The following is a 72,089-nucleotide window of genomic DNA, read 5'->3' on the forward strand; positions in this document are numbered from 1 at the left end:
CATTTTTGCCTCAGGTCTAACTAGAGATTATGTCATCCAGTTTTAGTGGGCAGTTAAAAGAGCAGCCCTATTTTCGTTAAAGTTTTCCTGCCCTTTAATATATTTTTGGTTGCATTTCCAGTCTCTCTTTTTTGCTCTGATAATGACAAGAAACTGTTCGTTCACAATGATATTTATAAGATACTATTACAAGATGAAGCTGAATGTGAAAATCGTTTAAATATGTAGTTTCCAAGATCAAAACCGACAAGAAAAGTCACTTCTACCTTGCAATCATGAGCTCAGATATGATGCCTTTTGACTCGGTTATCTTTGCGCTTTTTTGCAGCTTTGTAATTTTATTTATAGCCTGAAGGTGTTACTGCAAGTGTGGCTTGAGTAGCAAAGTGCGTTCTTCGGAGAGTAGAAGCATATCTATTGGTTAGTTTATATCAAACCCCATGGAAACCATGTTTAGCTTTTTTCCATATTTTAAGAAGCAGGTTGTGGTTAAAAGCTAGCTGCAAAAAATAGTGGCTTACAACTTCAGTTTGTACGGGGGAAGTATTATTTTTATAATATGGATATCTTCCCTCAATTACGCAGGTCACTTGCTATACTATTTTTCGTTTTACGATCATATTGATCGAGTCAAATCGCACAAGTATTTAAGGTTATCATGCAAATCGGTTGTTGTTAGGTAAGCATTACATGTTCGTTTACATTATGCTCCAAATCAGTGGCGATTGTCTAAATTGAATCTACATATGGTTCTGAGGGCCATTAAAGCATGGCTTGGTTTCTTGCCTATATAAGACGATCATAAGTTGTACATGATCAGCTTTGTTCAATGGTGAGAGGTATCTGCTCTCTTTTCTTATGATGCAACAATACTGGTGTTCTTTTACGGTGTATAGACCTACTTATATGTGAAAATAGGATGCAAAAGCTGATCTCATAGTCAATATCTTTCTAAAAATAGATTCTTTATTTTTCAAGGTAGGTTACGACTTATGCGACATCGGTTGGTGGCGCCGGAGGGTTCCGGCGGTTGGTAGCACACTGTCCGAAGTCGCGGAGGTGGCGCATCCACCGGTGATGGCCTACTTTCTTGAAAGGAGCCGCCGACAACACCTGTCAGTGTACAATAATTTCTAAGAGAAAGGTAGGTTAAAAATCAAGAAATAAATATTACCATGTCGAATAAATATTTATGGATATCCATTGCCCTTGTTTGTTTTCAACCGGCTTGTCACATAGTAGTGGGTAGATGGGTGGGATGATCCTCATCTGTTGACATAGGTAGGACTGCGGCGACGGGGACTTTCAGCAACTGCAATTAATTTATTTATCCGTGGAATTGCTTGATTCGTGTTGATGGTCTTGAATATCATATCAGAGAAGAACTTAATAAAACAGCTTCTCGAACCATGGTTATTCTGCATCCTCTAAAGTTTTGACATTCTATTCCTGCTGCAAACCACTCTATGCATTCAGTCTTTAGAAGTTCCCAACAAACTAATGGTGCTTCCCTTTGAGGATGGAAAAGTCATAGACCTTGATGGAAAACAGTGGCCTGATGATCCTGGCAATGACGCTTCATCCTACTACAAGGTTCCTCTCTGGTTCAGTATATGGTTAGCATAATATGTTTTGTTGTTATGGAACAACCTACTTAAAATTCACTCATAATAAGGCAAAAAGATTCACAGTAGCTGGAATATTTGGGTTCACTATACCTTTGATGCTTTATTCATTTTACTTTATGTCTGTGCTTCATAATTTGTTACGCGCTACCTATCTACATGTTCCTTTCTCAAGAACTTTTTACATTGAGAAAAGTGTTTTTTTTCCTTAAGAACTCAAAAGATTACTATGGCCTAGCTTATGGTAAATCTGCCCTGCTAAGGTAATTGTTTAAGTATTATTGTTCATGTGTTGAGAACATTGATTTGAATTTACTTACCATTGATGGTTTGTGTCTATTTAATTACTATTGGCTATATCCTGGTAAATCAGCATAGTTACAACGTGGTACTTGTATATTTAATTACTAGGTGGCATGCATTCCCGAGTCTAAAGGAGATTGTAAAAGGCGCATATGTTCTACCATCACTCGCTACCGCAGTCCTAGGTGACTATTTCCAATTTGAGCAGCTTGGTAATCTCTCTAGACCTTTTTATTTGTTGGCATTCCCCCCTGTACCTCTCGATGCAACTGACTGTCTTGCTTCAATGTAATTCCAGGCCACTTTGGACACGGACTTGACCCCGCGAAGCTTGTGTTCAACATGACTGTTGTGGAAGAGCACAAGCGGTCACCATCGGCAGGAGGAGCAAGGGCCGTCACTGCCTCTCTCTTTCTCTCTCTGATCGCGTTCTTCCCTCCTCAGTAGGGGCGGACGTCCGCTATCACCGAGAGAAACGAGGAGACGAAGCCATTCAATATCTACGCCTCCCAGGTGCCTTTGAGCGGTCGCCCACGCAGAAAGGACGCACAACCATGGGGCACTTGAGTGTGCCTGGTTTGTCGGGTAGGTCGATCCCTACAGCACCTCCTCCGCATATCTCCCCTTGCCGCCGGAGGAACTGACGCAACCATGACCACGGCTCCTCCGCTTCATCTTTGCTGCTAGATTGTGGGAGTGCCTTGTCCTTGATCCATGATTTGGTGCGATTTATTTTCTGTACTTTTTTTTTTGCTTGCCACTGAAGGAAATTCTGGGGAACAGAGCGTTCTTTCAGCTTATTACACTTTCTAAGCTACCGTAAGATTAATTGTTAGTTGATGCCGGTTATGATTGAATCACAATGGCAATCTAATATTGTCCTGATTATATTTCTATTGTAATGTGGCTGTTGTAGTACATTTCAACCCCTGATGTGTGTTGATCATGCCTTCTACTTTTTCGTACTCAAGGAGATAGCACTAGGTGTTGTGGAATTGGATTTTTTTCATTTAGCTTTGAATATTTCTCTAACCATGGGCTAGAGAACTCATTATTTAGATTATATGCGCATCACTCTCACTGATTTGCCTTTTTAATCTTTTGAGCGGGTTTTTTTCTTGAAGATGCCATGATTCTTCAGTATGGGCAATCATTGGGTGGTCTCGTGCTGAATAATATCATTGAAATGGTATGCTTTCAAATTTGTATTCAGCCTTTATCGTAGTTATCCATGCTCTATTGAAATTTTCATTTTGTTGTTGTAATTCAAACAGAAAGACAATGTTCCTCATTCATTGTATGTTCACATTCATAAGTACTTACTATATTGCTGTGGGAGATGACCGATTTCTTCATGCCTTATAGAGTTGTGATTTATACCAACAATTGTTTGACCCCTGTGAACAAATAAATGAACCAAGAATGTAGTTGTTGTGATTTATACCACTTTGATGCAGCCAAGATTCCAGGGAGGAATGGACTATACATTCACTCTTGATTAACTAAATATTGATTCTTTTACTTTCTATACTCTGTGAAGGAAAACATATATTTTATGTGTCCATGACAATGAGGTGTTGGAAGCTCTAAATTTGCGTGCACCACCATTGAGTTTCTCCTGGTTTTCTTTGTGTAGTATTTGGCAGGGAGTACATGCGGAACATGCCCCCTGTATATGTTTTATCTATAAAATGTGCAACAATCCCTTTCTTTACCTCATGTAGGCAGATGCAATAATATTATTGTCAAGATGCTCCAAAAAAATTACTATTAGTTGTTGTAGCATGTTCTGCTATTTTCCCTATCGTGTATAATCGGTTTTCCCATTTTTCTTAAGTGTATCATATCATCCTGTTGATTTGTTTTCCAAATCTAAGTTTTCTAAATCCAATAAAGTGTATTTTCATATACCTGTAGATTGGTACGAGCTTCACGGGATCGTGCGCCAAGGCGCACATCTAAATCTAGCTATCATGATGGAGGTGGTGCGGTTCGGCCCTGTGAACCGCCGAACCGGACCTGAATTTTGTTACCAATTGGACCAGGGGCCGACCCGCTAGAAATTAGGTCCATATCGAACCTCACCCGTCTGAACCTAGGGTAGTACCGCACCTCCACATCTCTTCTCCAGTCGCGAGTCGCGACACAGGGACGACGCCGCCGCCCCTGCCCACTCCTCCGCTCCTTTCCCTCATCTCTCCAAGTTGTCCCCACCGCCGGAGCAGAGCAACCCGCCGGCCGCCGGAAAGCCGCGACGCTGCGTGAGGCGCTCGCAACCGGGAGCTTCAGATCTCGCGGAGCACCCTCGTCGTCGAAATCCAGGTACATTCTTGGTCGTATGCTGGGATTTGCCTTGCAGATTGGGGATTTCTGTTCCGTCCTAGCCGTGTATTGCTCGTGTAGCAGCCGGTTTCCCTTCGGTGGATCAAGGTAAGGCCTCAGTTTTTGCACGTCCTCAGTAATGCAGGTCTGAGTCTGCTTCTGAGTCTGCTTTTAGCATGGGAGGAAGAATTGTCACCGACTTCCGTAGCAGGTTGGGCGTTGAGAGTGTTGAGGCTCTTGTTTGTTCGAAAGATTGGTATCGAGGTCAAGGACCTTCTGGTAAACTAGCCCACTCACCTTCATTGTTTGATGTAATTTCGTTTTATTTAAACTAATATGCTATGATTTTTGTATTTCAGCTTCTCATCGATGAATGGGCGCAATCACCGATGTAGTTGACCTCAATGATGCTGAAACCGAATCACCCTTGGCATAGGTAATCTAGCTGAATATAATCACTTGCTTCACACTTTCTTCATGTGAAAAAGGCAGGGTTTGGCATGTAAAATGACTTGATGGATATAATCCATACAGCTTTGTCTCGCCTTCTCTCTACTTCTACGTTTTTATCATTTGGTGGTAGCTGTCTATCAAGCCTTAAGTTCTGCATATTCTGTGTAAATATTACTTGTGTTGTGTAACATGGGAGTATTTTCCATCCTGTGCAGCCAAGCTCATGCCAGTTGGATATGGCATCAAGAAGCTTCAGATCATGATGACCATCATTGATGATCTTGTCTCTGTCGACACACTCATTGAGGACCATCTGTGTGTTGAACCAGCGAACGAGTACATCCAGAGCTGCGACATTGTTGCGTTCAACAAAATTTGTGAGGTTCTTCAGCTCCTTTAATTTCGTATCCTAGCTTTAATGCACTGGTTATACCTGGCTGGTCTAGATGTTGACATGATGAATGCCCCTCTTTCCTTTACATATGTTGTTTGGAAGTCATACTACACTATTGTGTGTCTACTTCTTATCTCCACTTCATCTTCAGTGTCCCTGTTTTTATAGTTATACTACACTATTGTGTGTCTACTTCTTATCTCCACTTCATCTTCAGTGTCCCTGTTTTTATAGTTGTGCAAGAAACAGGTCTGGAGTGATTTGATTTCCTGTGTTGGGGAAAGAGAGTGCTATGCACATAGGTAAGCAACATGAACTCACAGCGAAATAGCAGAGTTAGACAGGAGCTCTCGCTAGCGTGGCATTACAATGCACAGTTCATAGCTAAATGCTGCTGAGTTATAGATTCTGATGTCTTTTAGCTCCGTCCAAGAAAAAATAAAACGAAACTGGTTTTTCTCTTCATTCTTGCAGCCCTTCTGCTGGTTTTGGTTCCTAGATGTGTGATCAAAAATAAAACGAAACTGGTATATGTTTGTTCTTGCAGACAGTGCAGATAGAGCTGAATCTGGACAAACTTTGCAGTAATAAAACCTTATTGCATGATGCTTTGAAAAATAAAAATATTGTAACGATTAGTTTGTGAGTTGTCCATATTGCTTCACCCACTCGTTCGAAAGGTTTGTATCCATAGGTTTTGTAACAATATATGGTTATGATATATGCAGGTTTTATGTACTTACAATATTGTTCCATCCCAGCTTTGGAACGCTTCGGGACAAGTGAAGTTGTGAGAAAAGTTTGTCCTATTTTTCTTATTGTTTTTACAAGTGACCATGCATAAGGTTTTAATACTTTAACCGTCCAAGAAGACTTTGAGGTTGGAGATGTTCATTTTTGTATTTTTTAAGACGCCACATGTGGCTGCTATATTTTTGAAAAGGACACAAAATAATCCTTAGTTATGGAAGCAAATGAAGTGATAAGAAATTGGAATACTTTGTTTTGTGGAAATATTTGTGAATTTGGAATTTTTTCACATGCTTAATCAGGCTTTGCCAAGTCTTTGGGCTATCAGTTTAAAGGAACTTTCATTGTCATCGTGGGAACCATTTAAATTCATCGTGTTCAGTTCTCCGTGGCCACTAAATTATTGGTGGATTATATATTTTAAAACGGATTTTCTAATAAACCGATTAATATTAAAAGATATGGTCAATATGTGGCGGTCAATCGTTTGAAAGTGAGTGGGACATGCTGCCGATGCCATCGCCTCAGTTTGAAAGTGAGGAAACTTGAAGTAAACAACACATCGGCTTTAGTTATAGAAGCAATTTATATTTGCATTCACCATTGACATTAGAAGCTTTGCCATCCTTCTGCATGTCGCCACCATGGCGTCTCCCTCCACAACATCTTCCTATAGCTGCGTGCCTTCATGGAACGGTAAGAGGAAGAGCCGTTTTAACGCAAATCACGATGGAGGTGAGGGGTATCAGCTGAGAATAGTGATGGAAATTGTTTATGTGAGGCAAACATTTGTAATAGTTTTTGGTTCCCGTGGTATCGGTTAAGGGGCTTAAAATCTCAAACCGACTTCTTGCAATAGTAATTATCCTTTTATGCTTCTTTTGTGATGCTACCTTTTTTGGTACAATAACCATAATATGGTGGAGCAGCTTATACAAAAGCATAATAGCTGAAAAAATAGTGTGATAGCGTAATAAATTGTCATATCTTCCTGCAACACCTCGATGAAATAGTGTTTCTGTGATATACTAAAATAAGCTAAAACTTATGATTTTAATCCTGACCTAATTCCGCGTTTGCGCGATAGCGCAACCGGTCATCTAGTCTAATATACTATGCCTGGTTGAGAACACTCCGCACCCCGCTGAGAATGCACCGTCTCTCGATAATACTTGATACACACTTTCTGCGCCTAGCTGAAAGGCGTTAAAGAAAAGCGCTTATGGGAGACAACCCATGTTTTTACCTACAGTACTTTGTTTTTATTTTGTGTCTTGGAAGTTGTTTACTACTGTAGCAACCTCTCCTTATCTTAGTTTTGTGTTTTGTTGTGCCAAGTTAAGCCGTTGATAGAAAAGTAAGTACTAGATTTGGATTACTGCACAGTTCCAGATTTCTTTGCTGTCACGAATCTGGGTCCACCTCCCTGTAGGTAGCTCAGAAAATTAAGCCAATTTACGTGCATGATCCTCAGATATATATGCAACTTTCATTCAATTTGAGCATTTTCATTTGAGCAAGTCTGGTGCCATTTTAAAATTCGTCAATACGAACTGTTCTGTTTTGACAGATTCTGCCTTTTATTTCGCATTGCCTCTTTTGCTATGTTGGATGAATTTCTTTGATCCACTAATGTCCAGTAGCATTATGCAATGTCCAGAAGTGTTAAGAATGATTGTGTCACCTCTGAATATGTTAATTTTTATTGTGCACTAACCCTCTAATGAGTTGTTTCGAGTTTGGTGTGGAGGAAGTTTTCAAGGATCAAGAGAGGAGTATGATGCAACATGATCAAGGAGAGTGAAAGCTCTAAGCTTGGGGATGCCCCGGTGGTTCACCCCTGCATATATTAAGAAGACTCAAGCGTCTAAGCTTGGGGATGCCCAAGGCATCCCCTTCTTCATCGACAACATTATCAGGTTCCTCCCCTGAAACTATATTTTTATTCCATCACATCTTATGTGTTTTTTCTTGGAGCGTCGGTTTGTTTTTGTTTTTGTTTTGTTTGAATAAAATGGATCCTAGCATTCACTTTATGGGAGAGAGACACGCTCCGCTGTAGCATATGGACAAGTATGTCCTTGGTTTCTACTCATAGTATTCATGGCGAAGTTTCTCCTTCGTTAAATTGTTATATGGTTGGAATTGGAAAATGATACATGTAGTAATTGCTATAAATGTCTTGGGTAATGTGATACTTTGCAATTGTTGTGCTCATGTTTAAGCTCTTGCATCATATGCTTTGCACCCATTAATGAAGAAATACATAGAGCATGCTAAAATTTGGTTTGCATATTTGGTTTCTCTAAGGTCTAGATAATTTCTAGTATTGAGTTTGAACAACAAGGAAGACGGTGTAGAGTCTTATAATGTTTTCAATATGTCTTTTATGTGAGTTTTGCTGCACCGGTTCATCCTTGTGTTTGTTTCAAATAAGCCTTGCTAGCCTAAACCTTGTATCGAGAGGGAATACTTCTCATGCATCCAAAATACTTGAGCCAACCACTATGCCATTTGTGTCCACCATACCTACCTACTACATGGTATTTTTCGCCATTCCAAAGTAAATTGCTTGAGTGCTACCTTTAAAATTCCATCATTCACCTTTGCAATATATAGCTCATGGGACAAATAGCTTAAAAACTATTGTGGTATTGAATATGTAATTATGCACTTTATCTCTTATTAAGTTGCTTGTTGTGCGATAACCATGTTCACTGGGGACGCCATCAACTATTCATTGTTGAATTTCATGTGAGTTTCTATGCATGTCCGTCTTGTCTGAAGTAAGAGAGATCTACCACCTTATGGTTAAGCATGCATATGTTAGAGAAGAACATTGGGCCGCTAACTAAAGCCATGATCCATGGTGGAAGTTTCAGTTTTGGACATATATCCTCAAATCTCATATGAGAAAATTATTAATTGTTGTTACATGCTTATGCATAAAAGAGGAGTCCATTATCTGTTGTCTATGTTGTCCCGGTATGGATGTCTAAGTTGAGAATAATCAATAGCGAGAAATCCAAATGCGAGCTTTCTCCTTAGACCTTTGTACAAAGTGCATAGAGGTACCCCTTTGTGACACTTGGTTAAAACAGTGCATTGTGATGATCCGGTAGTCCAAGCTAATTAGGACAAGGTGCGGGCACTATTAGTACATTATGCATGAGGCTTGCAACTTATAAGATATAATTTACATGATGCATATGCTTTATTACTACCGTTGACAAAATTGTTTCATGTTTTCAAAATCAAAGCTCTAGCACAAATATAGCAATCGATGCTTTTCCTCTATGGAGGACCATTCTTTTACTTTCAATGTTGAGTCAGTTCTCCTATTTCTCTCCACCTCAAGAAGCAAACACTTGTGTGAACTGTGCATTGATTCCTACATACTTGCTTATTGCACTTATTATATTACTCTATGTTGACAATATCCATGAGATATACATGTTACAATTTGAAAGCAACCGCTGAAACTTAATCTTCTTTTGTGTTGCTTCAATGCCTTTACTTTGAATTATTGCTTTATGAGTTAACTCTTATGCAAGACTTATTAATGCTTGTCTTGAAGTGCTATTCATGAAAAGTCTTTGCTTTATGATTCACTTGTTTACTCATGTCATATACATTGTTTTGATCGCTGCATTCACTACATATGCTTTACAAATAGTTTGATCAAGATTATGATGGCATGTCACTCCAGAAATTATCTGTGTTATCGTTTTACCTGCTCGGGACGAGCAGAACTAAGCTTGGGGATGCTGATACGTCTCCGACGTATCGATAATTTCTTATGTTCCATGCCACATTATTGATGTTATCTACATGTTTTATGCACACTTTATGTCATATTCGTGCATTTTCTGGAACTAACCTATTAACAAGATGCCGAAGTGCCGCTTCTTGTTTTCTGCTGTTTTTGGTTTCAGAAATCCTAGTAAGGAAATATTCTCGGAATTGGACGAAATCAACGCCCAGGGGCCTATTTTTCCACGAAGCTTCCAGAAGACCGAAGACGAAACGAAGTGGGGCCACGAGGCGCCCGGACTACAGGGCGGCGCGGCCTAGGGTTGGGCCGCGCGGCCCTGTCATCTGGGGCCCTCGTGTGCCCTCCTGACTTGCCCTTCCGCCTACTTAAAGCCTCCGTGACGAAACCCCCAGTACCGAGAGCCACGATACGGAAAACCTTCCAGAGACGCCGCCAACGCCGATCCCATCTCGGGGGATCCAGGAGATCGCCTCCGGCACCCTGCCGGAGAGGGGAATCATCTCCCGGAGGACTCTACACCGCCATGGTCGCCTCCGGTGTGATGTGTGAGTAGTCTACCCCTGGACTATGGGTCCATAGCAGTAGCTAGATGGTTGTCTTCTCCCCATTGTGCTATCATTGTCGGATCTTGTGAGCTGCCTAACATGATCAAGATCATCTATCTGTAATTCTATATGTTGCGTTTGTTGGGATCCGATGAATAGAGAATACTTGTTATGTTGATTATCAAAGTTATATCTACGTGTTGTTTATGATCTTGCATGCTTTCCGTTACTAGTAGATGCTCTGGCCAAGTAGATGCTTGTAACTCCAAGAGGGAGTACTTATGCTCGATAGTGGGTTCATGCCTGCATTGACACAGGGACAAAGGATGAAAGTTCTAAGGTTGTGTTGTGCTGTTGCCACTAGGGATAAAACATTGATGCTATGTCTAAGGATGTAGTTGTTGATTACATTACGCACCATACTTAATGCAATTGTCTGTTGCTTTGCAACTTAATACTGGAGGGGGTTCGGATGATAACCTGAAGGTGGACTTTTTAGGCATAGATGCAGTTGGATGGCGGTCTATGTACTTTGTCGTAATGCCCAATTAAATCTCACTATACTCATCATGATATGTATGTGCATGGTCATGCCCTCTTTATTTGTCAATTGCCCAACTGTAATTTGTTCACCCAACATGCTGTTTGTCTTATGGGAGAGACACCTCTAGTGAACTGTGGACCCCGGTCCAATTCTCTTTACTGAAATACAATCTACTGCAATACTTGTTCTACTGTTTTCTGCAAACAATCATCTTCCACACAATACGGTTAATCCTTTGTTACAGCAAGCCGGTGAGATTGACAACCTCACTGTTTCGTTGGGGCAAAGTACTGTGGTTGTGTTGTGCAGGTTCCACGTTGGCGCCGGAATCCCTGGTGTTGCGCCGCACTACATCCCGCCGCCATCAACCTTCAACGTGCTTCTTGGCTCCTCCTGGTTCGATAAACCTTGGTTTCTTTCTGAGGGAAAACTTGCTGCTGTGCGCATCATACCTTCCTCTTGGGGTTCCCAATGAACGTGTGAGTTACACGCCATCAAGCATATTTTCTGGCGCCGTTGCCGGGGAGATCAAGACACGCTGCAAGGGGAGTCTCCACTTCTCAATCTCTTTACTTTGTTTTTGTCTTGCTTAGTTTTATTTACTATTTTGTTTGCTGCACTAAATCAAAATACAAAAAAATTAGTTGCTAGTTTTACTTTGTTTGCTATCTTGTTTGCTATATCGAAAACACAAAAAAATTAGTTACTTGCATTTACTTTACTTATTTCATCATGTTTCCTTTTAATTTTACCACAAAAGACATACCGGTAGGACGTGGATCTATAGTTGGGAGAAATAATATAGAAGAATTTTTCAATCATGTTAGTACCATTGAAAATTTTGAAGATAGACACTTGGTAGACCTTGCGCCTACTTATGAAATTGCTGCCGCTCATTTAGTTCGCCTGTTGGAAACTAAATTTGTTAATCTTAATCCTATAATCCAACACATGTTTCTCACACTTGGTGATATGGAAGAAGGGGAGAAGAAAGATTTTGTTTTAGAAACCCTTCTTAGAGAATTTGGTGGTCTAGCAAGAGAAGCTAGAAAGGTGTTTGCTAAATTTAATATGCTTGGTTCTCATACTAATTTTGTTAGTCTCCTTGAAAAGATGGACATGGATAGAATAAGATACACTAATAATATTGATGATGGTGGGGAGATCAAAGCACCAATACCATGTAAACTCTTAGCTATGAATGATGCACTAGAAAATAACTATGCTTGGCTTGTTCCTGAAAATTTGTTTGATGAGAGTAGCACACCTAAGACTAATGAAAAGGGAGATGCTAAAACTTATGTATTTCTTCTATAAATGTCCCTAGACTACCCGGCCAACCAAGGCATCCAAGAGGGGCAAAAACATCTGGTTCGTTGGTTTCATCATGCACAGTAATATGACCATCCCGCTTTCTACCACAACCGTCCATTGTAGTAATTATTTTGTCACCGGCCGTTTCTGGATATGAGTGCATGACAATTGGGCCCAACCAGGTGTGGAGCCGGCAGCAAGAGGCAGCGAGGATAGCTCGTTTGCGTAGGAGCAGCCTTTCTTGGTGTACGCGCGCGGACCAGCAGTAAAACCTAGATCGGTGAACTGCTCCACCCAATCCGCTGCCTCCTCTCCTTCCCAATCCCCTTCTCTCTTCCTCATCCAATCCCCACCTTCTCTCACCCAAATTCGCCGCCGCCTCCTCTCTCCCACTCCACGAGCCGGTGCAGACGGCTCAAAAGGTTCGCCCCGAGGTCGACCTCGTCGAGCGGCGAGCAGGCGGAGCCATAGGGGACGGCCACGGCGGCGTGCGAGAGGAGGCGCCGCAGGAGCGCGGCCGGGCCGTCGGGGTCGGGGCCACGATTCGGCGACCAGGCCAGGGCGCCGTAGCAGCAGCTGGCGGCGGCGGCCAGGCCAGGGCGAATTGGGGTGGGGGCCGCATCTCGCGTCGCACGCCGCTGAGCGGCGAGCAGGTGCGAAGCCGTAGGGGACGGCCACGGCGGCGTGCGAGAGGAGGCGCCGCAGGAGCGCGGCCGGGCCGTCGGGGTCGGGGCCACGATTCGGTGACCAGGCCAGGGCGCCGTAGCAGCAGCTGGCGGCGGCGGCCAGGCCAGGGCGGATTGGGGTGGGGGCCGCATCTCGCGTCGCAGGGATGGTAAGTCCTTAGATTTTCTTCTCCTCCTGGTTCCTCTCCCAATTTCTCCCAACATCTCTTTGCCTTATTCACTTGCAGAGTGCTTTTACTAATTTAGTGTGAAATTGTAATCAAGCTTTCCTTTTCTTTTTGTCTAATTTTAGATGTGGGCTTTTGTTGTTGGAAGTTTCATTAGGCTATATGCACTTGCAGAAAGTGGATTATATGCACTTGCAGAAAGTGACGAGGGAAAGTGAATCCAATTTTTTAATATTTGAGAGCCTCACACCTGCAGATTTATGCACTTGCCTTGAAGTGCAACGGTCAAATTTTGGTCCACCTATCACTAAAGGTTTACTTCGACAAACTCTGAAGCTTTGGATGATCTACTTTGTGTACGTTTGTGTTCTTCAGTGTTTTTTATATTTCAGAGTGACAACCATTGACGAACCATATTATTTGTAGGAGTAAAAGACCAGTGTCGACCTAAGGTTACTGCGGATAGGACAGCGGAAGCTGGCCTGCACTGGATATCCAGATTTTGTTGGCGGTTGCTAGCGGGGAAGAGGGGTGTCATTTGGAGGATGAGGATAAGGAAGGCGGCTATCGCTGGAAAAACATGTGGTATGATATTTGAATGTACATCAGTATAATTATTAAACTTCTATCAAGTGCTCACTACTTTATTTTCTGCAGGGGCTTTCGTAGAAACTATGGAGAATTTGGGATTTGTCTACATTGCTTCGAGACATTATGCACATGTATGTAGTCCATCTGTCTTATTTGTTAACCCTTGATAATGCAATAATTAATTGTGCTATAGTTGATAAAAATTCCTGCGGGGAAATTAACTAACTATGTTAATTTTGCATTCAGAATATCAAGTGCATAATTAATGGAAACGGAAGACATTGGAAGATCTTGTTTTAGTTGCAGAGGGTGGAGTATCTGTAAATATAGACAGTGAATGTGATTTGGAAAATATTACTACTGATGCTGAGTTGCAGGAAAGAAAGTGCCTGTTTTGCTCACAAAATATTACCACAGGTACAATTATCCCTCCTCCGAAAGTAGATTATTTATTTCATTATGGAATCCTTTTCCCCATTATGTTTACTTGGCTACCATTTATTGATCTCCGCCCTCCTCCCTCATGCTACATTGTGGCTTCAATGCTGTCCGTATGGTGGAGCCTTGCAGGGTGAGGGAGTAGACAATGGTGAAGATCAGAGGGCGTGAGCTCACGGTGGTCACCCAGATTTCAACAGCTTCGACAGGTAGAGAAGGTAATCAATTCGTGTATTCTCTGCTTTTGTATATTGTATGGTGCTTGTCAAGCATATACCCAATCTCTGAGTAAAAAGGAATTTTAAATGACCAAAATGTAAAGAACCCATACCACATATCATCTCCCTGCAAATCTGAGTTACACTTATCTTTCTGCAGATCTCACAAATTTGAAGGAACTGTAGTTGTCTTCATGTAGAATTCACTCAAAACTTCTCCATGTAGTTGTCTTCTTATGCCCACCCCATCTTCCCATAATGTCCTATGATTTTTTCAGTCTTCTGAAATTTTAAGCGGATGTTTTATGCTTTAGACTGATATAGTTGTAATATATTTATTATATGCACCCATGATTTCTATGATTAAGATTTCATTTTGTCGGCTGATTTCTCGATTGATTGAACTAACTGTTCATTTTCATTTTGTGTTAATGCTTAATAATATGTTTGTTGCTTCTTCTTGCATGTGGTTACAAGATTCGCCTTATATGTCGATTGATTCGTTAATGATTCCCATGCCTTCGGTCAGCTTTGCAATATGGAGGTCACTGCTTTGCAATATGGTATGTGCCTGACAGGGGCAGGTAAGAAAACAACCTCATTTTTGCCTCAGGTCTAACTAGAGATTATGTCATCCAGTTTTAGTGGGCAGTTAAAAGAGCAGCCCTATTTTCGTTAAAGTTTTCCTGCCCTTTAATATATTTTTGGTTGCATTTCCAGTCTCTCTTTTTTGCTCTGATAATGACAAGAAACTGTTCGTTCACAATGATATTTATAAGATACTATTACAAGATGAAGCTGAATGTGAAAATCGTTTAAATATGTAGTTTCCAAGATCAAAACCGACAAGAAAAGTCACTTCTACCTTGCAATCATGAGCTCAGATATGATGCCTTTTGACTCGGTTATCTTTGCGCTTTTTTGCAGCTTTGTAATTTTATTTATAGCCTGAAGGTGTTACTGCAAGTGTGGCTTGAGTAGCAAAGTGCGTTCTTCGGAGAGTAGAAGCATATCTATTGGTTAGTTTATATCAAACCCCATGGAAACCATGTTTAGCTTTTTTCCATATTTTAAGAAGCAGGTTGTGGTTAAAAGCTAGCTGCAAAAAATAGTGGCTTACAACTTCAGTTTGTACGGGGGAAGTATTATTTTTATAATATGGATATCTTCCCTCAATTACGCAGGTCACTTGCTATACTATTTTTTCGTTTTCTGATCATATTGATCGAGTCAAATCGCACAAGTATTTAAGGTTATCATGCAAATCGGTTGTTGTTAGGTAAGCATTACATGTTCGTTTACATTATGCTCCAAATCAGTGGCGATTGTCTAAATTGAATCTACATATGGTTCTGAGGGCCATTAAAGCATGGCTTGGTTTCTTGCCTATATAAGACGATCATAAGTTGTACATGATCAGCTTTGTTCAATGGTGAGAGGTATCTGCTCTCTTTTCTTATGATGCAACAATACTGGTGTTCTTTTTACAGTGTATAGACCTACTTATATGTGAAAATAGGATGCAAAAGCTGATCTCATAGTCAATATCTTTCTAAAAATAGATTCTTTATTTTTCAAGGTAGGTTCTGACTTATGCGACATCGGTTGGTGGCGCCCGGAGGGTTCCGGCGGTTGGTAGCACTGCCTGTCCGAAGTCGCGGAGGTGGCGCATCCACCGGTGATGGCCTACTTTCTTGAAAGGAGCCGCCGACAACACTGTCAGGTGTACAATAATTTCTAAGAGAAAGGTAGGTTAAAAATCAAGAAATAAATATTACCATGTCGAATAAATATTTATGGATATCCATTGCCCTTGTTTGTTTTCAACCGGCTTGTCACATAGTAGTGGGTAGATGGGTGGGATGATCCTCATCTGTTGACATAGGTAGGACTGCGGCGACGGGGACTTTCAGCAACTGCAATTAATTTATTTATCCGTGGAATTGCTTGATTCGTGTTGATGGTCTTGAATATCATATCAGAGAAGAACTTAATAAAACAGCTTCTCGAACCATGGTTATTCTGCATCCTCTAAAGTTTTGACATTCTATTCCTGCTGCAAACCACTCTATGCATTCAGTCTTTAGAAGTTCCCAACAAACTAATGGTGCTTCCCTTTGAGGATGGAAAAGTCATAGACCTTGATGGAAAACAGTGGCCTGATGATCCTGGCAATGACGCTTCATCCTACTACAAGGTTCCTCTCTGGTTCAGTATATGGTTAGCATAATATGTTTTGTTGTTATGGAACAACCTACTTAAAATTCACTCATAATAAGGCAAAAAGATTCACAGTAGCAGGAATATTTGGGTTCACTATACCTTTGATGCTTTATTCATTTTACTTTATGTCTGTGCTTCATAATTTGTTACGCGCTACCTATCTACATGTTCCTTTCTCAAGAACTTTTTACATTGAGAAAAGTGTTTTTTTTCCTTAAGAACTCAAAAGATTACTATGGCCTAGCTTATGGTAAATCTGCCCTGCTAAGGTAATTGTTTAAGTATTATTGTTCATGTGTTGAGAACATTGATTTGAATTTACTTACCATTGATGGTTTGTGTCTATTTAATTACTATTGGCTATATCCTGGTAAATCAGCATAGTTACAACGTGGTACTTGTATATTTAATTACTAGGTGGCATGCATTCCCGAGTCTAAAGGAGATTGTAAAAGGCGCATATGTTCTACCATCACTCGCTACCGCAGTCCTAGGTGACTATTTCCAATTTGAGCAGCTTGGTAATCTCTCTAGACCTTTTTATTTGTTGGCATTCCCCCCTGTACCTCTCGATGCAACTGACTGTCTTGCTTCAATGTAATTCCAGGCCACTTTGGACACGGACTTGACCCCCGCGAAGCTTGTGTTCAACATGACTGTTGTGGAAGAGCACAAGCGGTCACCATCGGCAGGAGGAGCAAGGGCCGTCACTGCCTCTCTCTTTCTCTCTCTGATCGCGTTCTTCCCTCCTCAGTAGGGGCGGACGTCCGCTATCACCGAGAGAAACGCGGAGACGAAGCCATTCAATATCTACGCCTCCCAGGTGCCTTTGAGCGGTCGCCCACGCAGAAAGGACGCACAACCATGGGGCACTTGAGTGTGCCTGGTTTGTCGGGTAGGTCGATCCCTACAGCACCTCCTCCGCATATCTCCCCTTGCCGCCGGAGGAACTGACGCAACCATGACCACGGCTCCTCCGCTTCATCTTTGCTGCTAGATTGTGGGAGTGCCTTGTCCTTGATCCATGATTTGGTGCGATTTATTTTCTGTACTTTTTTTTTTGCTTGCCACTGAAGGAAATTCTGGGGAACAGAGCGTTCTTTCAGCTTATTACACTTTCTAAGCTACCGTAAGATTAATTGTTAGTTGATGCCGGTTATGATTGAATCACAATGGCAATCTAATATTGTCCTGATTATATTTCTATTGTAATGTGGCTGTTGTAGTACATTTCAACCCCTGATGTGTGTTGATCATGCCTTCTACTTTTTCGTACTCTGAAGGAGATAGCACTAGGTGTTGTGGAATTGGATTTTTTTCATTTAGCTTTGAATATTTCTCTAACCATGGGCTAGAGAACTCATTATTTAGATTATATGCGCATCACTCTCACTGATTTGCCTTTTTAATCTTTTGAGCGGGTTTTTTTCTTGAAGATGCCATGATTCTTCAGTATGGGCAATCATTGGGTGGTCTCGTGCTGAATAATATCATTGAAATGGTATGCTTTCAAATTTGTATTCAGCCTTTATCGTAGTTATCCATGCTCTATTGAAATTTTCATTTTGTTGTTGTAATTCAAACAGAAAGACAATGTTCCTCATTCATTGTATGTTCACATTCATAAGTACTTACTATATTGCTGTGGGAGATGACCGATTTCTTCATGCCTTATAGAGTTGTGATTTATACCAACAATTGTTTGACCCCTGTGAACAAATAAATGAACCAAGAATGTAGTTGTTGTGATTTATACCACTTTGATGCAGCCAAGATTCCAGGGAGGAATGGACTATACATTCACTCTTGATTAACTAAATATTGATTCTTTTACTTTCTATACTCTGTGAAGGAAAACATATATTTTATGTGTCCATGACAATGAGGTGTTGGAAGCTCTAAATTTGCGTGCACCACCATTGAGTTTCTCCTGGTTTTCTTTGTGTAGTATTTGGCAGGGAGTACATGCGGAACATGCCCCCTGTATATGTTTTATCTATAAAATGTGAAACAATCCCTTTCTTTACCTCATGTAGGCAGATGCAATAATATTATTGTCAAGATGCTCCAAAAAAATTACTATTAGTTGTTGTAGCATGTTCTGCTATTTTCCCTATCGTGTATAATCGGTTTTCCCATTTTTCTTAAGTGTATCATATCATCCTGTTGATTTGTTTTCCAAATCTAAGTTTTCTAAATCCAATAAAGTGTATTTTCATATACCTGTAGATTGGTACGAGCTTCACGGGATCGTGCGCCAAGGCGCACATCTAAATCTAGCTATCATGATGGAGGTGGTGCGGTTCGGCCCTGTGAACCGCCGAACCGGACCTGAATTTTGTTACCAATTGGACCAGGGGCCGACCCGCTAGAAATTAGGTCCATATCGAACCTCACCCGTCTGAACCTAGGGTAGTACCGCACCTCCACATCTCTTCTCCAGTCGCGAGTCGCGACACAGGGACGACGCCGCCGCCCCTGCCCACTCCTCCGCTCCTTTCCCTCATCTCTCCAAGTTGTCCCCACCGCCGGAGCAGAGCAACCCGCCGGCCGCCGGAAAGCCGCGACGCTGCGTGAGGCGCTCGCAACCGGGAGCTTCAGATCTCGCGGAGCACCCTCGTCGTCGAAATCCAGGTACATTCTTGGTCGTATGCTGGGATTTGCCTTGCGGATTGGGGATTTCTGTTCCGTCCTAGCCGTGTATTGCTCGTGTAGCAGCCGGTTTCCCTTCGGTGGATCAAGGTAAGGCCTCAGTTTTTGCACGTCCTCAGTAATGCAGGTCTGAGTCTGCTTCTGAGTCTGCTTTTAGCATGGGAGGAAGAATTGTCACCGACTTCCGTAGCAGGTTGGGCGTTGAGAGTGTTGAGGCTCTTGTTTGTTCGAAAGATTGGTATCGAGGTCAAGGACCTTCTGGTAAACTAGCCCACTCACCTTCATTGTTTGATGTAATTTCGTTTTATTTAAACTAATATGCTATGATTTTTGTATTTCAGCTTCTCATCAACGAATGGGCGCAATCACCGATGTAGTTGACCTCAATGATGCTGAAACCGAATCACCCTTGGCATAGGTAATCTAGCTGAATATAATCACTTGCTTCACACTTTCTTCATGTGAAAAAGGCAGGGTTTGGCATGTAAAATGACTTGATGGATATAATCCATACAGCTTTGTCTCGCCTTCTCTCTACTTCTATGTTTTTATCATTTGGTGGTAGCTGTCTATCAAGCCTTAAGTTCTGCATATTCTGTGTAAATATTACTTGTGTTGTGTAACATGGGAGTATTTTCCATCCTGTGCAGCCAAGCTCATGCCAGTTGGATATGGCATCAAGAAGCTTCAGATCATGATGACCATCATTGATGATCTTGTCTCTGTCGACACACTCATTGAGGACCATCTGTGTGTTGAACCAGCGAACGAGTACATCCAGAGCTGCGACATTGTTGCGTTCAACAAAATTTGTGAGGTTCTTCAGCTCCTTTAATTTCGTATCCTAGCTTTAATGCACTGGTTATACCTGGCTGGTCTAGATGTTGACATGATGAATGCCCCTCTTTCCTTTACATATGTTGTTTGGAAGTCATACTACACTATTGTGTGTCTACTTCTTATCTCCACTTCATCTTCAGTGTCCCTGTTTTTATAGTTATACTACACTATTGTGTGTCTACTTCTTATCTCCACTTCATCTTCAGTGTCCCTGTTTTTATAGTTGTGCAAGAAACAGGTCTGGAGTGATTTGATTTCCTGTGTTGGGGAAAGAGAGTGCTATGCACATAGGTAAGCAACATGAACTCACAGCGAAATAGCAGAGTTAGACAGGAGCTCTCGCTAGCGTGGCATTACAATGCACAGTTCATAGCTAAATGCTGCTGAGTTATAGATTCTGATGTCTTTTAGCTCCGTCCAAGAAAAAATAAAACGAAACTGGTTTTTCTCTTCATTCTTGCAGCCCTTCTGCTGGTTTTGGTTCCTAGATGTGTGATCAAAAATAAAACGAAACTGGTATATGTTTGTTCTTGCAGACAGTGCAGATAGAGCTGAATCTGGACAAACTTTGCAGTAATAAAATCTTATTGCATGATGCTTTGAAAAATAAAAATATTGTAACGATTAGTTTGTGAGTTGTCCATATTGCTTCACCCACTCGTTCGAAAGGTTTGTATCCATAGGTTTTCTAACAATATATGGTTATGATATATGCAGGTTTTATGTACTTACAATATTGTTCCATCCCAGCTTTGGAACGCTTCGGGACAAGTGAAGTTGTGAGAAAAGTTTGTCCTGTTTTTCTTATTGTTTTTACAAGTGACCATGCATAAGGTTTTAATACTTTAACCGTCCAAGAAGACTTTGAGGTTGGAGATGTTCATTTTTGTATTTTTTAAGACGCCACATGTGGCTGCTATATTTTTGAAAAGGACACAAAATAATCCTTAGTTATGGAAGCAAATGAAGTGATAAGAAATTGGAATACTTTGTTTTGTGGAAATATTTGTGAATTTGGAATTTTTTCACATGCTTAATCAGGCTTTGCCAAGTCTTTGGGCTATCAGTTTAAAGGAACTTTCATTGTCATCGTGGGAACCATTTAAATTCATCGTGTTCAGTTCTCCGTGGCCACTAAATTATTGGTGGATTATATATTTTAAAACGGATTTTCTAATAAACCGATTAATATTAAAAGATATGGTCAATATGTGGCGGTCAATCATTTGAAAGTGAGTGGGACATGCTGCCGATGCCATCGCCTCAGTTTGAAAGTGAGGAAACTTGAAGTAAACAACACATCGGCTTTAGTTATAGAAGCAATTTATATTTGCATTCACCATTGACATTAGAAGCTTTGCCATCCTTCTGCATGTCGCCACCATGGCGTCTCCCTCCACAACATCTTCCTATAGCTGCGTGCCTTCATGGAACGGTAAGAGGAAGAGCCGTTTTAACGCAAATCGCGATGGAGGTGAGGGGTATCAGCTGAGAATAGTGATGGAAATTGTTTATGTGAGGCAAACATTTGTAATAGTTTTTGGTTCCCGTGGTATCGGTTAAGGGGCTTAAAATCTCAAACCGACTTCTTGCAATAGTAATTATCCTTTTATGCTTCTTTTGTGATGCTACCTTTTTTGGTACAATAACCATAATATGGTGGAGCAGCTTATACAAAAGCATAATAGCTGAAAAAAATAGTGTGATAGCGTAATAAATTGTCATATCTTCCTGCAACACCTCGATGAAATAGTGTTTCTGTGATATACTAAAATAAGCTAAAACTTATGATTTTAATCCTGACCTAATTCCGCGTTTGCGCGATAGCGCAACCGGTCATCTAGTCTAATATACTATGCCTGGTTGAGAACACTCCGCACCCCGCTGAGAATGCACCGTCTCTCGATAATACTTGATACACACTTTCTGCGCCTAGCTGAAAGGCGTTAAAGAAAAGCGCTTATGGGAGACAACCCATGTTTTTACCTACAGTACTTTGTTTTTATTTTGTGTCTTGGAAGTTGTTTACTACTGTAGCAACCTCTCCTTATCTTAGTTTTGTGTTTTGTTGTGCCAAGTTAAGCCGTTGATAGAAAAGTAAGTACTAGATTTGCATTACTGCACAGTTCCAGATTTCTTTGCTGTCACTAATCTGGGTCCACCTCCCTGTAGGTAGCTCATAAAATTAAGCCAATTTACGTGCATGATCCTCAGATATGTATGCAACTTTCATTCAATTTGAGCATTTTCATTTGAGCAAGTCTGGTGCCATTTTAAAATTCGTCAATACGAACTGTTCTGTTATGACAGATTCTGCCTTTTATTTCGCATTGCCTCTTTTGCTATGTTGGATGAATTTCTTTGATCCACTAATGTCCAGTAGCATTATGCAATGTCCAGAAGTGTTAAGAATGATTGTGTCACCTCTGAATATGTTAATTTTTATTGTGCACTAACCCTCTAATGAGTTGTTTCGAGTTTGGTGTGGAGGAAGTTTTCAAGGATCAAGAGAGGAGTATGATGCAACATGATCAAGGAGAGTGAAAGCTCTAAGCTTGGGGATGCCCCAGTGGTTCACCCCTGCATATATTAAGAAGACTCAAGCGTCTAAGCTTGGGGATGCCCAAGGCATCCCCTTCTTCATCGACAACATTATCAGGTTCCTCCCCTGAAACTATATTTTTATTCCATCACATCTTATGTGCTTTTTCTTGGAGCGTCGGTTTGTTTTTGTTTTTGTTTTGTTTGAATAAAATGGATCCTAGCATTCACTTTATGGGAGAGAGACACGCTCCGCTGTAGCATATGGACAAGTATGTCCTTGGTTTCTACTCATAGTATTCATGGCGAAGTTTCTCCTTCGTTAAATTGTTATATGGTTGGAATTGGAAAATGATACATGTAGTAATTGCTATAAATGTCTTGGGTAATGTGATACTTTGCAATTGTTGTGCTCATGTTTAAGCTCTTGCATCATATGCTTTGCACCCATTAATGAAGAAATACATAGAGCATGCTAAAATTTGGTTTGCATATTTGGTTTCTCTAAGGTCTAGATAATTTCTAGTATTGAGTTTGAACAACAAGGAAGACGGTGTAGAGTCTTATAATGTTTTCAATATGTCTTTTATGTGAGTTTTGCTGCACCGGTTCATCCTTGTGTTTGTTTCAAATAAGCCTTGCTAGCCTAAACCTTGTATCGAGAGGGAATACTTCTCATGCATCCAAAATACTTGAGCCAACCACTATGCCATTTGTGTCCACCATACCTACCTACTACATGGTATTTTTCGCCATTCCAAAGTAAATTGCTTGAGTGCTACCTTTAAAATTCCATCATTCACCTTTGCAATATATAGCTCATGGGACAAATAGCTTAAAAACTATTGTGGTATTGAATATGTAATTATGCACTTTATCTCTTATTAAGTTGCTTGTTGTGCGATAACCATGTTCACTGGGGACGCCATCAACTATTCATTGTTGAATTTCATGTGAGTTTCTATGCATGTCCGTCTTGTCTGAAGTAAGAGAGATCTACCACCTTATGGTTAAGCATGCATATGTTAGAGAAGAACATTGGGCCGCTAACTAAAGCCATGATCCATGGTGGAAGTTTCAGTTTTGGACATATATCCTCAAATCTCATATGAGAAAATTATTAATTGTTGTTACATGCTTATGCATAAAAGAGGAGTCCATTATCTGTTGTCTATGTTGTCCCGGTATGGATGTCTAAGTTGAGAATAATCAATAGCGAGAAATCCAAATGCGAGCTTTCTCCTTAGACCTTTGTACAGGCGGCATAGAGGTACCCCTTTGTGACACTTGGTTAAAACAGTGCATTGTGATGATCCGGTAGTCCAAGCTAATTAGGACAAGGTGCGGGCACTATTAGTACACTATGCATGAGGCTTGCAACTTATAAGATATAATTTACATGATGCATATGCTTTATTACTACCGTTGACAAAATTGTTTCATGTTTTCAAAATCAAAGCTCTAGCACAAATATAGCAATCGATGCTTTTCCTCTATGGAGGACCATTCTTTTACTTTCAATGTTGAGTCAGTTCTCCTATTTCTCTCCACCTCAAGAAGCAAACACTTGTGTGAACTGTGCATTGATTCCTACATACTTGCTTATTGCACTTATTATATTACTCTATGTTGACAATATCCATGAGATATACATGTTACAAGTTGAAAGCAACCGCTGAAACTTAATCTTCTTTTGTGTTGCTTCAATGCCTTTACTTTGAATTATTGCTTTATGAGTTAACTCTTATGCAAGACTTATTAATGCTTGTCTTGAAGTGCTATTCATGAAAAGTCTTTGCTTTATGATTCACTTGTTTACTCATGTCATATACATTGTTTTGATCGCTGCATTCACTACATATGCTTTACAAATAGTTTGATCAAGATTATGATGGCATGTCACTCCAGAAATTATCTGTGTTATCGTTTTACCTGCTCGGGACGAGCAGAACTAAGCTTGGGGATGCTGATACGTCTCCGACGTATCGATAATTTCTTATGTTCCATGCCACATTATTGATGTTATCTACATGTTTTATGCACACTTTATGTCATATTCGTGCATTTTCTGGAACTAACCTATTAACAAGATGCCGAAGTGCCGCTTGTCGTTTTCTGCTGTTTTTGGTTTCAGAAATCCTAGTAAGGAAATATTCTCGGAATTGGACGAAATCAACGCCCAGGGGCCTATTTTTCCACGAAGCTTCCAGAAGACCGAAGACGAAACGAAGTGGGGCCACGAGGCGCCCGGACTACAGGGCGGCGCGGCCTAGGGTTGGGCCGCGCGGCCCTGTCATCTGGGGCCCTCGTGTGCCCTCCTGACTTGCCCTTCCGCCTACTTAAAGCCTCCGTGACGAAACCCCCAGTACCGAGAGCCACGATACGGAAAACCTTCCAGAGACGCCGCCAACGCCGATCCCATCTCGGGGGATCCAGGAGATCGCCTCCGGCACCCTGCCGGAGAGGGGAATCATCTCCCGGAGGACTCTACACCGCCATGGTCGCCTCCGGTGTGATGTGTGAGTAGTCTACCCCTGGACTATGGGTCCATAGCAGTAGCTAGATGGTTGTCTTCTCCCCATTGTGCTATCATTGTCGGATCTTGTGAGCTGCCTAACATGATCAAGATCATCTATCTGTAATTCTATATGTTGCGTTTGTTGGGATCCGATGAATAGAGAATACTTGTTATGTTGATTATCAAAGTTATATCTACGTGTTTTTTATGATCTTGCATGCTTTCCGTTACTAGTAGATGCTCTGGCCAAGTAGATGCTTGTAACTCCAAGAGGGAGTACTTATGCTCGATAGTGGGTTCATGCCTGCATTGACACCTGGACAAAGGATGAAAGTTCTAAGGTTGTGTTGTGCTGTTGCCACTTGGGATAAAACATTGATGCTATGTCTAAGGATGTAGTTGTTGATTACATTACGCACCATACTTAATGCAATTGTTCTGTTGCTTTGCAACTTAATACCGGAGGGGTTCGGATGATAACCTGAAGGTGGACTTTTTAGGCATAGATGCAGTTGGATGGCGGTCTATGTACTTTGTCGTAATGCCCAATTAAATCTCACTATACTCATCATGATATGTATGTGCATGGTCATGCCCTCTTTATTTGTCAATTGCCCAACTGTAATTTGTTCACCAAACATGCTGTTTGTCTTATGGGAGAGACACCTCTAGTGAACTGTGGACCCCGGTCCAATTCTCTTTACTGAAATACACCCATCGCAATACTTGTTCTACTGTTTTCTGCAAACAATCATCTTCCACACAATACGGTTAATCCTTTGTTACAGCAAGCCGGTGAGATTGACAACCTCACTGTTTCGTTGGGGCAAAGTACTGTGGTTGTGTTGTGCAGGTTCCACGTTGGCGCCGGAATCCCTGGTGTTGCGCCGCACTACATCCCGCCGCCATCAACCTTCAACGTGCTTCTTGGCTCCTCCTGGTTCGATAAACCTTGGTTTCTTTCTGAGGGAAAACTTGCTGCTGTGCGCATCATACCTTCCTCTTGGGGTTCCCAACGAACGTGTGAGTTACACGCCATCAAGCATATTTTCTGGCGCCGTTGCCGGGGAGATCAAGACACGCTGCAAGGGGAGTCTCCACTTCTCAATCTCTTTACTTTGTTTTTGTCTTGCTTAGTTTTATTTACTATTTTGTTTGCTGCACTAAATCAAAATACAAAAAAATTAGTTGCTAGTTTTACTTTGTTTGCTATCTTGTTTGCTATATCGAAAACACAAAAAAATTAGTTACTTGCATTTACTTTACTTATTTCATCATGTTTCCTTTTAATTTTACCACAAAAGACATACCGGTAGGACGTGGGTCTATAGTTGGGAGAAATAATATAGAAGAATTTTTCAATCATGTTAGTACCATTGAAAATTTTGAAGATAGACACTTGGTAGACCTTGCGCCTACTTATGAAATTGCTGCCGCTCATTTAGTTCGCCTGTTGGAAACTAAATTTGTTAATCTTAATCCTATAATCCAACACATGTTTCTCACACTTGGTGATATGGAAGAAGGGGAGAAGAAAGATTTTGTTTTAGAAACCCTTCTTAGAGAATTTGGTGGTCTAGCAAGAGAAGCTAGAAAGGTGTTTGCTAAATTTAATATGCTTGATTCTCATACTAATTTTGTTAGTCTCCTTGAAAAGATGGACATGGATAGAATAAGATACACTAATAATATTGATGATGGTGGGGAGATCAAAGCACCAATACCATGTAAACTCTTAGCTATGAATGATGCACTAGAAAATAACTATGCTTGGCTTGTTCCTGAAAATTTGTTTGATGAGAGTAGCACACCTAAGACTAATGAAAAGGGAGATGCTAAAACTTATGTATCTAATATACTATGCCTGGTTGAGAACACTCCGCACCCCGCTGAGAATGCACCGTCTCTCGATAATACTTGATACACACTTTCTGCGCCTAGCTGAAAGGCGTTAAAGAAAAGCGCTTATGGGAGACAACCCATGTTTTTACCTACAGTACTTTGTTTTTATTTTGTGTCTTGGAAGTTGTTTACTACTGTAGCAACCTCTCCTTATCTTAGTTTTGTGTTTTGTTGTGCCAAGTTAAGCCGTTGATAGAAAAGTAAGTACTAGATTTGGATTACTGCACAGTTCCAGATTTCTTTGCTGTCACGAATCTGGGTCCACCTCCCTGTAGGTAGCTCAGAAAATTAAGCCAATTTACGTGCATGATCCTCAGATATGTATGCAACTTTCATTCAATTTGAGCATTTTCATTTGAGCAAGTCTGGTGCCATTTTAAAATTCGTCAATACGAACTGTTCTGTTTTGACAGATTCTGCCTTTTATTTCGCATTGCCTCTTTTGCTATGTTGGATGAATTTCTTTGATCCACTAATGTCCAGTAGCATTATGCAATGTCCAGAAGTGTTAAGAATGATTGTGTCACCTCTGAATAGTTAATTTTTATTGTGCACTAACCCTCTAATGAGTTGTTTCGAGTTTGGTGTGGAGGAAGTTTTCAAGGATCAAGAGAGGAGTATGATGCAACATGATCAAGGAGAGTGAAAGCTCTAAGCTTGGGGATGCCCCGGTGGTTCACCCCTGCATATATTAAGAAGACTCAAGCGTCTAAGCTTGGGGATGCCCAAGGCATCCCCTTCTTCATCGACAACATTATCAGGTTCCTCCCCTGAAACTATATTTTTATTCCATCACATCTTATGTGCTTTTTCTTGGAGCGTCGGTTTGTTTTTGTTTTTGTTTTGTTTGAATAAAATGGATCCTAGCATTCACTTTATGGGAGAGAGACACGCTCCGCTGTAGCATATGGACAAGTATGTCCTTGGTTTCTACTCATAGTATTCATGGCGAAGTTTCTCCTTCGTTAAATTGTTATATGGTTGGAATTGGAAAATGATACATGTAGTAATTGCTATAAATGTCTTGGGTAATGTGATACTTTGCAATTGTTGTGCTCATGTTTAAGCTCTTGCATCATATGCTTTGCACCCATTAATTAAGAAATACATAGAGCATGCTAAAATTTGGTTTGCATATTTGGTTTCTCTAAGGTCTAGATAATTTCTAGTATTGAGTTTGAACAACAAGGAAGACGGTGTAGAGTCTTATAATGTTTTCAATATGTCTTTTATGTGAGTTTTGCTGCACCGGTTCATCCTTGTATTTGTTTCAAATAAGCCTTGCTAGCCTAAACCTTGTATCGAGAGGGAATACTTCTCATGCATCCAAAATACTTGAGCCAACCACTATGCCATTTGTGTCCACCATACCTACCTACTACATGGTATTTTCCGCCATTCCAAAGTAAATTGCTTGAGTGCTACCTTTAAAATTCCATCATTCACCTTTGCAATATATAGCTCATGGGACAAATAGCTTAAAAACTATTGTGGTATTGAATATGTAATTATGCACTTTATCTCTTATTAAGTTGCTTGTTGTGCGATAACCATGTTCACTGGGGACGCCATCAACTATTCATTGTTGAATTTCATGTGAGTTGCTATGCATGTCCGTCTTGTCTGAAGTAAGAGAGATCTACCACCTTATGGTTAAGCATGCATATGTTAGAGAAGAACATTGGGCCGCTAACTAAAGCCATGATCCATGGTGGAAGTTTCAGTTTTGGACATATATCCTCAAATCTCATATGAGAAAATTATTAATTGTTGTTACATGCTTATGCATAAAAGAGGAGTCCATTATCTGTTGTCTATGTTGTCCCGGTATGGATGTCTAAGTTGAGAATAATCAATAGCGAGAAATCCAAATGCGAGCTTTCTCCTTAGACCTTTGTACAAAGTGCATAGAGGTACCCCTTTGTGACACTTGGTTAAAATAGTGCATTGTGATGATCCGGTAGTCCAAGCTAATTAGGACAAGGTGCGGGCACTATTAGTACACTATGCATGAGGCTTGCAACTTATAAGATATAATTTACATGATGCATATGCTTTATTACTACCGTTGACAAAATTGTTTCATGTTTTCAAAATCAAAGCTCTAGCACAAATATAGCAATCGATGCTTTTCCTCTATGGAGGACCATTCTTTTACTTTCAATGTTGAGTCAGTTCTCCTATTTCTCTCCACCTCAAGAAGCAAACACTTGTGTGAACTGTGCATTGATTCCTACATACTTGCTTATTGCACTTATTATATTACTCTATGTTGACAATATCCATGAGATATACATGTTACAAGTTGAAAGCAACCGCTGAAACTTAATCTTCTTTTGTGTTGCTTCAATGCCTTTACTTTGAATTATTGCTTTATGAGTTAACTCTTATGCAAGACTTATTAATGCTTGTCTTGAAGTGCTATTCATGAAAAGTCTTTGCTTTATGATTCACTTGTTTACTCATGTCATATACATTGTTTTGATCGCTGCATTCACTACATATGCTTTACAAATAGTTTGATCAAGATTATGATGGCATGTCACTCCAGAAATTATCTGTGTTATCGTTTTACCTGCTCGGGACGAGCAGAACTAAGCTTGGGATGCTGATACGTCTCCGACGTATCGATAATTTCTTATGTTCCATGCCACATTATTGATGTTATCTACATGTTTTATGCACACTTTATGTCATATTCGTGCATTTTCTGGAACTAACCTATTCACAAGATGCCGAAGTGCCAGTTGCTGTTTTCTGCTGTTTTTGGTTTCAGAAATCCTAGTAAGGAAATATTCTCGGAATTGGACGAAATCAACGCCCAGGGGCCTATTTTTCCACGAAGCTTCCAGAAGACCGAAGACGAAACGAAGTGGGGCCACGAGGCGCCCGGACTACAGGGCGGCGCGGCCTAGGGTTGGGCCGCGCGGCCCTGTCATCTGGGGCCCTCGTGTGCCCTCCTGACTTGCCCTTCCGCCTACTTAAAGCCTCCGTGACGAAACCCCCGATCGAGAGCCACGATACGGAAAACCTTCCAGAGACGCCGCCAACGCCGATCCCATCTCGGGGGATCCAGAGATCGCCTCCGGCACCTGCCGGAGAGGGGAATCATCTCCCGGAGGACTCTACACCGCCATGGTCGCCTCGGTGTGATGTGTGAGTAGTCTACCCCTGGACTATGGGTCCATAGCAGTAGCTAGATGGTTGTCTTCTCCCCATTGTGCTATCATTGTCGGATCTTGTGAGCTGCCTAACATGATCAAGATCATCTATCTGTAATTCTATATGTTGCGTTTGTTGGGATCCGATGAATAGAGAATACTTGTTATGTTGATTATCAAAGTTATATCTACGTGTTGTTTATGATCTTGCATGCTTTCCGTTACTAGTAGATGCTCTGGCCAAGTAGATGCTTGTAACTCCAAGAGGGAGTACTTATGCTCGATAGTGGGTTCATGCCTGCATTGACACCTGGGACAGTGACAGAAAGTTCTAAGGTTGTGTTGTGCTGTTGCCACTAGGGATAAAACATTGATGCTATGTCTAAGGATGTAGTTGTTGATTACATTACGCACCATACTTAATGCAATTGTCTGTTGCTTTGCAACTTAATACTGGAGGGGGTTCGGATGATAACCTGAAGGTGGACTTTTTAGGCATAGATGCAGTTGGATGGCGGTCTATGTACTTTGTCGTAATGCCCAATTAAATCTCACTATACTCATCATGATATGTATGTGCATGGTCATGCCCTCTTTATTTGTCAATTGCCCAACTGTAATTTGTTCACCCAACATGCTGTTTGTCTTATGGGAGAGACACCTCTAGTGAACTGTGGACCCCGGTCCAATTCTCTTTACTGAAATACAATCCCATCTGCAATACTTGTTCTACTGTTTTCTGCAAACAATCATCTTCCACACAATACGGTTAATCCTTTGTTACAGCAAGCCGGTATAATTGACAACCTCACTGTTTCGTTGGGGCAAAGTACTGTGGTTGTGTTGTGCAGGTTCCACGTTGGCGCCGGAATCCCTGGTGTTGCGCCGCACTACATCCTGCCGCCATCAACCTTCAACGTGCTTCTTGGCTCCTCCTGGTTCGATAAACCTTGGTTTCTTTCTGAGGGAAAACTTGCTGCTGTGCGCATCATACCTTCCTCTTGGGGTTCCCAATGAACGTGTGAGTTACACGCCATCAGTCATCCTCTATGTACAATCAACTTTCTTTTTCTTTTGATCTCAAGCCGAATTTGAAACGTTGAGACCGCTGCTGCAAAATGGGACCCGCATGTCATCCTCTATGTACAATAAAGTTTCTTTTCTTGGATTATTTTTGGCTCCTGATATTTGGTCACTTGCCTTTTTCTTTCGATCTCATGCCGAGTTTGAAACGTTGAGGAACCTGCTGGCTCATGGATCCCGCATGTCATCCTCTATGAACAATAAAAGTTTCCTTTGTTGGATTTATTTTTTACCCCTAATTTCTGGCTATTTGCCTTTTCTTTTGATCCCCTGCCCCCTTTGAAACGATGACGACGCAGTTGGCAGGTCGGTCCCACATGTCATCCTCTATGAACAATAAAAGTTTCCTTTGATGGATTTATTTTTTACCCTACTTAATTTCTGGCTATTTCCTTTTTTCTTTTGATCCCCTGCCGCCTTGGAATAGTTGAGGATGCTGTTGCCTCATGGGTCCCGCATGTCATCCTCTCAGAAAGGTAAATGTTTCTTTTCTTGGATTTTGTTTACCAACTGATTTATGGCTTATTTTTCTTTCGATCTATTGCCGCCTTTAAAACGTTGACGACGCTGCTGGCTCATGGGTCCCTGATGTCAGCCTCCCCGTACAAGAAATATGTGATATTTCGATTATTTTGCAGACAATAAACAGTGTATTTCGCTCTGAGCTTTGCAAACGGATAAATTAAATCTTTATTTTTACATAAACAAACTTATATGTTGAATCTCCTTGTTTTTTGTTTTTGCAAAACATAGGACTTTCATGTTTTTTATCGAAAAAAAGGACTTTCATGTTTTGGAGTGGGCTGAAATTGTACGAGACAAAAGACCGAGCAGGATAGTTCGTAGGCCCAGATGGCCAGATCCAGCCTAATTGAAATCTTTCTTTTCTTGGATTATTTTGGCCAGATGCTACTTCCTTTTTTTTTTGATCCCGTGCCGCCTTTGAAAACGTTGAGACCGCTGCTGCAAAATGGGTCCCGCATGTCATCCTCTATGTACAATAAAAGTTTCTTTTCTTGGATTATTTTCGGGTCCTGATATTTGGTCACTTGCCTTTTTCTTTCGATCTCATGCCACCTTTGAAACGCTAAGGAACCTGCTGGCTCATGGGTCCCACATGTCAGCCTATAAACAACAAACCTTTCCTTCCTTGGAGTTATTTGACCCCTAATTTCTGGCTATTTCGCCTTTTTTTATCCCGTGCCACCTTGGAAACGTTGAGGAAGCTGCTGCCTCAAGGGTCCCGCATGTCATCCTCTTAGAACGATAAATGTTTATTTTCTTTGATTTTTTTACCAACTGATTTTTGGTTTATTTTTTCTTTCGATCCCATGCCGCCTTTATAACGTTGACGACGCTGCTGGCTCATCAGGCCCCGATGTGCCTCCCCGTACAAAAAACATGTGATATCTTGATTATTTTGCAGACAATAAACAGTGCATTTCGCTCTGAGCTATTGCAAAGGGATAAATTAAATCTTTGTTTTTACGTAAACAAACTTATATGTTGAATCTCCTTGTTTTTTGTTTTTGCCAAGCATAGGACTTTCCTGTTTTGGAGTGGGCTTAAATTGTACGAGTCAAAAGGCTTCCAAAGGGGGTAGTTCGAAGGCTCAGATGTCCAGATGCAGTCCAATTGAAATCTTTCCTGTTTTTGGCTACTTCCTTTTTATTTTGGTCCTGTGCCGACCGCTATTGCAAAATGGGGCCGACATGTCATCCTCTATGTACAATAAAAGTTTCTTTTCGAGGATTATTTTTGGCTCCTGATATTTGGTCACTTGCCTTTTTCTTTCGATCTCATGTCAACTTTGAAACGTTGAGACCGCTGCTGCAAAATGGGACCCGCATGTCATCCTCTATGTACAATAAAAGTTTTTTTGGATTATTTTTGGCACCTGATATTTAGTCACTTGCCTTTTTCTTTCGATCTCATGCTGCATCTGAAACGTTGAGGAAGCTGCTGGCTTGTGGGTCCCGCAAGTCATCCTCTATGTAGAATAAAAGTTTCGTTTCTTGGATAGATTATTTTTTACCCCTAATTTCTGGCGACTTCTTTGTCTTGTGAGCCCGTGCCACCTTGGACACGTGGAGACCGCTGCAAAATGGGACCCGCATGTCATTCTCTATGTACAGTAAAGTTTCTTTTCTCGGAGTTATTTTTGGCTCGTGATATTTGGTCACTTGCCTTTTTCTTTCGATCCCGTGCCACATTTGTAACGCTGAGACCGCTGCTGCAAAATGTGACCCGCATGTCGTCCTAAAAATACTTTCCTTTCTTGGAGTTATTTTTTACCCCTAATTTGTGGTTACTTCCTTTTTTTTTGATCCCTGCCGCCTTTGAAACGTTGAGCACTCTTCTGGCTCATGGGTCCCGCATGTCAGCCTCTGTGAACAATAAACCTTTCCTTTCTATGATTTATTTTTGACCCCTAATTTCTGACTAGTTGCCTTTTTTTTGGATCCCATGCCGCCTTGGAAACGTTGAGGATGCTGCTGCCTCATGGGTCCCGTACGTCATCCTCTCAGAACGATAAATGTGTTTTTTCTTATTTTTTTTACCAACTGAAGTTTGGCTTATTTTTTCTTTCGATCTCATTCCACCTTTAAAACGTCGAGGACGCTGCTGGCTCATGTGTCCCACATGTCAGCCTCTTTGAACAATAAACCATTCCTTTGTTGGATTTATTTTAGACCAATAATTTCAGGCTATTTGCCATTTTCTTTCGATCACATGGCGCCTTTGAAACCTTGAGACGCTGCTGGCTCATGGGTCCCACATGTCAGCCTCTATGAACAATAAAAGTTTCCTTTCTTGGATTTATTTTTGACAGTAATTACTGGCTATTTGCATTTTTTCGATCCCCTGCCGCCTTTGAAACTAAGAGGACGCTGATTGATACGTCTCCGACGTATCGATAATTTCTTATGTTCCATGCCACATTATTGATGATATCTACATGTTTTATGCACACTTTATGTCATATTCGTGCATTTTCTGGAACTAACCTATTAAGAAGATGCCGAAGTGCCGATTCTTTGTTTTCTGCTGTTTTTGGTTTCAGAAATCCTAGTAAAGAAATATTCTCGGAATTGGACGAAATCAACGCCCAGGGTCCTATTTTGCCACGAAGCTTCCAGAAGACCGAAGAGGAGACGAAGTGGGGCCACGAGGCGGCCAGACTACAGGGCGGTGCGGCCTAGGTCTTGGCCGCGCGGCCCTGTCATCTGGGCCCCTCGTGACGCCCCTTGACCTGCCCTTCCGCCTACAAATAGCCTTCGTCGCGAAACCCCCAGTACCGAGAGCCACGATACGGAAAACCTTACTGAGACGCCGCCGCCGCCAATCCCATCTCGGGGGATTCAGGAGATCGCCTCCGGCACCCTGCCGGAGAGGGGAATCATCTCCCTGAGGACTCTACGCCGCCATGGTCGCCTCCGGAGTGATGTGTGAGTAGTCTACCCCTGGACTATGGGTCCATAGCAGTAGCTAGATGGTTGTCTTCTCCCCATTGTGCTTAATTGTCGGGTCTTGTGAGCTGCCGAACATGATCAAGATCATCTATCTGTAATTCTATATGTTGCGTTTGTTGGGATCCGATGAATAGAGAATACTTGTTATGTTGATTATCAAAGTTATGTCTATGTGTTGTTTATGATCTTGCATGCTCTCCGTTACTAGTAGATGCTCTGGCCAAGTAGATGGTTGTAACTCCAAGAGGGAGTATTTATGCTCGATAGTGGGTTCATGTCTCCGTGAATCTGGGGGAGTGATAGAAACCTCTAAGATTATGGATGTGCTGTTGCCACTAGGGATAAAACATTGGTGCTATGTTCGAGGATGTAGTTACTGATTACATTACACGCAATACTTAATGCAATTGTCTGTTGTTAGCAACTTAATACTGGAGGGGGTTCGGATGATAACCTGAAGGTGGACTTTTTAGGCATAGATGCATGCTGGATAGCGGTCTATGTACTTTGTCGTAATGCCCAATTAAATCTCACTATACTCATCATAATATGTATGTGCATGGTCATGCCCTCTTTATTTGTCAATTGCCCAACTGTAATTTGTTCACCCAACATGCTGTTTATCTTATGGGAGAGACACCTCTAGTGAACTGTGGACCCCGGTCCAATTCTCTATACTGAAATACAATCTACTGCAATACTGTTCTACTGTTTTCTGCAAACAATCATCATCCACACTATACATCTAATCCTTTGTTACAGCAAGCCGGTGAGATTGACAACCTCGCTGTTTCGTTGGGGCAAAGTACTTGGTTTGTGTTGTGCAGGTTCCACGTTGGTGCCGGAATCCCTGGTGTTGCGCCGCACTACATCTCGCCGCCATCAACCTTCAACGTGCTTCTTGACTCCTACTGGTTCGATAAACCTTGGTTTCTAACTGAGGGAAACTTACTGCTGTACGCATCACACCTTCCACTTGGGGTTCCCAACGGTCGCGTGCTGTACGCGTGTCAAGCTAAATTTCTGGCGCTGTTGCCGGGGAGATCAAGACACGCTGCGAGGGGAGTCTCCACATCCCAATCTCTTTACTTTGTTTTTGTCTTGCTTAGTTTTATTTACTACTTTGTTTGCTGCACTATATCAAAATACAAAAAAATTAGTTGCTAGTTTTACTTTATTTGCTATCTTGTTTGCTATATCAAAAACACAAAAAAAAAATTAGTTACTTGTATTTACTTCACTTATTTCATCATGTTTCCTTTTAATTTTACCGTAAAAAACATGCCGGTAGGACGCGGGTCTATAGTTGGGAGAAATAATATAGAAGAATTTTTCAACCATGTTAGTACCGCTGACGATTTTGAAGATAGACACTTGGTAGACCTTGCTCCTACTTATGAAATTGCCGCTGCTGCTTTAGTTCGTATGATGGAAACTAAATTTGTTAATCTCAATCCTATAATCCAACACATGTTTCTTACACTCGGTGATATGGAAGAAGGGGAAAAGAAAGATTTTGTTTTAGAAACCCTTCTTAGAGAATTTGGTGGTATAGCAAGAGAGGCTAGAAAGGTCTTTGCTAAATATAATATGCTTGGTTCTTATACCAATTTTGTTAGTCTCCTTGAAAAAATGGACATGGAGAGAATAAGGTACACTAATAATGTTAATAATGGTGGGGAGATTAAAGCACCAATACCATGTAAGCTCCTAGCAATGCATGAAGCACTAGAAAATAACTATGCTTGGCTTGTTCCTGAAAATTTGTTTGATGAGAGTAGCAAGCCCAAGACTAATGAAAAGGGAGACGCTAAAACTTATGTATCCAATATACTATGCATGGTTGAGAAAACTCCGCATCCCGCTGTAGATGCACCATCCTTCGATAACACTTGATACACACTTTCTGTGCCTAGCTGAAAGGCGTTAAAGAAAAGCGCTTATGGGAGACAACCCATGTTTTTTTACTACAGTATTTTGTTTTTATTTTGTGTCTTGGAAGTTGTTTACTACTGTAGCGACCTCTCCTTATCTTAGTTTAGTGTTTTATTGTGCCAAGTAAAGTCGTTGATAGTAAAGTTCATACTAGATTTGAATTACTGCGCAGAAACAGATTTCTTTGCTGTCACGAATCTGGGCAAAATTCTCTGTAGGTAACTCAGAAAATTATGCCAATTTACGTGAGTGATCCTCAGATATGTACGCAACTTTCATTCAATTTGAGCATTTTCATTTGAGCAAGTCTGGTGCCTCGATAAAATTCGTCAATACGAACTGTTCTGTTTTGACAGATTCTGCCTTTTATTTCGCATTGCCAGTTTTGTTATGTTCGATGGATATTTCGATTCCGTTGACTTTCAGTAGCTTTGTGCAATGTACAGAAGTGTTAATAATGATTATGTCACCTCTGAACATGTATATTTTGATTGTGCACTAACCCTCTAATGAGTTGTTCTAAGTTTGGTGTGGAGGAAGTTTTCAAGGATCAAGAGAGGGAGATGATACAACATGATCAAGGAGAGTGAAAGCTCTAAGCTTGGGGATGCCCCGGTGGTTCATCCCTGCATATATCAAGAAGACTCAAGCGTCTAAGCTTGGGGATGCCCAAGGCATCCCCTTCTTCATCGACAATATTATCAGGTTCCTCCCCTGAAACTATATTTTTATTCCATCACATCTTATGTGCTTTGCTTGGAGCGTCGGTTTGTTTTTGTTTTTGTTTTGTTTGAATAAAATGGATCCTAGCATTCACTTTGTGGGAAAGAGACACGCTCCGCTGTAGCATATGGACAAGTATGTCCTTAGGCTCTACTCATAATATTCATGGCAAAGTATCTTCTTCGTTAAATTGTTATATGGTTGGAATTGGAAAATGATACATGTAGTAATTGCTAAAATGTCTTGGATAATGTGATACTTGGCAATTGTTGTGCTCATGTTTAAGCTCTTGCATCATATACTTTGCACCCATTAATGAAGAAATACATAGAGCATGCCAAAATTTGGTTTGCATATTTGGTCTCTCTAAGGTCTAGATAATTTCTAGTATTGAGTTTGAACAACAAGGAAGACGGTGTAGAGTCTTATAATGTTTTCAATATGTCTTTTATGTGAGTTTTGCTGCACCGCTTCATCCTTGTGTTTGTTTCAAATAACCTTGCTAGCCTAAACCTTGTATTGAGAGGGATTACTTCTCATGCATCCAAAATACTTGAGCCAACTACTATGCCATTTGTGTCCACCATACCTACCTACTACATGGTATTTCTCCGCCATTCCAAAGTAAATTGCTTGAGTGCTACCTTTAAACAATTCAAAATTTATTACCTCTGATTTGTGTCAATGTTTTATAGCTCATGAGGAAGTATGTGGTGTTTATCTTTCAATCTTGTTGGGCAACTTTCACCAATGGACTAGTGGCTTCATCCGCTTATCCAATAATTTTGCAAAAGGAGCTGGCAATGGGATTCCCAGTCCCAAATTAATTAATAAAAATAGACACTCCTCCATGGTATGTGATTGATTGGACGGCACCCGAAGGATTCGGTTAGCCATGGCTTGAGAAAGCAAAGGTGGGGAGGAGTGTCATCATAATAAAACTAAAATAAAAAGGCACTCCTTCATGGTATGAGATTGTTGGCAGGCACCCGAAGGATTCGGTTAGCCATGGTTTGTGAAAGAAAGGTTGGAAGGAGTGCCACACAAAAATAAAATAAAATGGGAGCCGCTCTTTGAAGGTTTGTCTGGCAAGGGGGTTAGAGTGCCCACTACCATTCGTTGACAACAACAACCACCTCTCAAAATTTTACTTTTATTGCTCTCTATATGTTTTCAAAATCAAAGCTCTAGCACAAATATAGCAATCGATGCTTTTCCTCTTTGAAGGACCTTTCTTTTACTTTTATGTTGAGTCAGTTCACCTATTTCTCTCCACCTCAAGAAGCAAACACTTGTGTGAACTGTGCATTGATTCCTACATACTTGCATATTGCACTTATTATATTACTCTATGTTGACAATATCCATGAGATATACATGTTACAAGTTGAAAGCAACCGCTGAAACTTAATCTTCCTATGTGTTGCTTCAATGCCTTTACTTTGAATTATTGCTTTATGAGTTAACTCTTATGCAAGACTTATTGATGCTTGTCTTGACGTACTATTCATGAAAAGTCTTTGCTATATGATTCACTTGTTTACTCATGTCATATACATTGTTTTGATCGCTGCATTCACTACATATGCTTTACAAATAGTATGATCAAGGTTATGATGGCATGTCACTCCAGAAATTATCTTTGTTTATCGTTTACCTGCTCGGGACGAGCAGGAACTAAGCTTGGGGATGCTGATACGTCTCGATAATTTCTTATGTTCCATGCCACATTATTGATGATATCTACATGTTTTATGCACACTTTATGTCATATTCGTGCATTTTCTGGAACTAACCTATTAACAAGATGCCGAAGTGCCAGTTGCTGTTTTCTGCTGTTTTTGGTTTCAGAAATCCTAGTAAAGAAATATTCTCGGAATTGGACGAAATCAACGCCCAGGGTCCTATTTTGCCACGAAGCTTCCAGAAGACCGAAGAGGAGACGAAGTGGGGCCACGAGGCGGCCAGACTACAGGGCGGCGCGGCCTAGGTCTTGGCCGCGCGGCCCTGTCATCTGGGCCCCTCGTGACGCCCCTTGACCTGCCCTTCCGCCTACAAATAGCCTTCGTCGCGAAACCCCCAGTACCGAGAGCCACGATACGGAAAACCTTACTGAGACGCCGCCGCCGCCAATCCCATCTCGGGGGATTCAGGAGATCGCCTCCGGCACCCTGACGGAGAGGGGAATCATCTCCCGGAGGACTCTACGCCGCCATGGTCGCCTCCAGAGTGATGTGTGAGTAGTCTACCCCTGGACTATGGGTCCATAGCAGTAGCTAGATGGTTGTCTTCTCCCCATTGTGCTTAATTGTCGGGTCTTGTGAGCTGCCGAACATGATCAAGATCATCTATCTGTAATTCTATATGTTGCGTTTGTTGGGATCCGATGAATAGAGAATACTTGTTATGTTGATTATCAAAGTTATGTCTATGTGTTGTTTATGATCTTGCATGCTCTCCGTTACTAGTAGATGCTCTGGCCAAGTAGATGCTTGTAACTCCAAGAGGGAGTATTTATGCTCGATAGTGGGTTCATGTCTCCGTGAATCTGGGGGAGTGACAGAAACCTCTAAGATTATGGATGTGCTGTTGCCACTAGGGATAAAACATTGGTGCTATGTTCGAGGATGTAGTTACTGATTACATTACGCACAATACTTAATGCAATTGTCTGTTGTTAGCAACTTAATACTGGAGGGGGTTCGGATGATAACCTGAAGGTGGACTTTTTAGGCATAGATGCATGCTGGATAGCGGTCTATGTTGTGGTGACCCTGCATACCACTGCATGTTGTAGTATGCCAGTCGTTGATATAACATTCACGAAGTACCATTCCGGAAATGTTACATCCCTCAGAGTAGTACAACAGAACATAGCAGGTCCATAACTCATTCACATATTATTACAATTAACATACACATGTCATCCCGGAGCTCCTCTTGGGTCCTAAGAGAAGTACTCCTGGGTTCGAGGCGAACCCAACTTAACTTACAATATATAAGTCTCATTATGTGATACATTTATTTCCTCGAGCAGCTAAATATAAAGAGTTCGAGCTGCTCGGCTACAACTACTACTCGGTTCTTCTAGGCTTGATTTCCACCGGAAGCCTCCCCGGTTCCATAGACTATGAGATAGTCTACGCCTTCAACTCCTCCTGAGAGGTCTGGTTCCTCGTAGCCGATGATCTCGGCTCCTTCATTGCTGTCGTAGTCCTCCTCCAGACGATTCAGACAATCTAAGCATGGGATTTAAGAGTGGTATGAGTACGAGCGTACTCAACAAGTTCATTATAGATAAGAGGTGTTTAATGCACTAGCTACGATATTAGACCAGAAAGTCTAATACCAATGCAAGTTTTGATAAACATTTCTTCAAGAGATTGCTTTTATTTCAAAGAGCTATGTCCGTCAGCCTTCACCGGTTTACTAGAACTTCATGGAGCTCCTTTCCGGCCGCGTTCGCAGTTCCTCATCCCGGAACAGGGAGTGACAGGTCACAGTTCTTTACACTCTACAGAGGTGTGTTGCTTTACCCATAAGAGATCTTAACCTTGGTGCCAACCGGGCAGCTTTCCTGTCCACACTTCCTTAGGTGTGAGGCCCGGTATAAGGTCTAGCCAATCATGTTCCTCCGCTACCTCGAACACCCGCCCTTTGTTGCATGCCCCGACCCTGGGTCCACGCCGGTCCCATTATTCCCGTAATTTCAGGGTGGACCCCGACCACGACGACAGTCTGGGATCGAACCAAACTCCTTCGCCGGTAGCTGCAACCCATCATAGACCGCAATACCGTGGGGACTTAGAATGGGTTCCCCACCCACAAGTTGTTCCGCAAGCCGCAACCGCTACGGTATGCACAGCATAACCGTGGGGACTTAGAATGGGTTCCCCACCCACAAGTTGCTCCGCAAGATACAACCGCTACGGTACGCGCATCCGTTGATGAACGAGAGGTGGAAACACTTTTGACTACTCCATCCCACTCCGGATCTTATGGTTAACACGGATATTACGGCGCAAGAATCACTGGCGACATTTGTTGTTTAATCCTAGATGGATATAAACCCGTGCAATGGAACCTCCACCATATCAACACAATCCATGGTTCCATTGCCCACCACTTAGTCATATTCATAGTTATGAAAGTAGTGGTTTTGATTTTTGTGCAATAGTGATAACCATAATACTTTGCAAGTAATTTGATAAAAATACTCAAATGACATGAGCAAGTGATGAACTTGCCTGAACACTGCAAAGTTTTGCAGTTGGAAGGTGTGGACTGACCCTTGTCCCGTGTCTCTGAAAAATAGCATCATTGTCCGATAAGGGCAATGGTTAAAGAAGCAGTTATGCATGATTCCAGTTTTAGGGTTTGTTCCCCCCTTCCGATGTTGTCATTATTTCATGTAAGAGGTTAATACTAAGAATAATTTGAGGATACTTGATTTAAAGTAAAATAGAACCTTGAAATGTTGTCAAGGTGTTTTTAAATCCAAATACATTAATGGACTTATTTTCATTATAGAAAATTAGGTATGTGATTTAAATGATTATTTAAATCATCAAAATAGGACTTATTCCTAATTTTCTTCAATAATTCTCTTTGATATTTTATTTAAATAGAGAATTTTATGCTGATCCTTTTTCATATTTTTAAGTTATTTTTCAGAGCTTTTAATAATTTTCTATTGAATTTCAAAGTTTCATGTTTTTATTGATTTATGAAAAGTCCTTTTTGCCCCTGGGCCCACCTGTCAGGGTTGTCCAGTGGGTTGGGCTAAACCAGCTCGGGTCCAACCGACCCGAGCGGTCGGCCGCTCACTCCCGCACCTCGCGCCGCTCGTCCTAACCCTAATCCCCTCCGCTCTCACTGGCGACCTGCGTCGCCCGTACCGTCACCGGTCGATTCCGGCGGTCTCCGGCCGCCATGGCCTACGCCATGGGGCGCAATCGAACCGCCAGACGACGGCGATTCGTTCTCTCCGCGTCGATTTGGAGCTGACGCCGTCCCTCGCTCGCCATCGACCCTCGCCGCCATGCCTAGGGTTCGGGATCCGCTTGATCCCGTGGTTCCCCAAGCTCCGGGCGAGATGGTGCTGTGGCCGCCACGATGGGTGGTGCCGTGGCGCCGCCATGGCCTGGCTTGGCCTGGCGCCGCCGCGCCCAGGCGTGTGCCGCCGTGGCTGCCATGGTGGTTGGCCTGCTCGACCCTGGTACGTCCTCCACCTCTTCTTCTCCCCTGTGTGCCTGTTCTTCTTCCTCTCTCAGTAGCTCTAGCCAATGCTTTCCTCCCAATGGAGAGCCTGCCGTGCTGTTGCTGCTTTGCTCATTCTTGCTGACTTCTTTGTGTGGCGTGTGCTGCTGCTGCTAGAACTACTGCTATGAATCCTAGCTACGGTGCTGCCCTATTCTGCTTATTAGCTGGCTTAATTCTTGCTATCCTGATTGTGCACAGTTCTGTGCATGTTCCAGAGCCACATGCTTGTTGAATCTTGCATATCTGGCTTAGAACCTTCCCTGTGCCTCTGATCTATTTACTATTCCTGCCAGACATTCATGTGTATTCAATTTGGCTGCCCTGGCTTGATTACCATGTGTAATCCTTGCAATTTGCAAGTTCCAGGGCACTGATATGCTGACCCTTCTGCTCAATTTCATGTGTAAGCTTGGTTGAGCATTACTGCTGGTTAACTGCATGTTTCAGTGATGAGCACCAAGTGCTGTGCTTATTTATCTTGATCTAGAGTTCATCCTGCCTTGGCTGTGCTTCTAGATATAATCATTTAATTATCTATTTGGTTGTCTGTGTAACACTTGTTGATTATCTGTGGCCAATTAAATACTTGGTCCATGCTCTGTTGCTTAGTGATGCTCTAGCATGCTATGGCAAGCTATGGTAGGCTCTGGTGTTCATGTGCTCATTAACTATTGGTCAGTATATGATGTAATTGTTGCCTGTGCCATGCTGTTACTTGATTCTATGTATGTGTGTGGCACAGATTATTGCAAGTGCTTGCTCAAGCATTTGCTGACACTTGCAGTGATCCATTGGATCATTAGCATGGGTCTGTTTTATGATTTACTTGTTAATCTCAATTATCTATGTTGCTTTAATTAATTCAGTGGATAATTGATGTGAACTATACAGTGATGATCATCACAGTTGGTTGGATTAGGCTAGATGGATGCCCACAGTGATTGGGAACCCTAGCCCTTCTTTGAACCCAATCAGGGTGATGATATATGTATTTGGCTTGTTGGTGTGGTTGATCTAGGGTTTGAGGTGACCCTGGCAGTAGGCTTGTGCTGCCCTAGGGTAGCTCCCCTTTTTGTTGGCTGGCTGTGATTTGGTGGATATCTCACTGGAATAAACCATGTTGGTTTTCCAGTACCTTTACTGTTGACAACAGAAATAGAAGGATCTGTCTAATATCTGATGGCTTGCTTGGCTTTAGGTGCTGGATGATTTTGGAATGGCTAGTTAGGGATTAATCCAGGTTGGATTTCTCTGGGATGTCATCTTGTTGACATGCCAATGTTCCCCTTGGAAATCTCCCACTGTCTGTTCTCTAGTTTGCTTGCACCAAAAGACTTAGTAGCCAGATGATGATGCAAATAGGGTTTCATACCCACTTTGCTTCTGTGATGCAAGTGTATGCTTATTTATGAGCAAAACAGAGTTTTGCTCAGGTTGATCTTGTTTATACCTCACTCCAGCTCCTAGATGATTTGTTGATGTAGAGGTTTTGCTTCTGTGATGAACTTGTGGTTGGTTTACTTGCCCTGCTCCTCCTGATGATCTTGTTTTGGTTCAGTGGTGAGGTTGAACAGATTGAACAGCAGTGGCTGTTCTTGTGTTCTTACCAGTGAAGCCTGTCGATGGATGAAGCAAATGGCTAGGGTTTGGCTCTGAAAAGGTTATATATGGTGCTCACTTGCTCTCCTTGGTCGACAGCTCTTGCTTGTCACTATGGTGACTCACTGTGTGTGTGTGTTGCATGCACACAGCCCTGTGAGCAGGCTGTGTGTGTGTAAGCATGTGCTGTGCACCTGGACCTGGAATTTGTCTATGGCATGGATCAGCTCGGCCACTTTGGTCCTATCTGCTCATTTCATATTTCCATTTGATTTCTAACCTGCCAAGTGGCTATGCCACTTGGCATAACTTCTTTTTGTTGTGATTTTTGTGCAGGGATCATCAATTGATCACAATGGACATGGAGTTCATCAAATCCAAGATCAAGTGAAGATGATCTTGTAGTATTTAGACTAGGGTCATTACTTGTACTTTTCTTTTTATTCTCTTTTATTTTTTTCAATTTCACCAATTCTTATAATGTGTTATAATTCATTTATTTTCTCTTATGAATATTGTAATGACAATGTAAATTGTGTGATGATCAATAAAGCTCAAAGTTTTCCCTAATGAGCTTTACTTTATTATAATTGTTCATTTTGTTTATTATTGATTATTTACTTAATGAATTTCCTCACAATTGAATTGTTTAGGTTAATTATTTAATGTTTGAATTTGAAATTCAAATTCATCATTGGTTTGAATTCAACCATGTCACTTTACTTAGAATTCAATCATGCAAACTCTCCCCTCTCTTCTTAAAACCCTAACTAGTGAAGTGAGATGCAAGTTTGTCGCACTATCGAAACCCTAACCCTGTAAGGTGTCGAGAGAGAAACTTGTCCCCCTTCGATGCAGTTTTTGTTTAAAAGCGCGAAATTTCCCCAGAATTTACTATGCAATGCACATCCCTTTCTAAAATCTACCCCTCGATCGTCTCTAAACCTGGGACATTACAGCCTTTCCCCCTTAAAGAAAACTTCGTCCCGAAGTTGTGGTTGTAATACCTGAACAGCTCGGGGTATGTTTTCCTCAGGTCTTCCTCTTTTTCCCAGGTGGCTTCCCTCTCAGGGTGATGCTTCCATTGTATCTTGCAATACTTGATAGCTTTATTTCTGAGTTGTTTCCAGCTCTCCTCAAGAATCTTGGCTGGCTTCTCGATGTATGTCAAGTCTGGTTGTAACTCGAGCTCATCATGTGAGATTGGTTCATCTGGGGTCTTCAAACACTTCCGAAGTTTTGACACATGGAAAACATTGTGAACTTGAGCTAACCTTCCCGGTAGATCCAATTCAAAGGCTAAACCTCGGTTCTGACTCAGTATCTTGAAAGGTCCTATATATCTAGGACTGAGCTTTCCTTTTACTCCAAACCTCTGGAGTCCTTTCATCGGGCTTACCTTAAGATAAACCATGTCTCCAACTCGTGGCTCCCATGTCCTTCTCTTCTGATCGGCATAACTCTTTTGCCGACTTTGGGCTATCTTGAGCCTGTCTCTGATAATGTCAATGATTTGTTGTTTTTCCTTGACATAATCAGGGTTGAACTCTTTGCTTGCTCCGGCTTCATACCAACATATCGGTGATCTACACTTCCTTCCATACAGAGCTTCAAATGGTGCCATCTTGATGCTGCTTTGGTAGCTATTGTTATATGAAAACTCTGCTAGTGGTAAGTGCTCTTCCCATGATCCTCCGAAGTCTAGGGCACAAGCCCTAAGCATATCCTCTAAGATCTGGTTGGTTCTCTCGGTTTGTCCACCGGTCTGAGGATGATAAGCGGTACTGTAGTCCAACTTGGATCCTAAAGCTTCGTGTAGTTGCATCCAAAATGCTGATGTGAACACGGATCCTCGATCCGATACGATCTTCTTAGGCACTCCATGCTTACTCATGATCTCTTTGATGTAAAGATCGATGAGTTTCTCTCCTTTATCCTGCTGGTTTACCGCTAAAAAGTGGGCGCTCTTAGTCAACCGGTCCACGATTACCCATATCATGTCCTTCTTTTTATTGGTCATGGGTAGTCCGGTGATGAAATCCATCCCTATTTCCTCCCATTTCCACTCTGGAATAGGTAAAGGTTGTAACTTCCCTGCCGGACTCTGGTGTTCAGCCTTCACTCGCTGGCAGGTATGGCATTCTGCCACATATTGTGCTATCTCTCTCTTCATATTATTCCACCAGAATAGTTCCTTTAGATCCATGTACATCTTTGTACTTCCCGGATGTATGGAATATGGTGTTTGATGAGATTCCCGGAGTATTACTTCCTTAATTTCAGCAATATCCGGAATGCAAATTCTTTTCTGGAACCATAAAGATCCAGATTCTCCTCGGTGAAACTCTGATGGTCTTCCCTCATCTATTTTTCTCATCTCTTCTACAATGAATGGATCGTCCAACTGACCCATCATTATCTCATTCTTCAGGTTGACATTAAGCTCATCGGCTACTTGCAACGCCGATAATCCTTCATGGGCTTCTTTCTCCCAAAGTTGTATTTGGGCTTGGCTTATTTCCTTCCTCAACTCCGGTGATATTTCTTGTTCCACTCCTCCGGTACTCTTCCTACTCAGGGCATCTGCTACAACATTAGCCTTCCCTGGTGTGTAATTGATTGTCAGATCATAATCCTTGATCAATTCTAGCCATCTTTTCTGCCTCATGTTAAGTTCCTTCTGAGTGAAGAAATATTTGAGGCTTTTATGGTCTGTATAGAGCTCACACTTCGCTCCATAGAGAAAATGTCTCCAAGTTTTGAGTGCAAACACAACTGCTGCTAATTCCAAGTCATGTGTTGGATAATTTACTTCATGAGGTCTGAGTTGCCTCGATCCATAGGATATCACTTTCTGATCTTGCATGAGTACGCAACCCAATCCATGCTTGGATGCGTCATAGTACACGGTATAGTCCTTGCCAACTTCCGGAACTGCTAACACCGGTGCCGTGGTGAGTTTCTCCTTCAGAGTTTGAAAACTCTTCTCACACTCCTCTGACCACACGAATGGTGTGTTCTTCTTTAACAGCTTTGTCATTGGTCCTGCTATCTTAGAGAATCCTTCAATGAATCTCCGATAGTATCATGCCATTCCTAGGAATCCTCGGATTTCCTTGACAGTCTTGGGTGCTTCCCATTCTAGAACTGCTGCTACCTTGCTCGGGTTAACAGCTATTCCATCTTTACTAATGACATGACCAAGGAATTCCACTTGATCCAGCCAAAATTCACAGTTACTAAGTTTGGCGTAGAGTTGATGTTCCCTTAGTGTTTGCAACACTAACCTCAGATGTTCAGCATGCTCAGCCTTGTTCTTGGAATATATCAAGATATCATCGATAAATACGATGACAAACTTGTCCAGATATGGCATGAAGATCTTATTCATGAGATTCATGAATATTGCTGGGGCATTGGTTAATCCAAAAGGTACTACAAGGTATTCATGGTGTCCATACCTTGATACAAAGGCAGTTTTCGGAACGTCTTCCTTCTTGATCTTTATCTGGTGATAACCGAATCTTAGATCAATCTTGGAAAAGACTCCCGCGCCTCTCACTTGATCAAATAGATCTTGTATTCTGGGAAGTGGATACTTGTTCTTGATTGTGACGTTGTTCAGATTCCTGTAGTCTCCGCACATCCTTCTTCCTCCATCTCTTTTATCCACGAAGATTACAGGTGATCCCCATGGTGAAACACTCTCCTGAATGAATCCCTTTTGTTCCAAGTCATCCAGTTGCTTCTTAAGTTCTTTCAATTCCTTAGGCCCCATCTTATATGGTGCTTTGGCAATCGGAGCTGTTCCTGGGATTAGGTCGATAGTGAATTCTATCTCCCTATCTGGTGGCATACCAGGTAATTCCGCAGGAAACACATCCTGGAATTCATTTACTACAGGTATATCTTCTAACTTCACCTCCTTCATGCTATTCAGCTGTAGCTCAACTTCAATCTGTGTATGTTTGTCGCCTTGGTAGATCATTCTACTTCCATCGGGACTTTTCAATGATACCGTCTTGTTTACACAGTCGATCAAGGCTCCATTAGCTTCTAACCAGTTCATACCAAGAATGACATCAATGTCCTTCATTGGTAAAATGAACAGGTCCGCGTCAAACGCGCACTTGTTGATCATAATGACTTGTTTTTGTTTGGCATGGGTTACTACTATCGTTCCCCCCGCAGAAAGTATGGTTATGGGTGTATCTAACTTAGTGCAACTAATCCCATGTTTGGTGATGAATTGTTGAGAAATGAATGATGTGGTTGCACCAGTATCAAAAAGTACTTTGCCAGGATGAGTGAGTATGTGGAGCGTACCTATCACCGCCTGGTCAGAGTTGACCACCTCCTCCAGACTGGTACAGTTCAGCTTGCCGAAGGGCTTCTTATTCTTCCAGTTGCCTCCGGTGTTTCCTCCTCGACCTCCTCCTCCTGACTGACCTCCTCCACTATTTTTCTTGGGGCAGTCCTTCAGCATGTGCCCCTCCTGACGACACCCAAAACATATGATCTTGGGTTTCCGGCAATCTTGTGAAAGATGCCCCTTAAACCCACAAATGCGGCAAACAATCTAGTTTGCGGCTTGGTTTCCTTGGTTCCTCCTGTTATTGTAGCTGTTGTTGTTGTTGTTGTTGTTGTTGTTGTTATTGTACCTTGGTTTGAAACTCAAACCAGTATTAGGCTTGTTACTGACATATCTCTTAGGCTCAAACTTGGCCTTTTTCCGCTTCTCCTCCTGCAATTGCTTGAAATCATCTTCCAGAGTGATGGCAGCATCCACCAACTCTTGAAACTCCGTCGCTCTCATCATACGGAGCTGTACTTTAAACTGGGGACTTAACCCCCTCAGAAATCTCTTCTTCTTCTTGTCCTCGGTGTTGACTTCTTCAACAGCGTACCGGGACAGTTTAGAGAACTCCCTGACATAGGTCAGGATTGCCTTGTCCTTCTGCTCGAGACTTTCAAATTCTCGACGCTTCAGTTCCACAATACTTTCAGGGACATTGGATTCCCTGAACTTCCTCGTGAATTCCTCCCAGGTAAATACCTTTCCAGCCGGGTAAACAGCTACAATATTGTCCCACCATGATGTGGCAGGTCCACATAGCAGATGGGTAGCATAACGAACCTTCTCTTGGTCGTTACATCCAACGGTGTTGAGCTTTCGCTCAGTATCCATCAGCCAATCTTCCGCGTCCATTGGCTCGGGCGCGTATGCGAAAGATATCGGCTTGGTGTTTTGGAAGTCCGCTAATGTGACTCCCGGGTTCTCAGGTCTCTCCACCCTGTTTTGCTGCAACAAATCCTGAAAGAATTTGTTCTGCTGCTCCAGTGTTACACGCTGTCGCTCCTCTACCAGCTGCATGTACTGGATAAAGTTTTGCTACGTCATGGGTGGTGGTGGTGGTGGAAACTGATCTCTGGCTGCACCCTCAGCCTCTTCCTTTTGTTTTGCTTCGCGCTCCATGCGCTGCGCTTCAGTCTCGTCTCCCAGCGTTCCCGACATAATGCCCCTAGTTCTGCAACACAAGATGATACTCATAATTACTCCATGCGCAAGTTTTCTGAGCTCAACTTTGTGCACAGAACTAGTCACGCAATGGAAATCAAGAAGCAAATCCAAATCATACAAAACATATACCCTGTATATACATACTTAAGTGGTCTTATTACAATACTCAAGTCGATGTGAGTATGCAAACTCACTTATTAAAGTATATGTACAAATTTATACAAATATTACAAACTATAATACACGTGGTACTTGTGTATTATAGCCTCGCCTCCCTTGGTGGACTCTAGTCGATCTTCACTCCCGGTACATCCCAGGCTTCCATCCGGTCGAACGTGTCGTCCTCCTGATAGACCCTGGAACATAAGGTCTCCCCGTTGGCTGGTAATCCAAATCTGATGATGATCCTAGGGAGAAATCAGTATTCACAAACTGATCGTTTGAGTGCATCATAGTCCACCCATCGGGTGTACTCCCCTGTAGCCCCACCATAAGGGTTACCAAAACTCATACCCGACTCAACTTGTGTCGGATATCCTCCATCCACTCCTTCATTACTAGGATAGCTCTGGTTCTGGGTTGTTGCGTCATCATTCATCTCTCCATCATAATACACAGAAGTACTATGAGTTCCAGTATCCGATCCCCAACGTCAACCCCCTGGAATTCTCGATACGAGTCTCGGAACGCTGGTTGTTTCCGGATTCCTCTCCGCCTTCGTATCCCCCATAGGAACTACCCAGGTAGTTCCCAGGTGTAGCAGGTGTGGGTTCACTTGCAAGTGGATCAATACTGATGTAGTCACCAGCTGAATAAACTGGTGTGTGCACCACATTCTCCATATGTTCTTTTCCCCTACTCTCCTCCTTGGGTTCAGTGAATTCCTCAAGCATCATATCAATTGCTCCTATCAGATGATGGTTCAACTGAAAGAGTAATGATATGAAGTTGCGGCTATTATCCATATATTTTGCCGCTGCTATGGGTTTGCGTTTGGCATATTTGTAGTGGTTGAGCATGGGATCTTCTTCCTCCTGATTATGAGGAATATGGGAGAACTCGGAATCCATAAGCTCCTTCGTCTTATGTTCCCGTATGTCGGTTATGGCTCTCATAACAGCTATATGGTAGGCTGTGTTGGTTGTCCTAGCTTCCCCAGCTGGCATGACTACGCTCATTCCCAAAGATTCGGGAAGTCGCAGTCCTACTCTGCACTTGGCCAATACCGGACCATCATAGAACATGTATTTATTTACTGGAATCTGGGGATCGCACCCAAATTCCAGTAACATGGCTCGTAAGATATCAGCAAGTCCTCCTTGGTATTCGTTCAGTGTGGAATCCATAACTTTCACGTTTCTTCCCGGTCGTGAACTTGCCATGTTGGCTGTAGAAATAGAAAGATTATAAGATTAGTAATAATGCATCATAATAGAGATAATAAAGAATTATCGCACTAAAAGATATGATTGTTGTATTCTCAATTGAATATACACCATATTTTTAGAGAATTCTTTACTAGTCCTATTTGACTCCTAACGTTTGGTCCCATTTACTAGGTTCCAACCTAAGGTCAAAGCTTTTGCTCTGATACCAACTGTGGTGACCCTGCATACCACTGCATGTTGTAGTATGCCAGTCGTTGATATAACATTCACGAAGTACCATTCCGCAAATGTTACATCCCTCAGAGTAGTACAACAGAACATAGCAGGTCCATAACTCATTCACATATTATTACAATTAACATACACATGTCATCCCAGAGCTCCTCTTGGGTCCTAAGAGAAGTACTCCTGGGTTCGAGGCGAACCCAACTTAACTTACAATATATAAGTCTCATTATGTGATACATTTATTTCCTCGAGCAGCTAAATATAAAGAGTTCGAGCTGCTCGGCTACAACTACTACTCGGTTCTTCTAGGCTTGATTTCCACCGGAAGCCTCCCCGGTTCCATAGACTATGAGATAGTCTACGCCTTCAACTCCTCCTGAGAGGTCTGGTTCCTCGTAGCCGATGATCTCGGCTCCTTCATTGCTGTCGTAGTCCTCCTCCAGACGATTCAGACAATCTAAGCATGGGATTTAAGAGTGGTATGAGTACAAGCGTACTCAACAAGTTCATTATAGATAAGAGGTGTTTAATGCACTAGCTACGATATTAGACCAGAAAGTCTAATACCAATGCAAGTTTTGATAAACATTTCTTCAAGAGATTGCTTTTATTTCAAAGAGCTATGTCCGTCAGCCTTCACCGGTTTACTAGAACTTCATGGAGCTCCTTTCCGGCCGCGTTCGCAGTTCCTCATCCCGGAACAGGGAGTGACAGGTCACAGTTCTTTACACTCTGCAGAGGTGTGTTGCTTTACCCATAAGAGATCTTAACCTTGGTGCCAACCGAGCAGCTTTCCCGTCCACACTTCCTTAGGTGTGAGGCCCGGTATAAGGTCTAGCCAATCATGTTCCTCCGCTACCTCGAACACCCGCCCTTTGTTGCATGCCCCGACCCTGGGTCCACGCCGGTCCCATTATTCCCGTAATTTCAGGGTGGACCCCGACCACGACGACAGTCTGGGATCGAACCAAACTCCTTCGCCGGTAGCTGCAACCCATCATAGACCGCAATACCGTGGGGACTTAGAATGGGTTCCCCACCCACAAGTTGTTCCGCAAGCCGCAACCGCTACGGTATGCACAGCATAACCGTGGGGACTTAGAATGGGTTCCCCACCCACAAGTTGCTCCGCAAGATACAACCGCTACGGTACGCACATCCGTTGATGAACGAGAGGTGGAAACACTTTTGACTACTCCGTCCCACTCCGGATCTTATGGTTAACACGGATATTACGGCGCAAGAATCACTGGCGACATTTGTTGTTTAATCCTAGATGGATATAAACCCGTGCAATGGAACCTCCACCATATCAACACAATCCATGGTTCCATTGCCCACCACTTAGTCATATTCATAGTTATGAAAGTAGTGGTTTTGATTTTTGTGCAATAGTGATAACCATAATACTTTGCAAGTAATTTGATAAAAATACTCAAATGACATGAGCAAGTGATGAACTTGCCTGAACACTGCAAAGTTTTGCAGTTGGAAGGTGTGGACTGACCCTTGTCCTCTGTCTCTGAAAAATAGCATCATTGTCCGATAAGGGCAATGGTTAAAGAAGCAGTTATGCATGATTCCAGTTTTAGGGTTTGTTCCCCCCTTCCGATGTTGTCATTATTTCATGTAAGAGGTTAATACTAAGAATAATTTGAGGATACTTGATTTAAAGTAAAATACAACCTTGAAATGTTGTCAAGGTGTTTTTAAATCCAAATACATTAATGGACTTATTTTCATTATAGAAAATTAGGTATGTGATTTAAATGATTATTTAAATCATCAAAATAGGACTTATTCTTAATTGTCTTCAAAAATTCTCTTTGATATTTTATTTAAATAGAGAATTTTATGCTGATCCTTTTTCATATTTTTAAGTTATTTTTCAGAGCTTTTAATAATTTTCTATTGAATTTCAAAGTTTCATGTTTTTATTGATTTATGAAAAGTCCTTTTTGCCCCTGGGCCCACCTGTCAGGGTTGTCCAGTGGGTTGGGCTAAACCAGCTCGGGTCCAACCGACCCGAGCGGTCGGCCGCTCACTCCCGCACCTCGCGCCGCTCGTCCTAACCCTAATCCCCTCCGCTCTCACTGGCGACCTGCGTCGCCCGTATCGTCGCCGGTCGATTCCGGCGGTCTCCGGCCGCCATGGCCTACGCCATGGGGCGCAATCGAACCGCCAGACGACGGCGATTCATTCTCTCCGCGTCGATTTGGAGCTGACGCCGTCCCTCGCTCGCCATCGACCCTCGCCGCCATGCCTAGGGTTCGGGATCCGCTTGATCCCGTGGTTCCCCAAGCTCCGGGCGAGATGGTGCTGTGGCCGCCACGATGGGTGGTGCCGTGGCGCCGCCATGGCCTGGCTTGGCCTGGCGCCGCCGCGCCCAGGCGTGTGCCGCCGTGGCCGCCATGGTGGTTGGCCTGCTCGACCCTGGTACGTCCTCCACCTCTTCTTCTCCCCTGTGTGCCTGTTCTTCTTCCTCTCTCAGTAGCTCTAGCCAATGCTTTCCTCCCAATGGAGAGCCTGCCGTGCTGTTGCTACTGCTCTGTTGCGCCTGGCTTGCTGTGTGGCGTGTGCTGCTGCTGCTAGAACTACTGCTATGAATCCTAGCTACGGTGCTGCCCTATTCTGCTTATTAGCTGGCTTAATTCTTGCTATCCTGATTGTGCACAGTTCTGTGCATGTTCCAGAGCCACATGCTTGTTGAATCTTGCATATCTGGCTTAGAACCTTCCCTGTGCCTCTGATCTATTTACTATTCCTGCCAGACATTCATGTGTATTCAATTTGGCTGCCCTGGCTTGATTACCATGTGTAATCCTTGCAATTTGCAAGTTCCAGGGCACTGATATGCTGACCCTTCTGCTCAATTTCATGTGTAAGCTTGGTTGAGCATTACTGCTGGTTAACTGCATGTTTCAGTGATGAGCACCAAGTGCTGTGCTTATTTATCTTGATCTAGAGTTCATCCTGCCTTGGATGTGCTTCTGGATATAATCATTTAATTATCTATTTGGTTGTCTGTGTAACACTTGTTGATTATCTGTGGCCAATTAAATACTTGGTCCATGCTCTGTTGCTTAGTGATGCTCTAGCATGCTATGGCAAGCTATGGTAGGCTCTGGTGTTCATGTGCTCATTAACTGTTGGTCAGTATATGATGTAATTGTTGCCTGTGCCATGCTGTTACTTGATTCTATGTATGTGTGTGGCACAGATTATTGCAAGTGCTTGCTCAAGCATCTGCTGACACTTGCAGTGATCCATTGGATCATTAGCATGGGTCTGTTTTATGATTTACTTGTTAATCTCAATTATCTATGTTGCTTTAATTAATTCAGTGGATAATTGATGTGAACTATACAGTGATGATCATCACAGTTGGTTGGATTAGGCTAGATGGATGCCCACAGTGATTGGGAACCCTAGCCCTTCTTTGAACCCAATCAGGGTGATGATATATGTATTTGGCTTGTTGGTGTGGTTGATCTAGGGTTTGAGGTGACCCTGGCAGTAGGCTTGTGCTGCCCTAGGGTAGCTCCCCTTTTTGTTGGCTGGCTGTGATTTGGTGGATATCTCACTGGAATAAACCATGTTGGTTTTCCAGTACCTTTACTGTTGACAACAGAAATAGACAGGATCTGTCTAATATCTGATGGCTTGCTTGGCTTTAGGTGCTGGATGATTTTGGAATGGCTAGTTAGGGATTAATCCAGGTTGGATTTCTCTGGGATGTCATCTTGTTGACATGCCAATGTTCCCCTTGGAAATCTCCCACTGTCTGTTCTCTAGTTTGCTTGCACCAAAAGACTTAGTAGCCAGATGATGATGCAAACAGGGTTTCATACCCACTTTGCTTCTGTGATGCAAGTGTATGCTTATTTATGAGCAAAACAGAGTTTTGCTCAGGTTGATCTTGTTTATACCTCACTCCAGCTCCTAGATGATTTGTTGATGTAGAGGTTTTGCTTCTGTGATGAACTTGTGGTTGGTTTACTTGCCCTGCTCCACCTGATGATCTTGTTTTGGTTCAGTGGTGAGGTTGAACAGATTGAACAGCAGTGGCTGTTCTTGTGTTCTTGTGTTCTTACCAGTGAAGCCGGTCGATGGATGAAGCAAATGGCTAGGGTTTGGCTCTGAAAAGGTTATATATGGTGCTCACTTGCTCTCCTTGGTCGACAGCTCTTGCTTGTCACTATGGTGACTCACTGTGTGTGTGTTTTGCATGCACACAGCCCTGTGAGCAGGCTGTGTGTGTGTGTAAGCATGTGCTGTGCACCTGGACCTGGAATTTGTCTATGGCATGGATCAGCTCGGCCACTTTGGTCCTATCTGCTCATTTCATATTTCCATTTGATTTCTAACCTGCCAAGTGGCTATGCCACTTGGCATAACTTCTTTTTGTTGTGATTTTTGTGCAGGGATCATCAATTGATCACAATGGACATGGAGTTCATCAAATCCAAGATCAAGTGAAGATGATCTTGTAGTATTTAGACTAGGGTCATTACTTGTACTTTTCTTTTTATTCTCTTTTATTTTTTTCAATTTCACCAATTCTTATAATGTGTTATAATTCATTTATTTTCTCTTATGAATATTGTAATGACAATGTAAATTGTGTGATGATCAATAAAGCTCAAAGTTTTCCCTAATGAGCTTTACTTTATTATAATTGTTCATTTTGTTTATTATTTATTATTTACTTAATGAATTTCCTCACAATTGAATTGTTTAGGTTAATTATTTAATGTTTGAATTTGAAATTCAAATTCATCATTGGTTTGAATTCAACCATGTCACTTTACTTAGAATTCAATCATGCAAACTCTCCCCTCTCTTCTTAAAACCCTAACTAGTGAAGTGAGATGCAAGTTTGTCGCACTCTCGAAACCCTAACCCTGTAAGGTGTCGAGAGAGAAACTTGTCCCCCTTCGATGCAGTTTTTGTTTAAAAGCGCGAAATTTCCCCAGAATTTACTATGCAATGCACATCCCTTTCTAAAATCTACCCCTCGATCGTCTCTAAACCTGGGACATTACATATGTACTTTGTCATAATGCCCAATTAAATCTCACTATACTCATCATAATATGTATGTGCATGGTCATGCCCTCTTTATTTGTCAATTGCCAACTGTAATTTGTTCACCCAACATGCTGTTTATCTTATGGGAGAGACACCTCTAGTGAACTGTGGACCCCGGTCCAATTCTCTATACTGAAATACAATCTACTGCAATACTGTTCTACTATTTTCTGCAAACAATCATCATCCACACTATACATCTAATCCTTTGTTACAGCAAGTCGGTGAGATTGACAACCTCGCTGTTTCGTTGGGGCAAAGTACTTGGTTTGTGTTGTGCAGGTTCCACGTTAGCGCTGGAATCCCTGGTGTTGCGCCGCACTACATCTCGCCGCCATCAACCTTCAACGTGCTTCTTGACTCCTACTGGTTCGATAAACCTTGGTTTCTAACTGAGGGAAACTTACTGCTGTACGCATCACACCTTCCACTTGGGGTTCCCAACGGTCGCGTGCTGTACGCGTGTCACTGATGCACGTGAGGTGTGGTCTGAAGTTAATGGCTTCTATGGTATTCACCTAATCTGTAAGAATTTTGCCTCTCCCAAGATGTGGATCTTTGATTATCTTTGTTCAGTCGGTGTTCTGCGGTGGTTCTATTATCGCCTTCGTCAAGCATACATGATATAGCATTGACGAACTGAATGTGAACATCCGTTACAGGCTTTTTTTAATAGATTCTGTCAACCAATTGCTAGCTTCTATATATATCACTAGTAGTACATACATCCCGAAAGCATTAGAATATTAGACCATGTTCACAAGAATAACATCAAGTCTGAAGTACATTAACCAAGTGATGAAGTATATTGTTCAGACCAGTACAAAATATAGGGAGTTAAAGTAACACTATGCAGAAATTGGCCCAAATCTTGCATATATCACTCTAGCAAAGGGATCAGCCACTGACAAGTCATGTATCAAGCAGCTACGAACACCGTCCGAGCTGAACTTATCTAAGGATGGTAAATATCCAAACTGAAAATCAACATCTCTAGAAGCGGTGTTCTTCAGGTCTAGGCACTTGAACTGGGTATCCCACCAGATCTTATTGTGATAATTTGTTACACCAAATTTCATTACTTTGAGCATTCTAGTGTTCTACATAAAGAACCTGGAGACAATAACATCATTTCTCCTTCCTCGGTAGTCAGAAATCGAAATTTCTTTGACATGGAGATCAAGGCATTCAATGGGACAGGCTGGCTCATTATGCAGCACATGAACCTTATCGCCGGTTCTATAAAACTGCAAAGAAGTCAAATTAAGTAGTCAGTACAATAACAAAGTACTTCATAGCTGTCAACTAATGAATATCTCAGGTGAGTTGAATCATGTGTTAACTGAGGACCCTGGAACAACATAATCCCCTGACATGTTCCAATTTGATAGATGCACTTTTTTACATCTGTTATTGTCATTGTAAAGTTGGGGAAAGGTTACCAACATGGGAAACTCCAATCCGCAACTAGTTGCGGGTGCACCCCATTTTTCTTTTGACACTTCCAAGTTTCCAAAAAAAAATGTAAACTAAAAGTCTGGACATACATTGTGTTCTATCATGTGCTTCTGTGAAGTTTCATCCAAAAATATGATAATATGTGATCTACACAAAAAAGAACAAATGATGTGTAAATAGTAAGTCACACTATTTACATATGTCTAATCTTTTTTACACAGATCACATATTATCATGTGTTTATATGAAACTTCACAGATGCACAAGATACAACACATTGTATGACAAGTAGTTTAGTTTTGAACCAACATAATATAACTCCATTGTGGATGTTCTTCTAGTACAAAATATTGTTCAACTGATCTAGGCTAATAACAGGTTAACTCCATGTAACTCTACACTTTTTGCTCATAGTGGTAAACAGTTAACAACAACGAATTAACCTTGATATATAGCTTCTCCGTGCAGGGAAAGCATCTAAGAAATGCAAGTAGTTGATCCAGACTAGGGCCGTCAGATTTTAGAACCAAGTTCTTCACTGTGCACAGAGAATGTTCCAAGCTTATGGGCATCATCCTCTACAGGACAATGGTACATATGTCAAAAAAAATAACAAAAATGTGAGTTAATTCAACAAGAAGAAGGCTGTTCTACCAAAAAGTTTATGCGTCCAATAACAAGTTGGCAGCCAGGGTACGACGCAAAGCCCAACACCATCAACTTTGGTGCGTTGGCGACCTGGATTAGTAGTGGAACATCATGAACACATATGACCAATCTCTCGAGGCAAGATGCATCCATAATTTGCACCGTGTCTAACTGAATAAGTTCGGTGGTGTTGCGTTTCCAATAGCTAGCCACACTAATTGTACGAAGATTTGGCATGTGAATGTTGAGGTGGGTGAACCCGTGGACCCCCTCAAGGTGAAGTGCCTCGAGCACAATACAACGGGTGAACAGGCGGTCAATGTTCGCCGCCTTACAGATGTAGACGTCATAGAGCATCAGCTTCTTGAGTTGGGGGAAAAGAAGCATGGAGTTGGCATAAATCTCGGGCAAATAGCAAGTACAAATGCTGACAATGCGCAGCGTGGGCGCGTAGCGGAGCGCGGACAGCGGGAAGGAGCGCATCACTATTCCACCATCGAATCTGAGGTACTCGACGCAAGATAGGGTGGTGGACCGGAACCAGCTGTCGAGCGTGGTGTCGACCTTGCAAGTGCTTCTGAATGGGTCAATTGATACGCTTCTGGCAGGGCCAGGGTGAGCGGCGTGGATACTGGAGACCGCGGCGATGCGTTTGTGGTTTTGCTTGGCGAGTTGGTCGTCGATCTCGAGGTTAAGTGGGACGGAGTGCCAGAGGTGGCGCCACCGTTTGGAGACCAAGGTTGTGCTTACAGCGGATATAGTGGGCAGGTGGGAGATGATTATGTGGAGAATCTGGTCGGGGAGGCGGCTGATGAGGTCGTTGTCGTCGGCGAGGAGGTTAAGTGGGACGGAGCGCCAGAGGTGGCACCACCGTTTGGAGAGCAAGTTTGTCCTTACAGCGGATATCATGGGCAGGAGGGAGATGATGATGTGCAGCATCTCGTCGGGGAGGCGGCTGACGAGGTCGAGGCTCGACGGAGGCTCTGCCCAATCTGGCTCGACCCGCCTTCGGGAGTTGAGCGGCTCCGCCTCCATCTGACACGGCGGCGACACACGCAACGCCGCAGTCGTCTGCTCGAAGTGTGTAGCAGGTAGCGGAGCGGATCTGCTGGACAGGGGAATAGGCGCAGCGGCGGTGGTGAGGACAGAAAGGTACTCGGCGGTGGATTTAGGTGGATGGCGGATGCAAGTGCGCTGGGGGGGTTTGGAGGAGACGGCAAGCGCTATGGAAGGAATGTTTGCGGCGGGCGGCCAGCCGGGGCGAGGAGAGAAAGGTATACTGCTACTAATGATGCGGTGCGGCGTTTGCGTCTCCCATCCCCACGAGTTTTTGATAATCACTCTTGAAAACACCGAGAAGATGGAGGTGAAGAAGACGGAGAGGCAAGGAAAAAAACATTGTGAATTGAAATCAAAAATACTACGGGCGTTCCTTCTCTCTCTGGTCTCTGCTGCACTTCTTTGTGGTGCGGGCGTGTGACCCGAGAAGAAGCTAATGTCTTGTATAGCTGTCCCGTGCACGCCGTGTAGCTGTATTTTGTCTCGTCAAATCAGCTCGGGACAGTTTCAGCAGAGAAAACATCATTTTTTTCTTGCCATCATCATAATAGGCGAACATTACCACAGGCCCACATGGGTTGTATTTCTGTAAACGGTTGGAGGCTACGGCGAGGGATACTTTTTCCCTACATGGGTGGCAGCATAGTCTACGGATTGAAGCCCCACCCGCATTTTAGGCGTTATATGATTCATCGTTTCGATATGTATTTCGCCTATTTTCTCCTTTAGTTTGACATTTTTGTGATCCTAAGACTATTAAAACGGCTGTGTGCACCCTGGTTGTGCAGAGGCTGGATGTAATTGCTTATCAAAAGTAATAAAGCATCCTTTATCGAAAAATTACCACAGGCCCACGGTAGTGCACATCCAACTTTTACTACTCAATCCTCCATATGCTGCACAAACCACCACTTTAACTTTTTCTTTGCAGTTTTCACTATTTTTAGCAGTTTCCACCATGTGGTGGTCTAATATGTTGCAAATTTCACCACTTGGTCATCTGATCAGTTATTTTGTCATGTCGATAGCAAAATCAACAAGTGGATGCCAACTTTTTTGAAGGGCTTCTCTCTAAAACACAGTTTGCATTATGGCATGTTTGGTATTTTCCCTTAGTACATCAAAAAAAAAGTTGACTCCATGCTTTTATTTTCCTATTTTAAGCACCTTTTACCATGATTTCAAATTTAGGTCAAACTCACGGGGGCCATAGGATGCACGGCATTTATTTGGAAATTGTTTCAGTATGGCCAAGTAGTTAGGTCTCCTTTGGTTCATAGGAAATGGAAAGTATAGGAAAAGGAAAATAATAGAATTGGGATGTCATGTCTACTTGAATCCTATGGGAATCGGGCTCATTTCATAGGATTGACATAGGAATTATGTTGGATTTGGTTCTTATGGGAAAATTTCTTATACAAGTCATTTGATTCATAGGAACTATTCCTATCGAAATCTTATAGTGCAAATCCTATAGGAAAAACACATTAGCTAATACCTCATGGAAAAGTTCCTTTCCCACAATCAAAGACAGATCATGTTCCTATAGGATTCAACTTGGCATAACATTCCAATCATGCACCTTTCATATTCCTACACCCTCCATATTCCTTTGAATCAAAGGAGCCCGAAGTTTATTTGATTGTAGCAAAGGAATTTTCCATGTATCGACAGTTTGACATGGTATTTCAATATCCAATCAATAAGGCATGCAAACATACTTAAAGACACACATGGTGCCAAAATCGGTGAAAGGGAATATTCTCAAGAACATAGGTGTGTCATGTTTGGCATTGTTCCTAGGTAGTTCATCACAAATGATGAGTCCATGCTAAATTACTAACATTCGGGAGTTTGCCATGGTTCTAGCATTAACCAACTCACCTCTCACTTCAGAAGAGAGCCACGCGAACTCCAAGAAGGATTGTGTCAAAAAAAACTCCAACATGCATGGTGCCAAAATCTGGCATGTTTTTTTTAAAAATATTTTGGTGTGCCATGTTTGGTATTTTTTATATACATGTAGATTACATACATCACAAACAACTACTCAATGCTTTTGTTTGCCATATGGGTGTTACATACTTGGATGCAACGCATATGTTTGGTCATGTTTTTTACATCATGTATATATAGTTTCCCCTTTTTTAATTGTACTTCGTGTACTTCGGTTGAAATTTCAGATTAAATGGAAATGAGCCCAAAACTAATTTAATATATGGTCACAAACCGAAATAATTCGTGAAATCTTGGAAATGTCCATCCTACCATATCAACCACGTGAAAAAATTGCATTGGCGGCAATCTGCCACTACAAATTTTTGCCATTTCACGGAAAACACTCATGTACTAATTTGTTCCCTTCTAGCACTTCATAAATCTCCCCGATCTAGTTCGAAAAGGAGCCCCCGTCCAAAGAGTCCCTGTTTATAACTAAAACTAATTAATTCAGTACCGCATAAATCACAATTACCATTAGATAAACAAGATTAATATAGGAGCATGTACCACCTGTCAATTACCGGTTCGCAATCTCCATATGCTCACAATGACCGGTTCCACATTATACTTGGTCGAATTCAATTAAACATACAAGTACATCATGCCGAAGTTTTGTTCTAGGACATGGACACGCTCAAACTAATGACGGTAATAGACGATACAACATCGCACACATAAATAGACGACATGTCTAAAATGAGTACTCATTTTTGAACACAGAAAAGTCCCGAAGGACCTGGCGACACTGCTTTTATATTATGATGACGGTGGGATTACAGACTGCAAGGAGGACCCTCCAAGTAAAAGGAAACTACGGACAGGACATCTAAAAGTACAAAAAGAACTCTAGATCTAGAAAGGGAAACTCCATCCGGTCCTTCTCCACCGAGCTCAGATCTTAGCCTCGAAGCGCGATCATCTTCTCCATCGAGACCGGCAAGATCAACCACCTACCGTCTCGTTGGCGCATGCGGGCACGTCGCCTCGTGTTGCAAGTATTCGAGCAAGTCGCCGCTCATGTCGCAACCATCATTGCTGCAATCCACCTTAAACAAGGAGACAAATGTAATTAAATCTACTTCCTCTTCGTAGATGCCGTCGCAGTTCGGGTACACGAGACTGGGCAGGTTTCTTAAGCAGCTTCCGCATGCAATATGCCCTCGCTCCCCCATGCGAATGCACTGCTTAATACAAGAAAATTAACATGACTGTTGGCCCAAAGAAAAAATATAGCTGGGTGCAACCTAGTGAAGAAAGTACTAACCCGGTATAGTGGACGTCGTGCGATTTGAGAGCACAAACCGCAGATGAACGTTCTTCTCACCCCATTCTTTTCAATAACACATTCACGGGAAAATTCCATACTTTCAGATGGAGGACTTTCACCTTGGAAGACGCCCTAGCATCCCGGGCACGCGCCACCGGGTAGGTTCCTAGCGCAGCTGTCGCATGCAAACTTCTTGCACGAACAACACTGCTTAATATAAGGAAATTAACACGACTGTTGGCCCAAATTAAAATACAACTGGATGAACCTAGTGAAGAAAGTTCTAACCTGCCAAAATGGAGGTTGTGCGGATTGAGAGCACAAACCGCAGGTGAGCAGTCTTCTCAATTTAGCATCGTCAAAAAGAGCTCTAAAGCTACCAGGGGGAACCTCCATGCCCAACGATTCTAAATGGAATATGAATTTAGAGCATGGGAAGGAGATGGGAATAGAGGGTCATATTCTTCGACTTGTATATATATATATAGGCGAGGGAATTGCAGATTCCACCACGGACAGAGATCCAGTGACTTCACTTGCGACTTGTACGTGAGTCATTCGATCAAGATCTAACGCACATTGTTGATCCAGATTTTGAACTTAAAATTAAACTCAATTTTGAAATGAAGTATAACTTTACCAGAATACTTAAGGAAAGATATATATCTTACTGTAATGTTTTCGATTTTTCCGAGCAACTTAAATTGTGACTTCAAATTCTGAATCAAATGTGTCCGTTGGATCTTGATCCGATGGCTCATGTACGTAAAGTTGCATGTTGGAGTAAGTAAAGTCACTGGCCTCAAGTTCCACCACCTCATACTTCGTATGTTGCACAAAAAAAACATTTGGACGGATATTTTGCGGTTTCCACCATGTACTGCTCCCATCTGTTGTGATTCCACCACTTAATCATCTAATCAACCAATTATACTGGTAAATATTCTCTTACTTTGCATCTCAAACATTTCCCTAACTTTGAGTCCCTGAAATGCAGATCCCACAATTTGGGGGACCCGGCTGTCAATGACCCAAAGTCAGGAAAGGCCAAGCCAGAGAATCCCCTTCGGGTAGAGCGGGCTACGGGTCTTCTCGCTGACCGTGAACATTTGATAGAGTGCAGTATGAACGCGCGTTAGTACACTCAGAAAAGACAAAGAGAGAGAGACGCTGAAGAGGACTTCGAGTTCTGGTACCTCACCTGCCCGAAAAAAGTACGCTGGCAGCCTGACCTGCCCTAAGTACGTCCGGTCAAATCGATGCCTTGCCTTGCACGCCGCCTGCGCGCATCCATGTCTTCCCGATGAAATTGTCAGTCCAAAAAAAATCGGAAATTTAATTCGGCTCTTGGGCGGATATGCTACCTCAACCCAAAAAAACATAGTATTTTTAATTTTCGAAAAATTCTAACAAAAAAATTCGCATGTACTCCTCGATAATCTATGTGTGTTCGTGTAGTTTCGTGAAAAGCCGATACGTTTTGTGGTTGATGTAAGAAGACAAAAGCAAGTATTACAAACAGCTTTATTTTTAGCAATAAATTTTATCTTTTTTACACAACCCAAATGACAATTTAGTTTTTTATGGAAAGACTTTATGCGCTCTTAGCATGTGAAGATGAAAAGATTAATTTTTTGTTTGGAAGTTTTTGACATTTCAAAATATATAGATGTTGCAGTTCAAACTAAAGGGAGCATACGCACCCAGGAGCCAAAACATTACTCCCCCAGAAAATACGATTTGTTTTCTATTTGCGACGCTTCCGCGATGCCTATCACATGTCTGTAGCTAGCACCATCGAGCACGCCCCAATGCTGTGTGTATTATCTTGTCAATTCAATGGTCATGGTAATCTGACCAAAATATACGTCTTGGAGTACGCGTGCGCCTTATTCCTTGAAATGGACGTAGTACTTTATATTTGGCCCAAATGCGAAAAGTGTTACTCCTCCAATTCTAGTACTATACCATATTATGTTAGAAGTTCGGATCATGATGAAATAGTTAAATGTAATCTTCAAAACGTACAGCTATGTCAAGTTTGACTAGTGCAAATAAACCCTCTGGCATTAAGAGAAACATCAAATAGTACAAAATACCTTAACAAAAACGAAATTACAACAAAATCCTTGAGATGCCCTTCGTCTTCAACCTCCAGACCGTGTCGACAGCACCATGGCCGACACTAATCCAACCCAGGAAGCCAGAATCCTAGGATAAGCAAGCTCGGAAGGTAGGTGGCCACGACAGCTCTAGCACGTACCAATTCAGCACGCGCGAGGGCCCGCCCAGCATCTCAATCGGCACGGTGTGAAGCCAGTGCTCGTGTCGAGCTCTCTGGAAGCGTGAGAGCTCGCCGGATTCTCTGTCGAGAGCAAGAATGAAGTTTACGAGCGCACCGAACACGTACCACTGGAAGAAACGGGCGTTGCACCCCACAAAGAGGATATCCGACATGCCTGTGTGCGTGGCATCGAGAGGCACGGTGGCGCCGGAGGAGGTCCAAGCGTGGCCACCAGGGCCAGGCGAGAACACGCAGGTCTTGCAGATGCCGTCATGATAGATCAGGCACGTTACCCTGTAATTTGACAGAATGATGCGCGCCGCAGCGTCCTCGCCATGGAGGGCGGCGCCCAGGAACAAGCTTACAAATGTTGTGTTCGAAACAGCAGGGGGTGGAGGGACCGTCACGTACTGACCTGCCAGGGGATCGCAGACGACGAGACGTGAAGGCTGCTCGAAAGGCTTCCCGTGTTCGGTGTGGTCGAAGTCCGCAAGGAGTAGGAGGCCGCCCCGAGAGTCGGCGAGCTCCAAGCTGAGGTCGCCGTTTGGCGCCCGTGGGAAAAAGTCGAGCGCGAGATTATTTGCGGCGACCCCGGCCCAACATGACGAGGAAGAGGGAACGAAGTGGGGCAGCAAGCCAGACAGACGATAGTGACAATGGGAGAAGCTGATGTGGTAGTTGCCGGTGACTATGGAGGATGGCGCGCCGTGGAGAGCGGAGACGACACGGAAGTTCTCCGACGCGATGACCTTGCGCCAGCTCCTGCAGGTGAACGCGGCGCGGACGAGATCCAGAGGTGAGGTGAGGCGCAGGAACACCAGCCCGAGAAGTTCATCCGGGATGGCGTCACCCTTGTCCTCCTGCCTGGACTTCCTCTGAGCATTCTTCCAGCGGGGGCGGCTGTGCCCCATCTCCGGCTGGACCTAGCTCGCGTACGGGGGCGAGGTGTGCTGTAGGGAGGAAGCTAGGGAAGTAGTGAGGTGGCCGGCTTGGTAGAGACTAGAGAGCGAAGAGGAGATTTTTCTCGCTGGGGGAGTTAAGTCGGCATGGGAATTAAGGAGGAGACTATGTACTGATCGAAAAAGTTCCGTGGAATCAGATTCCTATAGAGGGGGTACTATGTACAGTACTGAGTAGTAGTAATTTTGGGATGGAGGGAGTGCTCAGAGTATCTCAAGATATAAAAAAAGAAAAAGCAAACCAGGCCCTTAGTAAGGGCACGAGGAAATTGCACGACACACCACTTATTGCTGTGATTGTTGCACAAAACGGACACTTTACTTTTTTTGCACATATACATCACTAACTATGGATACAATTTGGAATAAAAACTAGTACTCCGTAGTTGGCGATCCCCGATCATCTGATTTTATCTTACATAGTTTAGTCCTACGTTTGAACCTCCACGCAACTATGTCTTATATATGAAGTCAATCATGAAGAGAAGTGGTTTTGGGTTTCAAACATGGAAATTTCAAGAACCTCCCAAAAGCTTTATTTTAGAGTGAGTAAGAAGGATCCATGCTTACCTTTTCATTTTCATATTTTAAACTTGTTTAAATCTTTGTTGAACCTAGGATTTGACCAAAAGATTCAAATGGGCATAAAATTCATAAAAAACAGAAAAATGAAAACCAAATCATATAGTCTTCGTATGTCATATAGAAAGCATTCAAGTTGATAAATTAACAAGGTTTGGACATATTGAAACCATACAAATCATGTATCTACCCCTAACCCTAAACTCGGTCGATCTTATGAAGTCTAGCATGAAGAGAAGTCGTTTTGGGTTTCAAACATGGAAATTTCAAGAACACATCCAAAAAGCTTCATTTTAGAGTGACTAAGAAGGATCCATGCTTACCTTTTCATTTCATGTTATAAACTTGTTTAAATCATGGTCAACCCTAGGATTTGACAAAGATTCAAATGGGCAGAAAATTAAAAAAATCAGAAAAATGAAAAACCAAAGTACATAGTCTTCTTATGTCATATAGTAAGCATATTCAAGTTGATAAACAAGGTTTGGACATATTCAAATCATACAAATCATGTATCTAACCCCTAACCCTAAACTCTGTCTTATGAAGTCAAGCATGAAGAGAAGTGGTTTTGGGTTTCAAACATGGAAATTTCAAAAACCTCCCAAAAGCTTCATTTTAGAGTGACTAAGAAGGATCCATGCTTAGCTTTGCATTTCATATTTTAAACTTGTTTAAATCATTATCAAATCTAGGATTTGACCTAGATACAAATGGGTGGGCACAAAATAAAAAAAAACAGAAAAATGAAAAACCAAATCACATAGTCTTCTTATGTCATATCGTAAGCATTCAAGTTGATAAACAAGGTCTAGATATATCCAAACCATACAAATAATTAATCTAGCCCATGTCGATCTTATGAAGTCTAGCATGAAGAGAAGTCGTTTTGGGTTTCAAACATGGAAATTTCAAGAACATCCCAAAAGCTTCATTTTAGAGTGACTAAGAAGGATACAGACTTCCCTTTTCATTTTCGTGTTTTAAACTTGTTTAAATCTTGGTCAAACCTCCTAGGATTTGACCAAGATTCAAATGGGCATACAAATTCAGAAAAAATCAAAATAATGAAAAAACAATGCACATAGCATTCTTATGGCATATATATAGTAAGCATTAAAGTTGATAAACAAGGTCTAGACATATTCAAACCAGACAACTCATGTATATATATCTACCCCTAACCCTAAACTCTGTCTTATGAAGTCAATCATGAAGAGAAGTGGTTTTGGGTTTGAAACATTGAAATTTCAAGAACCTCCCAAAAGCTTTATATATTTTAGAGTGACTAAGAAGGATCCATGCTTACCTTTTCATTTTCATATTTTAAACTTGTTTAAATCTTTGTCAACCATAGGATTTGAACAAAAGATTCAAATGGGCATAAAATTCATAAAAAATCAGAATAATGAAAATCAAAAGCATATAGTCTTATTATGTCATATAGTAAGCATTCAAGTTGATAAATTAACATGGTTTGGACATATTCAAACCATACAAATCATGTATCTACCCCCTAACCCTAAACTCTGTCTTATGAAGTCAAGCTTGAAGAGAAGTGGTTTTGGGTTTCAAACATGGGAATTTCAAAATCCTCCCAAAAGCTTCATTTTAGAGTGACTAAGAAGGATCCATGCTTACCTTTGCATTTCATATTTTAAACTTGTTTAAATCATTATCAAACCTAGGATTTGACAAAGATACAAATGGGTGGGCACAAAATTCAAAAAAAATCATAAAAAATGAAAAACCAAATCACATAGTCTTCTTATATGTCATATCGTAAGCATTAAAGTTGATAAACAAGGTCTAGATATATCCAAACCACGTACACAAATCATGTATCTACCCCTGTCGATCTTATGAAGTCTAGCATGAAGAGAAGTCGTTTTGGGTTTCAAACATGGAAATTTCAAGAACATCCCAAAAGCTTCATTTTAGAGTGACTAATAAGGATACAAACTTCCCTTTTCATTTTCATGTTTTAAACTTGTTTAAATCTTGGTCAAACCGCCTAGGATTTGACCAAGATTCAAATGGGCATACAAATTTAGAAAAAAATCAAAAACCATTGCACATAGCATTCTTATGCCATATATACAGTAAGCATTAGAGTTGATAAACAAGGTTTAGACATATTCAAACCAGACAACTCATGTATATATCTACCCCTAACCCTAAACTCTGTCTTATATATGAAGTCAATCATGAAGAGAAGTGGTTTTTTGGGTTTCAAACATGAAAATTTCAAGAACCTCCCAAAAGCTTTATTTTAGAGTGACTAAGAAGGATCCATGCTTACCTTTTCATTTTCATATTTTGAACTTGTTTAAATCTTTGTCAAACCTATAAGATTTGACCAAAAGATTCAAATGGGCACAAAATTCAAAAAAAGCAGAAAAATGAAAAACCAAAGTACATAGTCTTCCTATGTCATATAGTAAGCATTCAAGTTGATGCATTAACAAGGTTTGGACATATTCAAACCATACAAATCATGTATCTACCCCCTATCCCTAAACTCTGTCTTATGAAGTCAAGCATGAAGAGAAGTGGTTTTGGGTTTCAAACATGGAAATTTCAAAAACCCTCCCAAAAGCTTCATTTTAGAGTGACTAAGAAGGATCGATGCTCCCCTTTTCATTTTCATGTTTTAAACATGTTTAAATCATTATCAAACCTAGGATTTGACCAAGATAAAAATGGGTGGGCACAAAATTCAAAAAAAACAGAAAAATGAAAAACCAAATCACATAGTCTTCTTATGTCATATCGTAAGCATTCACGTTGATAAACAAGCTATAGATATACACAAACCATAGAAATCATGTGTATCTACCCCTGTCGATCTTATGAAGTCTAGCATGAAGAGAAGTCGGTTTGGGTTTCAAACATGGAAATTTCAAGAACATCCCAAAAGCTTCATTTTAGAGTGACTAAGAAGGATACAAACTTCCCTTTTCATTTTCATGTTTTAAACTTGTTTAAATCTTGGTCAAACCGCCTAGGATTTGACCAAGATTCAAATGGGCATAAAATTCATAAAAAATCATAAAAATGAAAAACCAAAGCATATAGTCTTCGTATGTCATATAGCTAGCAAGCATTCAAGTTGATAAATTAACAAGGTTTGGACATATTGAAGCCATACAAATCATGTATCTACCCCTAACCCTAAACTCGGTCGATCTTATGAAGTCTAGCATGAAGAGAAGTCGTTTTAGGTTTCAAACATGGAAATTTCAAGGACACACATCCCAAAAGCTTCATTTTAGAGTCACTAAGAAGGATCCATGCTTACCTTTTCATTTTCATATTTTTAACTTGTTTAAATATTTGTCAAACCTAGGATTTGACCAAAAGATTCAAATGGGCACAAAATTCAAAAAAAAAACAGAAAAATGAAAAACCAAAGTACATAGTCTTCTTATGTCATATAGTAAGCATTCAAATTGATGCATTAACAAGGTTTGGACATATTCAAACCATACAAATCATGTATCTACCCCCTAACCCTAAGCTATGTCTTATGAAGTCAAGCTTGAAGAGAAGTGGTTTTGGGTTTCAAACATGGAAATTTCAAAAACCTCCCAAAATCTTCATATTAGAGTGACTAATTAAGAGGGATACAAGCTTCCCTTTTCGTTTTCATGTTTTAAACTTGTTTAAATCTTTGTCAAACCTAGGATTTGACCAAGATTCTAATATATGGGCATAAAATTCAAAAAAAAAAATGAAAAACCAAAGCACATAGTCTTCTTATGTCATATAGTTAGCATTAAAGTTGATGAACAAGGTTTAGACATATTCAAACCAGACAAATCATGTATCTAACCCCTAACCCTAAACTCTGTCTTATGAAATCAAGCATGAAGAGAAGTGGTTTTGGGTTTCAAACGTTTAAGCCAAAATCACCTTTTTCAAATACTTCAAACTTATTCAAATTTGGTTCAAATTTGAAAGACATACAAGTTATAGCACACATAGTGCATACATTTTCACACATACTGCATTAGATAGATGCTAACCCTATAGTTTGAGGCCATTTGGATGAGGTAGAAAAAAATTCTTGGATTATAATCGTGTTGTTCGAACCCCGTAGTTGGATTTTTTTGAACCTTGATCTGTAGTACTGGGCAAAACCCTAGTTTAACCTATTTAATTATAGATTCGTATATCGATTTTTCTACCTTTTTATTATTACTATGCAGCACATGTGTGTTTGCCCGTCTAGCTAGTGAAACTCGGAGGAAGATGGATCACTCGGAAGGACAGAAGAAGGGAGAGCATTATGGTGTCTCCCCTTTTTCGGGTGACGATGTTGACTATTGTGCAGGGTTTGTCAGTGAGCAGGAGGAGGTGCGAGCGAGCGAGCGAGTCGAGCGAGGCCGAGAATGAGAGAGATTTGTTTTTTTTGTGTGAGAGGGACAAACGAAGGATCCTGAAGGACCCAGAGACTTCCAATACGCATCCTGATGCGTCTTCTCTTGACAAAGAAGATGGCTGGGAGTTTGTGTACCTATTATTGCACGTGACTTGTGCTCACTGAAGTGTGGGACCTCACGGGTGGGCACCACACGTAAGTGACAGACCTGTTGGTGTAAAAACTAGGTTGATTATTATAGTGCATTAGAACAAAGTTTCCTACGGATTCAAGGCTAGGAAATCCAAGTTAACTCATTTACATGACATTATTTTTTCCATGAACCAAAGTTAACACATCTATCAATTGGTACATTTTGGAGTGACTAAGAAGGATCCAGGCTTACTTATTCGTTTTCACGTGTTAAACTTGTCTAAATCTTGGTCAAACCTAGGATTTGACCAACAAGATTCAAATGGGCAGAAAAATAAAATAAAAACAGAAAAATGAAAAACCAAATCACATAGTCTTATTATGTCATATAGTAAGCATTAAAGTTGATAAACAAGGTCTAGACATATCAAACCATACAAATCATGTATCTATACCCCCTAACCCCTAAACTCTGTCTTATGAAGTCAAGCATGTGAAGATAAGTGGTTTTGGGTTTCAAACATGGAATTTTCAAAAACCTCCCAAAAGCTTCATTTTAGAGTGACTAAGAAGGATACATGCTTCCCTTTTCATTTTCATGTTTTAAACTTGTTTAAATCATTATCAAACCTAGGATTTGAAAAATATTCAAATGGGCAGAAAATTAAAAAAATCAGAAAAATGAAAAACCAAAGTACATAGTCTTCTTATGTCATATAGTAAGCATATTGAAGTTGATAAACAAGGTTTGGACATATTCAAACCATACAAATCATGTATCTAACCCCTAACCCAAAAGCTTCATTTTAGAGTGACTAAGAAGGATCGATGCTCCCCTTTTCATTTTCATGTTTTAAACATGTTTAAATCATTATCAAACCTAGGATTTGACCAAGATACAAATGGGTGGGCACAAAATTAAAAAAAAACAGAAAAAATGAAAAACCAAATCATATAGATTTCTTATGTCATATCGTAAGCATTCACGTTGATAAACAAGCTCTAGATATACCCAACCCATACAAATCATGTGTATCTACCCCTGTCGAT

The 72,089-nt window shown here is 41.7% G+C and overlaps 5 long non-coding RNA genes across 10 annotated transcripts in view; all 5 read left to right on the plus strand.

Annotated features, from left to right (window-relative positions):
- The window catches only part of LOC139829987 (uncharacterized), a 2,645-nt gene extending 2,526 nt beyond the window's left edge, over positions 1 to 119 (plus strand). For all 3 annotated transcript variants that reach the window (XR_011755654.1, XR_011755653.1, XR_007877050.2), the window contains one exon: positions 1 to 119. This exon is cut by the window's left edge. This is a non-coding gene — a long non-coding RNA (uncharacterized lncRNA).
- A 3,920-nt stretch (positions 120 to 4,039) lies between these two features.
- Positions 4,040 to 5,620, plus strand: LOC139838529 (uncharacterized). Of its 2 annotated transcripts, none has more exons than XR_011755656.1 (4): positions 4,040 to 4,250; positions 4,396 to 4,529; positions 4,610 to 4,686; positions 4,919 to 5,620. It is a non-coding gene; the product is annotated as an uncharacterized lncRNA (long non-coding RNA). The 2 variants fall into 2 exon arrangements; XR_011755655.1 differs by having other exon boundaries at positions 4,388 to 4,529; positions 4,919 to 5,619.
- A 7,311-nt stretch (positions 5,621 to 12,931) lies between these two features.
- On the plus strand, positions 12,932 to 13,955 carry LOC127343115 (uncharacterized). Of its 2 annotated transcripts, none has more exons than XR_007877038.2 (4): positions 12,932 to 13,191; positions 13,305 to 13,463; positions 13,536 to 13,600; positions 13,716 to 13,955. It is a non-coding gene; the product is annotated as an uncharacterized lncRNA (long non-coding RNA). The 2 variants fall into 2 exon arrangements; XR_011754179.1 differs by having other exon boundaries at positions 13,725 to 13,953.
- Positions 13,956 to 15,930: 1,975 nt separating this feature from the next.
- On the plus strand, positions 15,931 to 18,404 carry LOC139830017 (uncharacterized). Its single transcript, XR_007877042.2, has 3 exons — positions 15,931 to 16,322; positions 16,766 to 16,869; positions 16,956 to 18,404. It is a non-coding gene; the product is annotated as an uncharacterized lncRNA (long non-coding RNA).
- Positions 18,405 to 18,771: 367 nt separating this feature from the next.
- LOC139838530 (uncharacterized) lies at positions 18,772 to 20,335 on the plus strand. 2 transcript variants are annotated; one of them, XR_011755657.1, is made up of 4 exons: positions 18,772 to 18,982; positions 19,120 to 19,261; positions 19,342 to 19,418; positions 19,651 to 20,335. It is a non-coding gene; the product is annotated as an uncharacterized lncRNA (long non-coding RNA). The 2 variants fall into 2 exon arrangements; XR_011755658.1 differs by having other exon boundaries at positions 19,128 to 19,261.
- Positions 20,336 to 72,089: the final 51,754 nt, after the last annotated feature.

The sequence above is a fragment of the Lolium perenne genome, chromosome 3, assembly GCF_019359855.2.
Source record: "Lolium perenne isolate Kyuss_39 chromosome 3, Kyuss_2.0, whole genome shotgun sequence".
NCBI classification, from domain to species: domain Eukaryota; kingdom Viridiplantae; phylum Streptophyta; class Magnoliopsida; order Poales; family Poaceae; genus Lolium; species Lolium perenne.